The sequence below is a fragment of the Coregonus lavaretus genome (assembly GCF_964263955.1).
Source record: "Coregonus lavaretus genome assembly, chromosome: 34".
Taxonomy (NCBI): domain Eukaryota; kingdom Metazoa; phylum Chordata; class Actinopteri; order Salmoniformes; family Salmonidae; genus Coregonus; species Coregonus lavaretus.
The window spans coordinates 11363682-11435770 of NC_140021.1; the positions used below are offsets into that span (position 1 = coordinate 11363682).

A 72089-nucleotide genomic window follows, 5' to 3' on the forward strand; every position below is an offset into this window, starting at 1 on the left:
CTCCAGTGTATATTTCGCCTTGTATTTTAGGTTATTGTCCTGCTGAAAGGATAATTTGTCTCCCAGTGTCTGTTTGCAAGCAGACTGAACCATTTTGGCTTGACATAACAAAGGGGTTGAATACTTATTGACTCAAGACATTTCAGATTTTCATTTTTTATTAATTTGTAAACATTTCTCAAAACATAATTTCACTTTATGGGGTATTTGCGTAGGTCAGTGACAAAAAAATTCTAAATGTTATCAATTTTAAATTCAGGCTGTAACACAACAAAATGTGGAAAAAGTAAAGGGGTGTGAATACTTTCTGAAAGCATTGTATATCATTAAAAATGTGTTTAATCTATTGTTGCTAGGGATATTCAGAACAACATTGAAATAAAAATTATATTTCTTCCACTTTTTTTTTGTATTTTATTTATTGTCGGGGAGCCCTTGCAGTACCTCCGGTTGAATACCACTGCGTTAGGCAGCAGCAAACAGTGAGAGGACATTCAATGTCTTTTGATGGCTGTACATTGTGTCATGTGGATGTGTGGAAATCACCAGTATTGTAGCAGTAATTTGTATGGTTTGAATTTCACTCCCATACCCTCCCTTCATGTCTCCTGCCTGCTGTGTACAGTATAACACAGGTAGAGCAGGTCCTTGCCCAGCTAACTAGCAGCTAAGCCAGATGCAGTACCTGTAGTTCAGCTCAGGTGTACTGGGCCTGTGTTACCGTCAGGAGGCAGCCGGAGAGTTCTCTGCTCAGGTGTGCTAAAGTGTGCTGAGAGGTCCAGTGGAAGAGCATGGTCAGACATAGTCATTATTGATCTGTCCTCTCAGCTGGAGATGATTTCAATGAAGACGAGTCATTGACCCTGAAGATGGACGGGTCATGGCTCATGTATCCATGGCTCAGGTACAGTATCCATTATCCATGCTCAGGTGTGCACATCAGGTGTGCCGGGCCTAAGGTCCAGTACAGGTCAGAAGCCTTGCCTGACATGGTCATGGTGGACCTCTTGGCCTCTCAGCAGCAGATTATCTTAATGAAGGACAGTCATTGCCCCTGATAATGTGCTGTCAAGCTCAGGCTATGACTCATGCGTCTTATTCATACTCAGGTATGCCGGGCCCAAGGTCCAGTACAGTTTAGGAGCATGGCCATTAGCCTGACATGGTCATGCTGGACCATGGTGTTCTCAGCAGCTGAGGATCTTGATGAAGGCGCGTCTGAACTCAATGTTGAAGGTGGTGTAGATGACAGGGTTGAGGGCGCTGTTGACGTAGCCCAGCCAGGTGAAGGCGCTGTAGAGCTCCGGGGGAATACGACACGTCCTGCAGTGGGTGTTCAGGATGTGAGTCACGAAGAACGGCAGCCAGCAGATCAGGAACACTCCTGGAAGATGGAGAGAGAGAGGGATGGAGAGAGAGAGGGAGGGAAGGGGGAGGGAGAGATGGAGAGATGGAGAGAGAGAGAGGGATGGAGAGAGAGAGGTAGGGAAGGAAGGGGGAGGGAGGGATTGATGGAGAGAGAGAGAGGGAGAGAGGGATGGAGAAAGGAGACAGAGGGATGGAGAGAGAGAGGGATGGAGAGAGAGGGGGGGACAGAACGAGAGATCGAGCGAGACAGAGAGAAAGCGAGATAAAGCGAGGGAGTGAAAAAGTAAAAGAGAGTGAGTCATAATTAAGACGTCAAACCCCTTCATTCCTCATGAACTTGTACAGTGTGGTGTATACATTAGCCTTAGGGTCAGCTAATGCACACTACAGCAGCCACAGAGAGCAAGCCTGGTCTACAGGGTTAATGGGTTTAACTTATGCTCCTATACAAACATCAACCAGCAAGTTAACACACAGCAACTTCAACACACTGACAGAATTCCAAGTAGACCCATACCCCCATAAACACTTAATGTACAGATGTAAGATCTTAATTAGACTATTATCATAAAAGTGATCATTTCTAATGGGAAACTAGTTTTGATAGGCTACGGTTTAGGTGTAGCCTACGGCTGCATTTCGGATACACTTGTACGTCATAGTGGAGAAACCAATATCTATCTTGTGTTATTAAAGATGCGTTATAAAGGTTTCGTATAATTTCTGCCAGTAGTTTTGAAAGTAGCACTAACGAGCCAAAACGGGTCCCCAAAAATTGTACACAATTTCATATGATCTAATGTATTAAGTCCTGAAAAAAAATTATACAATGCCTTCAGAAAGTGTTCATACCTCTCAACTTAATCCATTTTTTGTTGTGTTACAGCCTGAATTCAAAATGGATAAAAAAAATATTTAAAAAATCTCACCCATCTGCACACAATACCCCATAATGACAAAGTGAAAACATGTTCTTTTACATTTTTGCTAATTTATTAAAAATGAAATATAGAAATATCTCATTTATATAAGTATTCACACCCATGAGTCAATACATGTTAGAATCACCTTTAGCAGTGATTACAGCTGTGAGTCTTTCTGGGTAAGTCTCTAAGAGCTTTGCACACCTGGATTTAGTATTTTGCATGTGCTTAGCTCTATTCTGTTTCTTTTTATCCAAAAAACTGCCTAGTCCTTGTCGATGACAAGCATATCCATAACATGATGCAGCCACCACCATGCTTTAAAATATGAAGAGTAGTCCTCAGTGATGTGTTGGATTTGCCCCAAACATAATGCTTTGTATTCAGGACATACATTTCATTGCCACATTTTTAGCATTATTACTTAAGTGCCTTATTGCAAACAGGAAGCATGTTTTGGAATCTTTTTATTCTGTACAGGCTTCCTTCTTTTCACTTTGTCATTTAGGTTAGTATTGTGGAGTAACTACAATGTTGTTGATCCATCCTCAGTTTTCTCCTATCACAGTCATTAAACTATGTAACTGTTTTACAGTCACCATTGGCCTTGTGGTGAAATCCTTGAGCGGTTTCCTTCTTCTCTGGCAACTGAGTTAGGAAGGACGACTGTATCTTTGTAGTGATTGGGTGTATTGATATACCATCCAAAGTGTAATTAATAACTTCAACCACAGGAGGTTGGTGGCACCTTAATTGGGGAGGACGGGCTCGTGGTAATGGCTGGAGCGGAATTAGTGGAATGATATCAAATACATCAAACACATGGTTTCCATGTGTATGATGTCATTTAATTCGTCCGTTCCAGCCATTATTATGAGCCGTCCTCCCCTCCACTGACTTCAACATGCTCAAAGGGATATTCAATGTCTGTGTTTGAAATTCACTGCTCGAAAGAGGGACCTTACAGATAATTATATGTGTGGGGTACAGAGATGAGGTAGACATTCAAAAATCATGTTAAACACTATTATTGCACACAGAGTGAGTCCATGCAACTTATTATATGACTTGTTAAGCAAATTTCTACTCCTGAAATTATTTAGGCTTGCCATATCAAAGGGGTTGAATACTTATTGACTCAAGACATTTCAGCTGTTCATTTTTAATTAATTTGTAAAAAATTCTCACCGACAACAGAGTGATCAAATTAAGATATTGCGGGCTAGGTGTCGATTGTCTCCCCCACAGTTCAAAGTCGTCTGAGTCATGTGACATGGGTGACCGATCCAATTCTCTCTAGGCCAGAGAAGCTAGGGAGTGTGTGAGGCTGAGGACATCTGCTCTGTGTGTGTGTTTGTGTGTGTGTGTGTGCGCATGAGTGTGTGTGTGTGTGGTATGTGTGCGTACGTGACTCTTCTGTCTAATTAAGCAGACACCTCTGATTAGCTTCAGTGTCACTCAGTAGGGCTTGGACTCACTAACATGCCAGCTCTCACAATGAACAGCCTGAACCATTGGTGGCCAACACCACCGCTAATCATTACAGTGTGTGTGTGTAAGACAGATAGAATGGTAAGGTGCTATCACAAGTGTTTGGCCTCATAGAGTGGATATCTTCAGTATCTTTAGATCCACCCATCAATTTACATATCTATATTTAGATCCATCCATTCAATTTACATATATATCTTTAGATCCACCCCTCAATTTACATATATATCTTTAGATCCATCCATTCAATTTACATATCTATCTTTAGATCCACCCATCCAATTTACATATATATCTTTAGATCCATCCATTCAATTTACATATATATCTTTAGATCCACCCCTCAATTTACATATATATCTTTAGATCCATCCATTCAATTTACATATATATATTTAGATCCATCCATTCAATTTACATATCTATCTTTAGATCCATCCATTCAATTTACATATCTATCTTTACCATGGTCTGTTCTAATTTAATAAAGTCTCACTAGAACCGCAGACAAACTAGCGCTAGGCACCCAGCAGTGAAGGTAATTAATTGTAACTTATGGGATGTAGCTCAGTTGATAGAGCATGGTGTTTGCAACGCCAGGGTTGTGGGTTCGTTTCCCGGGGGGCAGTATAAAAAATATATATATATGTATTCACTAACTGTAAGTCGCTCTGGATAAGAGCGTCTGCTAAATGACTAAAATGTAAAATGTAAATGTAACTTATATCCTACATAGACAGTACAATGGTATTGTATGGCTCTCCAGACATTGTTCTATAGTGCAGCAGAGTATAATGGTGTTATAATGGCGGGAATAGGGAGAGTGATTCTGACCTCTGACCCCCCTGTCCATAACCCCAGTATTCTACAACAGTATACAGAGTCTATCATCCCCAGCTTCCGATTGACCCATTTGACTCCTCTGCTCTCCTCTCCTTTCCACTCTTCCCCATGTGGTCCATGTGTTCTCAGTCAAATCACGTGGTAGAGTTCATAGAGATTAATAAATACTACACATGGTGATAGTCCTAATAGAGAGAGTAGTAGTTCTTACCAAGAACAATGGCCAGCATCTGCGTAGCCTTCTTCTCCCTGTTCTGCATGCTCCTGATTCCATGTTGTTGTTGTTGTTGGCCAGCCAGGGACTGGAAGAAGCGGGGGGCGGGACGGAGGGCCGTGCGAATGTGCCCATTGGACAGCTCCTTGACCTCACAGCTCCTCCTCATGGGTATATGCGCTTCCTCTTTGGCCAACTCCTCCTCTTCTTCAGCGTGGTCCTGCTCGTGCTCGGTGCGGCCGCAGGAGGCGTGGCTGATGCTGCAGTAGTTCTGGATGTCCACTGGGGGCAGCAGAGTGTTCCCCACGGGGCCTGTCCGGGTACGCTTACGCCTCAGGCACCCCGACAGGAGGCGAGCTTTAGGGGGCACTGCCGGTTCCACACTCTCCTGGAAGGAACACACAGTCAGTCACATCTGAAGGTGTTGACCAATGACTCTACTGTTGGACTACAGGAAAAAAAAAAAGAGGACTGAGCACGCCCCCATTCTCATTGACGGGCTGTAGTGGAACAGGTTGAGAGCTTAAAGTTCCTTGGTATCCACATCACCAACAAACTATCATGGTCCAAACACTCCAAGACAGTCGTGAAAAGGGCACGACAAAGCCTATTCCCCCTCAGGAGACTGAAAAGATTTGGCATGTGTCCTCAGATCCTCAAAAGGTTATACAGCTGCACCATCGAGAGCATCCTGACTGGTTGCATCACTACTTGGTATGGCAACTGCTCTGCCTCCGACCGCAAGGCACTACAGAGGATAGTGCGTACGGCCCAGTACATACCAGGCAGTGTCAGAGGAAGGCCCTAAAAATTGTCAAAGACTCCAGCCACCCTAGTCATAGACTGTTCTATCTGCTACCGCATGGCAAGCAGTACCAGAGCGCCAAGTCTAGGTCAAAGAGGCTTCTTAACAGCTTCTACCCCCAAGCCATAAGACTCCTGAACAGCTAATAATGACTACCTGGACTATTTGCTATTTAAATGTTTTACTTATCCATTTTTTACTGAACACTTTTTTTCTTAAAACTGCATTGTTGGTTAAGGGCTTGTAAGTAAGAATTTCACTGTAAGGTCTACACCTGTTGTATTCGGCGCATGTGGCAAATCAAATTTGATTTCATTTGATCTTGTCCATAGACAACCCCTTGTCTGATCCCAGAGGGTGGGGCTTGGATGGGGGTATGCAGATCAAGGTCTGCAACACTGTTTGCTTTCATATTTCCCGTCTAATCAAGGACTGTTTCAGACCTGGGACTCCAGGTGACAGGATTCTCTGACACTTACTCCTGATTCCACACGTCTCTGTCCCTGATCACCGCCCCATCCTGTCAGAGACCCCACCCCTTACTAGTTCACTCCTCCTTCCTTCTTGTTTCTCATGTTTCAGCCTGTCAGTCTGAACACGCGTCTCACAGCCGAGCCTCGCAGCCCTGTTCTCAGGAGGAAATTAAAGCTTGTCATTTGCTCCATCTTTGAAGTAATTTGTGGATTATGCGTGAGCTGGTGTGACAAATAAAGCGCGAAACCCAAAGGCTGGGATCGGAGTATAGAGGCAGTAAGGCGAGGAGAGGAGCTTCGTAATTCAGATTTTCAGCTCCCTTGCAGCCCTGGGGCTAAGACAAAATAATGACACACACACACAATGCTAAAAAGAGAATGGACACTCACTGCCAAGAATATCTGAATATGCCACCTGATTCATTGAGTCAGTTATTTAGATTCTGTTTAAACCAACAACAGTGCAGCTTGAATACCCATCCAAAAACTCAGGTTGTCTATCTATCTGCCTCGAAGCTATCTATCTCCCATACACTCTTAGTATTTGCGGTGACTCGAGGAACCCTGGAGATCCTCAAGGAACCCCTGGAGTTGCTAGTTGCTAGTCAATTGTTCATATTTGCACCTTTGGTTAGTCAAAAGGACAATTAGTGAAAAACAGATCAGAATTGGGCTGCCTGTGTAAACGCAGCCTGAGTTCCTCAAGAGTCTATGCAAATCCCAAAGTTTGAATAGTTAACACTTTATTACGATACGTAATAGGCAATGTTAATATTACTAATATTATATTAGAATATGTAATATGCATAAATATACTAGTAAAATATGTACAAACTTAACATGATGAACAGGAATGACATTTACTCCAACATTTGGCCAAAAATAACTATCTGAAAGCCACGCCTCCAATAAGCTGCACCTCCAATCTTCTGATAGGCTGCCACCTCTACAATATATTATTAAAAAGGTTAAACATTTTACCCCTCCCATCACAAAAAGGTTCCAGTTTGAACCTTTACACAGGGGTTCCTCAAATACCCTTTTCAGAGGGGTTCCTCAAGGAACCTTTTTATACTGGAAAGGTTCCCTGTGTGGCAATTTTTAGAACCCCAAAAGGTTCTTCCAGGCTCCTTTACTTCTAAGAGTGTACTTTACCCTCTCATACGTTCCAACATAAACAAAAACCTACACGCAGACCACATGAGCACACACACGCACGCACACACTCAGATACAGACACACACACTCAAACACACACATACACACAGACACAAACACAGACACACACACACAAACACACACATATACACACTACTCTTACCACTTTGATTCTGATGGGGGACAGGTCTCTCTTCTCCTTGGGGGTTTCCTCCTGCAGACATGTCTCCTGGGAGACAGGGATGAAGAGAGAGAGAGAGGGATGAAGGGAGAGCGAGAGGGATGGAGAGAGAGAGAGAGAGAGAGAGAGAGAGAGAGAGAGAGAGAGAGAGAGAGAGAGAGAGAGAGAGAGAGAGAGAGAGAGAGAGAGAGGGATGGATGGAGAGAAGGATGAAGGGAGAAAGAGAGGGATGAGAGAGAGAGAGGGATGGAGAGAGAGAGGGATGGAGAGAGGGATTTAGGGAGAGAGAGAGGGATGAAGGGAGAGTGGGATGGAGAGAGAGGGAGGGATGGAGAGGGGGATGAAGGGAGAGAGAGAGAGGGATGGAGAGCGAGAGAAAGAGAGAGAGAGAGAGAGAGAGAGAGGGGGATGAGAGAGATGAGAGAGAGAGAGAGGGATGAGAGATGGAAAGAGCGAGAGAGGGATGGAGAGGGGGATACACATGATGACTGACTCATCCTTCAACATGTAAGGGACAGTTTGAAATTTACCCTCATAGAATTAACTCAAAATAATGTTTATGACCACATAATAATTGTAGCGACCCTGTGTTTATAATCGTGGATATCGACTTTGCCACTTGAGCATGTTTTTGTGGCATAGTCGATGCCACGAAGGGATACAGGCCAGAAGGTTGTGGGTTCACTGACCACCACGGACAAGTTCACTCTCCCTGCCTGTTTCATTAGGCCTACACTACGATCAGAGCCAGCTGCAGACGATAATCAGCTAGGGGGAAATCATATTTTCAACAGTTTGATGCCATATTTATAATGCTATAAAATATAAGCAAAGCATTTTCCACCAACAGGTTTATGTGCCAATGCACCACACAAGCAATAAACAAAGCATACCGACTTTGGGCATTTCAATATCATGGTTTGCGTTTTCAATAGCACAATGGACTATGTCAATCTGGACAAACAGAACATACATCCCTCCCTACCTTGTAGGCTTACCCAGTAACCGAGGTCTCCTTCCATTTATCAAATGGCTGCTGCACAGTTTGGATAGATTTTATTTGTCAGTAAAAAAATATATACATTATGAATTTTCCTATTTTGTTACATTACAAACTGTAATTTAAATGTTTTTTATTTGGATTTCATGTAATGGACATACAAAAAATAGTTGAAATTGGTGAAGTGAAATGAAAAAAATAACTTGTTCCAAACAATTATACAAAATAAAAAGTGGTGTGTGCATATGTATTCACCCCCTTTGCTATGAAGTCCCTAAATAATATCTGGTGCAACCAATTACCTTCAGAAGTCACATAATTAGTTAAATAAAGTCCACCTGTGTGCAATCTAAGTGTCACATGATCTCAGTAATAATACACCTGTTCTGAAAGGCCCCAGAGTCTGCAACACCACTAAGCAAGGGGCACCACCAAGCAAGCGGCACCATGAAGACCAAGGAGCTCTCCAAACAGGTCAGGGACAAAGTTGTGGAGAAGTACAGATCAGGATTGGGTTATAAACAAATATCTGAAACTTTGAACATCCCAGGGAGCACAATTAAATCCATTATTAAAAATCACGGACCGGGCAAGGAGGGCATTAATCAGAGAGGCAACAAAGAGACCAAAGATAAACCTGAAGGAGCTGCAAAGCTCCACAGCGGAGATTGGAGTATCTGTCCATAGGACCACTTTAAGCCGTACACTCCACAGAGCTGGGTCTCACGGAAGAGCGGCCAGAAAAAAGCCATTGCTTAAAGAAAAAAATAAGCAAACACGTTTGGTGTTCGCCAAAAGGCATGTGGGAAACTCCCCAAACATATGGAAGAAGGTACTCTGGTCATACGAGACTAAAATTGAGCTTTATAGCCATCAAGGAAAACGCTATGTCTGGCGCAAACCCAACACCTCTCATCACCTCGAGAACACCATCCCCACAGTGAAGCATGGTGGTGGCAGCATCATGCTGTGGGGATGTTTTTCATCGGCAGGGACTGGGAAACTGGTCAGAATTGAAGGAATGATGGATGGCACTAAATACAGGGAAATTCTTGAGGGAAACCTGTTTCAGTCTTCCAGAGATTTGAGACTGGGACGGAGGTTCACCTTCCAGCAGGACAATGCCCCTAAGCATACTGCTAAAGCAACACTCAAGTGGTTTAAGGGGAAACATTTAAATGTCTTGGAATGGCCTAGTCAAAGCCCAGACCTCAATCCAATTGAGAATCTGTGGTATGACTTAAAGATTGCTGTACACCAGCGGAACCCATCCAACTTGAAGGAGCTGGAGCAGTTTTGCCTTGAAGAATGGGCAAAAATCCCAGTGGATAGATGTGCCAAGCTTATAGAGACATACCCTAAGAGACTTGCAGCTGTAATTGCTGCAAAAGGTTGCTCTACAAAGTATTGACTTTGGGGGGGGTGAATAGTTATGCATGCTCAAGTTCAGTTTTTTTGTCTTATTTCTTGTTTGTTTCAAAGTGGTAGGCATGTTGTGTAAATCAAATGATACAAACCCCCCCAAAATCCATTTTAATTCCAGGTTGTAAGGCAACAAAATAGGAAAATGCCAAGGGGGGTGAATACTTTCGCAACCCACTGTATTGTGCATTGTGAAAATATTCGGACCCCTTGACTTTTTCCACATTTTGTTACGTTACAGCCTTATTCTAAAATGTATTACATTTGTTTTTTCTCCTCATCAATCTACACACAATACCCCATAATGACAAAGCAAAAACAGGTTTGTAGAAAGTTTAGCAAATGTATTTAAAAAAACTGAAAGATGACATTGCCATAAATATTTAGACCCTTTACTCAGTACTTTGTTGAAGCACCTTTGGCAGTGATTACAGCCTTGAGTCTTCTTGGGTATGACGCTACAAGCTTGGCACATCTGTATTTGGGGAGTTTCTCCCATTCTTCTCTGAAAGTCCTCTCAAGCTCTGTCAGGTTGCATGGGGAGCGTCACTGCACAGCTATTTTCAGGTCTCTCCAGATATGTTAGATCGGGTTCAAGTCCACTCAAGGAAATTCAGAGACTTTCCAAATTATGTCCAATCAATTGAATTTACCACAGGTGGACTCCAATCAAGTTGTAGAAACATCTCAAGGATGATCAATGGGAAAAGGATGCACCTGAGCTCAATTACGAGTCTCATAGCAAAGGGTCTGAATACCTATGTAAATAAGGTATTTCTGTTTTAGTTTTTTTATACATTTGCAAACATTTCTGAAAACCTGTTTTTGCTTTGTCATTATGGGGTATTGTGTGTTGATTGATGAGGGAAAACATTTATTCAATCAATTTTAGAATAAGGCTGTAACATAACAAAATGTGGAAAAAGTCAAGGGGTCTGAATACTTTCTATCACTCTAATTTCAAGCTTCTGCCTGTAACCCTAGGAAACTCCCCTAACCCTCCTCCCTCTCTGCCGACGACTTTGTCAACCACTTTGAAAAGGAGGTTGACGACATCCACTCTTCATTTACAGCCTATTGAATCCACTGGTCCCACTCACGCAACTACCCTATGCCTTGACCTGTTCTCCCCTGTCTCTCCAGATGAAATCCTTTGACTAGTGAGGTCTGGCCGCCTGACAACCTGCCGGATTGAACTCATCCCCTCCTCCCTTCTCCAGACTATCTTTGGAGACCTTCTCCCATTCCTCACTTCCATCATCAACTCATCCCTGACCACTGGCTGCGTCCCCCCTGACTTTAAAATGGCCCGAGTCGCTCCCCTCTTTAAGAAACCAACAATCGACCCCTCTGATGTAAAAAACTACAGACCGATATCCCGGTATTCTTTCCAAAACACTTGAGTGTGCGGTCTCTGACCAACTGAGCTCAATTTCGAGTCTCATAGCAAAGGGTCTGAATATTTATGTAAATAAGGTATTTCTGTTTTTTATTTTTAATAACCTGTTTTCGCTTTGTCATTATGGGGTATTGTGTGTAGATTAATAATTTGATCCATTTTAGAATAAGGCTGTAACGTAACAAAATGTGGAAAACGGGTAGGGGTCTGAATACTTTCCGAATACACTGTATATATGCAAAATGTCTCTAACCAGAATAGAAAGAGGAGTGGGAGGCCCCGGTGCACAACTAAGCAAGAGGACAAATACATTAGAGTGTCTAACTTGAGAAACAGGCACCTCACAGGTCCTCAACTGGCAGCTTCATTAAATAGTACTCGCAAAAAAACAGTCAGTGAAGAGGCGACTCCGGGATGCTGACCTTCTAGGCAGAGTTGCAAAGAAAAAGCCATATCTCAGACTGGCCAATAAAAAGAAAAGATTAAGATGGGCCCATCTTAATATTTTCTTTTTATTGGCCAGTCTGAGATATGGCTTTTTCTTTGCAACTCTGCCTAGAAGGTCAGCATCCCGGAGTCGCCTCTTCACTGTTGATGAGATCTTCAGTTTCTTGGCAATTTCTCGTTTCTCAGTTGAGGACCTGTGAGGCGTCTGTTTCTCAAACTAGACAATCTAATGTATTTGTCCTCTTGCTCAGTTGTGCACCGGGGCCTCCCATTCCTCTTTCTATTCTGGTTAGAGCCAGTTTGCGCTGTTCTGTGAAGGGAGTAGTACACAGCATTGTACGAGATCTTCAGTTTCTTGGCAATTTCTCGCATGGAATAGCCTTCATTTCTCAGAACAAGAATAGACTGACGAGTTTCAGAAGAAAGTTATTTGTTTCTGGCCATTTTGATCCTGAAATCGAACCCACAATTGCTGATGCTCCAGATACTCAACTAGTCTCAATAAGGCCAGTTTGATTGCTTCTTTAATCAGCACAACAGTTTTCAGCTGAGCTAACATAATTGGAAAAGGGTTTTCTAATGATCAATTAGCCTTTTAAAATGATAAACTTGGGTTAGCAAACACAACGTGCCATTGGAACACAGGACTGATGGTTGCTGGTAATGGGCCTCTGTACGCCTATGTAGATATTCCATAAAAAATCAGCCGTTTCCAGCTACAATAGCCATTTACAACATTAACAATGTCCTTACTGTATTTCTGATCAATTTGATGTTATTTTAATGGACAAAAAATTAGCTTTTCTTTCAAAAACAAGGACATTTCTAAGTGACCACAAACTTTTGAACAGTAGTGTATATGTATATATTCTTAAATTCCATTCCTTACTTAGATTTGTGTGTATTGGGTATATGTTGTAAAATTATTAGATATTACTTGTTAGATATTACTGCACTGTCGGAGCTAGAAGCACAAGCATTTCGCTACACCTGCAATAACATCTGCTAAACACGTGTATGTGACAAATAAAATATGATTTGATTTGATTTGATTACAGAGATACAGACACATTACATAGATACAGACACATCACAGAGATACAGACACATCACAGAGATACAGACACATTACATAGATACAGACACATTACAGAGATACAGACACATTAGAGATACAGACACATTACGTAGATACAGACAAATTACATAGATACAGACACATTACATAGATACAGACACATCACAGAGATACAGACAAGTTACAGAGATACAGACACATTACAGAGATACAGACACATTATAGAGATACAGACACGTTACAGAGATACAGACACATTACATAGATACAGACACATTACACAAATACAGACACATTACATAGATACAGACACATTACATAGATACAGACACATTAGAGAGATACAGACACATTACATAGATACAGACACATTACATAGATACAGACACATTACATAGATACAGACACATGACATAGATACAGACACATTGCAGAGATACAGACACGTTACAGAGATACAGACACATTACATAGATACAGACACATTACAGAGATACAGACACGTTACAGAAATACAGACACATTACATAGATACAGACACATTACAGAGATACAGACACGTTACAGAGATACAGACACGTTACAGAGATACAGACACGTTACAGAGATACAGACACATTACATAGATACAGACACATTACAGAGATACAGACACATCACAGAGATACAGACACATTACATAGATACAGACACATTACAGAGATACAGACACATTAGAGATACAGACACATTACGTAGATACAGACAAATTACATAGATACAGACACATTACATAGATACAGACACATCACAGAGATACAGACAAGTTACAGAGATACAGACACATTACAGAGATACAGACACATTACAGAGATACAGACAAGTTACAGAGATACAGACACATTACATAGATACAGACACATTACAGAGATACAGACACATTACATAGATACAGACACATTACATAGATACAGACACATTACATAGATACAGACACATTACAGAGATACAGACACATTATAGAGATACAGACACGTTACAGAGATACAGACACATTACATAGATACAGACACATTACATAGATACAGACACATTACAGAGATACAGACAAGTTACAGAGATACAGAAACATTACATAGATACAGACACATTACATAGATACAGACACATTACATAGATACAGACACATTACATAGATACAGACACATTACAGAGATACAGACACATTATAGAGATACAGACACGTTACAGAGATACAGACACATTACATAGATACAGACACGACATAGATACAGACACATTACAGAGATACAGACACATTACAGCGATACAGACACATTACATAGATACAGACACATTACATAGATACAGACACATTACATAGATACAGACACATTACAGAGATACAGACACATTACAGAGATACAGACACATTAGAGAGATACAGACACATTAGAGATACAGACATATTACAGAGATACAGACACGTTACGTAGATACAGACACGTTACAGAGATACAGACACATTACATAGATACAGACACATTACAGAGATACATACACGTTACAGAGATACAGACACATTACAGAGATACAGACACATGACAGAGATACAGACACGTTACAGAGATACAGACACATTACAGAGATACAGACATGTTACAGAGATACAGACACATTACATAGATACAGACACATTACAGAGATACAGACACATTACAGAGATACAGACACGTTACAGAGACACAGACACATTACAGAGATACATACACATTACATAGATACAGACACATTAGAGAGATACAGACACATTAGAGATACAGACACATTACAGAGATACAGACACATTACAGAGATACATACACATTACAGAGATACATACACATTACAGAGATACAGACACATCACAGAGATACAGACACATTACATAGATACAGACACATTACAGAGATACAGACACATTAGAGATACAGACACATTACGTAGATACAGACAAATTACATAGATACAGACACATTACATAGATACAGACACATCACAGAGATACAGACAAGTTACAGAGATACATACACATTACAGAGATACAGACACATTACAGAGATACAGACAAGTTACAGAGATACAGACACATTACATAGATACAGACACATTACAGAGATACAGACACATTACATAGATACAGACACATTACATAGATACAGACACATTACATAGATACAGACACATTACATAGATACAGACACATTACAGAGATACAGACACATTATAGAGATACAGACATGTTACAGAGATACAGACACATTACATAGATACAGACACATTACATAGATACAGACACATTACAGAGATACAGACAAGTTACAGAGATACAGACACATTACATAGATACAGACACATTACATAGATACAGACACATTACATAGATACAGACACATTACATAGATACAGACACATTACAGAGATACAGACACATTATAGAGATACAGACACGTTACAGAGATACAGACACATTACATAGATACAGACACGACATAGATACAGACACATTACAGAGATACAGACACATTACAGAGATACAGACACATTACAGAGATACAGACACATTAGAGAGATACAGACACATTAGAGATACAGACACATTACAGAGATACAGACACGTTACAGAGATACAGACACGTTACAGAGATACAGACACATTACATAGATACAGACACATTACAGAGATACATACACGTTACAGAGATACAGACACATTACAGAGATACAGACACATGACAGAGATACAGACACGTTACAGAGATACAGACACATTACAGAGATACAGACATGTTACAGAGATACAGACACATTACATAGATACAGACACATTACAGAGATACAGACACATTACAGAGATACAGACACGTTACAGAGACACAGACACATTACAGAGATACATACACATTACATAGATACAGACACATTAGAGAGATACAGACACATTAGAGATACAGACACATTAGAGATACAGACACATTACAGAGATACATACACATTAGAGAGATACAGACACATTAGATATACAGACATATTACAGAGATACAGACACATTACAGAGATACAGACACATTAGAGAGATACAGACACATTAGAGAAACATACACATTACAGAGATACAGACACATTACATAGATACAGACACATTACATAGATACAGACACATTAGAGAGATACAGACACATTAGAGATACAGACACATTACAGAGATACAGACACATTACAGAGATACAGACACATTACATAGATACAGACACATTACATTGATACAGACACATTAGAGAGATACAGACACATTAGAGATACAGACACATTACAGAGATACAGACACATTACAGAGATACAGACACATTAGAGAGATACAGACACATTAGAGAGATACAGACACATTAGAGATACAGACTCATTACAGAGATACAGACACATTACATAGATACAGACACATTACATAGATACAGACACATTAGAGAGATACAGACACATTAGAGATACAGACACATTACAGAGATACAGACACATTACAGAGATACAGACACATTACAGAGATACAGACACATTACAGAGATACAGACACATTACAGAGATACAGACACATTACATAGATACAGACACATTAGCCAGCTTTTGACATTCTTAAAAAATGTGTTGGTATGCTTTGAGTAGCTGTGGTAGTGTGTTCCACTCGTCAGCGCCGGTATATAAAAATGTGTTCTTATCAGATAGACTCTTATATTTTAAACAGTGAATATTAGAGTCACTGTCTCTGGTATTATGCTGGTGGACATCTCTAACAAATTAAACATTGTTGGATAGGTACTGTACCTGGGGGCTGAGTCCGTGATAATTCTGTGGACCAGAACAAGTGTAATTAATTACTACTACAATTTATTCCACAGATAGACAGCCTAGCTGCTTAAAATGCTCAACCTCCAAACGAGTATGAGTGGGGAGTTTAAGTACAATTCTTACAAGCATGTTTGGCTGGTAGCTTATTCTTTAGATGTTTGGGGCTGCTGATGAACCATGATGTGCAGGCATAATCAAAGTGACACTGGACTAGCTCATTTCCCAGTCTTTAGGGTGTCTATAACTAGGTTTCCACCCAATTGGCAACAGATTTTCATGCAAATATTCTAAAATCTGCAGAAAAACAATATGCACATTTTCCCATCAGAGTTGTGTTTCCATCAAATTGACTTGTTGCGGATAAAATAAATGTTGCGGTTAAATTCCCATGTACCGAATAGAAAACAGAAGTTAAACGGGTTTCCATCACATTTTCAACTCTAGGCCTACTGAAAATGATGCGTAGGTGCCCACTCTGGTATTGGCACATGCACTCTAGCCAACAGCTCGCCGATACAGTGTGGGTATAGCCTATATGATGAGATCATTATGGACCAGAGTGCAAAATTATTTTTATTTGTCAAACGGCAGCCAAGCATCGATCATCGTCACCAGAACAAGACCCTCGATATTTATTGAAAGGAGCATCAAACTCATCACCGTGCACTTTCAGTGCCGTGTGAAGTTCATCATAATTTATTTGTTCTGTAGACTAATAAACCGCATGCTTTCCCATGATGTCATTACATTTTTTATCCGACATGTACTTTACTCGCATAAAAAGGTTGGATGGAAACCTGGTTAATGTCAAGCCATTTTGAGGATGCTGGAATTACATTTTGGACGAACATGTGCATGCCTACAGGAGACTGTTGAAGTAGCCTAATCAGATTAAAACATTGTGACTGGTTGTATTTATGCCACATATAAAAGGTAATAAATTTTTTAAGTTAAATGACAAATATTTAGGCTATATTGAAGCGTTAGGTTCTAGGTGCGCAAGGAATAGCCACTCGGATTGGAGAGGAGGCAGAGTGTGCATTAAGCTTTCCTGAATAACTGGGCCTGCCCGGAGCATATGTGACCACATTATTATAGGATGACTTGGGAGAATCATGATCTGCAACAGACCGCGCATTCAGTATCAGAAGTAAATATACAGCAATTTGTAAGTCGCTCTGGATAAGAGCGTCTGCTAAATGACTTAAATGTAAATGGATAGAGGGCAGGATAGACAGTTAGACTGGTAGACTATATTGACCTGTGGTATAGTAAAAGTTAGCACACGGAAAAGCGTAGTGCACAAGGGAAGTACCAAAATACCTTGATATAGGGCAGGCGCATGCAAGCAGATGAGGAAATTTGGCTATATGGAAGAAATTATATAATTCAACCTGCAAAAGAGTGAATGTTAACCAGGGAAAAAAACGCACTACCAACCTCTGTGCCCAATAAAAAAATACACAACCCTCACCAAAGCAAAAAAGAAAGTTAGACAACCCTCCCCTATTTTGGAACATCTCAGCACCCATTCCCCCATCCATCCATCTGTCAACATAGTAGCTGTTAACTAAACCACGTACCACAGGGCCCTCGAACACCTTAAACCGGATTCTTCAAATTCTTAATGTCTTTGCCTACTGTGTTGCAGATGATCTTCATCTAATCTCTGATTGACTCCATTGAAATTGGATGCGGCGAAAAAATGGCATTCCCTTTATATAAAAATAAAAATAAATCAGGGCAGCATTGAAAGCTTTTCTCTCCATATCCATTTTTTCTCCAGTTAGCCGTAACTAAATCCCGTTCTAACATTCCCAAACAGCACTCCACTCCGTTAGTTCCCTCATCCCAGATGTCTCCTGGGATGTGATCCGACTACACAAACATCCCGTAATGGATATGATCCAAACCTGGGCTCAATGACTGGAAATGAGCCTGCAACCCGCCGCTCACATTAAGGATCTGATCTTACTACCATTTGTTTGACATTGTGATTTCTAAGTAGGTAAAGAGCGGACTGTAACATAAAGTGTGAACTACAATCCATTCAACCTGCTACCGTCACATCATGGACCTTACAGTCACCTCTAATGTGATGGAAATAACCCTGAAACCTGCCTGAACGTGAATGTAATGATCAAAGGAACTTTCCCAAGCCCACGGATCCTCAGATCCCACATTATCATATACAGTGCATCCGGAAAGTATTCAGACCCCTTGACTTTTTCCACATTTTGTTACATTAAAGCCTTATTCTAAAATGGATTAAATAAAAAATTGTCCTCATTAATCTACACACAATACCCCATAATGACAAAGCAAAAACAGGTTTTTAGATTTTTATGCAAATTTGTAAAAAAACAGAAATACCTTATTTACATAAGTATTCAGACCCTTTGCTATGAGATTCGAAGTTGAGATCAGGTGCATCCTGTTTCCATTGATCATCCTTGAGATGTTTCTACAACTTCATTTGGAATCCACCTGTGGTAAATTCAATTGATTGGACATGATTTGGAAAGGTACACACCTGTCTACATAAGGTCCCACAATTGACAGTGCATGTCAGAGCAAAAACCAAGCCATGAGATCAAAGGAATTGTCCGTAGAGCTCCGAGACAGGATTGTGTCGAGGCACAGAGCTGGGGAAGGGTAAAAACATTTATGCAGCATTAAGGTCCCCAAGAACACAATGGCCTCCATCATTCTTAAATGGAAGAAGTTTGGAACCACCAAAACTCCTCCTAGAGCTGGCCGCCCGGCCAAACTGAGCAATCGGGGGAGAAGGTCCTTGGTCAGGGAGGCGACCAAGAAGCCGACGGTCACTCTGACAGAGCTCCAGAGTTCCTCTGTGGAGATGGGCGAACCTTCCAGAAGGACAACCATCTCTGCAGCACTCCACCAATCAGGCCTTTATGGTAGAGTGGTGATAGAGGAATTATGATTATGACTAAAATTGTTAGCCCCAATACTGATGATGACTGTGTGAACTGTGTTAGGGTTATCATTATAAACCCACTAACAGAGGGGGTGAGTTAGAAACTGCTGAGACAAACATTCCAGGATGAAGGGGACTGAGAAACTGGTTAAAGGCCTCCTAAAGGTGGGCGGAGCAAAGTGCCTTTGTGTGAAATGGTATAAAAGCTGTTTATGTGTTTTTTGGCGGCAGAGCTCTCCATGATTAAACATACAGATCATTCTTGCTGGTTGTGGACCTTTGTTTAATTCATGATTAAACCAGAGCCTTACACCCCCTGGGAATTATTCAGAGCATTAAGTTTGATTAATTAGAGATATACATTCTCGTGACAAGTAGCCAGACGGAAGCCACTCCTAAGTAAAAGGTACATGACAGCCCGCTTGGAGTTTGCCAAAAGGCACCTAAAGAACTCTCAGACCATGAGAAACAAAATTCTCTGGTCTGATGAAACCAAGATTGAACAATTTGGCCTGAATGCCAAGCATCATATCTGGAGGAAACCTGGCACCATCCCGACGGTGAAGCATGGTGGTGGCAGCATCATGCTGTGGGGATGTTTTTCAGCGGCAGGGACTGGGAGACTAATCAGGATTGAGGGGAAGATGAACGGAGCAAAGTACAGAGAGATCCTTGATGAAAACCTGCTCCAGAGTGCTCAGGACCTCAGACTGGGGCGAAGGTTCACCTTCCAACAGGACAACGACCCTAAGCACACAGCCAAGACAACGAAGGAGTGGCTTCGGGACAAGTCCCTGAATGCCCTTGAGTGGCCAAGCCAGAGCCCGGACTTGAACCCGATCGAACATCTCTGGAGAGACCTGAAAATAGCTGTGCAGTGACGCTCCCCATCCAACCTGACAGAGCTTGAGAGGATCTGCAGAGAAGAATGTGAGAAACTCCCCAAACACGGGTGTGCCAAGCTTGTAGCGTCATATCCAAGAAGACTTGTGGCTGTAATCGCTGCTAAAGGTGCTTCAACAAAGTACTGGGTAAAGGGTCTGAATACTTATGTAAATGTGATATTTCCGTTTTTAATTTTTAATACATTTGCAGAAATTTCTAAAAACCAGTTTTTGCTTTGTCATTATGGGGTATTGTGTGTAGATTGATGAGGGGGGGAAACGATTTAATGCATTTTAGATAAGGCTGTAACGTAACAAAATGTGGAAAAAGTCAAGGGGTCTGAATACTTTCCGAATGCACTGTAACCTGAACTGAGAGGTGAGTAGAACTGAGCCTCTTTGCCCAGCTCTCACATCACAGATACGCTCCTTTCTCCACATCACATGGAGCCAGGCCACCTAGAGAGCAGGACAGACCTCACCGCAGGTCCATGGAGTGGTTATATCATCATCACTCCTCATGTAACCACGACGAGCCTAATATCTGGATAACCGCCTCTCTACTTCAGATCTCTCCAAGATCTATGTTTCCGTGCACGTTCTGTATGATGGTGGAAGACATTTCATTATGGTTGTGTCACATGACAGATGCCACTTGTGACATTGACTATTCATGAGTGAAATGTTGATGTGAGCGTGTAGTGCTTTTTCATTTATTTATCTATGTGAGTCCCATTGAGATTGCCATCTCCTCTGTAAGGAAGTCCTTACACAACTATGTGGAGATTTATGAGAGTGTATGCACTCACTTCAATGTACATTTGCACTATCACTGTGGGACCATATTTCTGTGTTCTCACCGCGGAGGGCAGGGCCGAGCCTGGCTGGACCTTTCCACTTCTGGCCTGGCGGAAGGCGATCCTCTTCCTCCTTTTCCGGAGGAAGACATAGATGCGGACGTACACCAGCAGGGTGACGATGAAGGGCAGGTAGAAGGATACCACCGACGAGTAGATGACAAAGTCGGGGTTGGAGATGGAGCACACCGTCGGGTCGTCTGAGGAAGAAGAAAACAACCATTAGGAGAAGACGACCATGATCTAATTACTAAACACTTACAGTACGCCTCTACCTGATCTGAGCTGAACATCTAGTCCAGTGGTTCCCAAACTGTGGGTCAGGACCCCCTTGTGGGTTGTGGCAGGGTTTAATAAAATAACAAAATACAATTCAGGATGGGGAAACGCTTTCAGTGTAAACTTAAACAACTAAAACCAAATAGAAAATATGTAGAAAAGATCATGGACATATATATTTTTATAATAGCCTAATCTTTGAGGACTTACAATCACCAAAATATAACCTAGACAATCAGGCCCCCATTGATTTTGTTATAATGTTTCAGCATAAGAACACAATATTAGCCATGTCAAAATGCGTAGAATTGCAGGATATTAGTTTAAAACTGCAAAATTCTCTCTCAGCTACATGGGCAGGTCAAAATGTATAAAATTGTAGAAATTGGCTTTAAAACTGCAACATTTTTTGAAGAACAGGGTATTATTAATCTATTTTCTACTTTTTATTTGGTCTGTGTATGTTTTTTCACCCTTAACCCTTATGGTGGGTCGCGACTCAAAAGACACTTCAATTGGTGGGTCACAAAGCAAAAAGGTTTGGGAACCCTTGATCTAGTCGGAAAACACAACAACACTCTTTTGAGCACTGCTCATTTAGGCTTATAGCAAGTTCACTACAGTAAGAGACATCTTGTTGTGGACACACTTCATCTAAACATTTTTAGTACACATTCGCAAAATGCTACGTGCTCAAACCAGGTAGCATTTCAACACATTTTGTTCTATCTCCACTTAAATCCATGGGTTGAAATAATCATCATATTCTGATAATTGTCCCATTTCTACTACGTGAGATGAGTGAGTGGCATTGAGCCCTGTTGTGGTGTATGCATATTGCATGTTAGTACTCTGTTCATTCCAACATTTAACACTGTTTGCTCCGGCTCATGTACAGTTGAAGTCAGAAGTTCACATACACTTAGGTTGGAGTCATTAAAACTATTTTTTCAACCACTCCACAAATTTCTTGTTAACAAACTATAGTTTTGGCAAGTCGGTTAGGACATCTACTTTGTGCATGACACAAGTAATTTTTCCAACAATTGTTTACAGACAGATTATTTCACTTATAATTCACTGTATCACAATTGCAGTGGGTCAGAAGTTCACATACACTAAGTTGACTGTGCCTTTAAACAGCTTGGAAAATTCCAGATAATGATGTCATGGCTTTAGAAGCTTCTGATAGGCTAATTGACATAATTTGAGTCAATTGGAGGTGTACCTGTGGATGTACTTCAAGGCCTACCTTCAAACTCAGTGCCTCTTTGCTTGACATCATGGGAAAATCAAAAGAAATCAGCCAAGACCTCAGAAAAATAATTGTAGACCTCCACAAGTCTGGTTCATCCTTGGGAGCAATTTCCAAACGCCTGAAGGTACCACGTTCATCTGTACAAACAATAGTACGCAAGTATAAACACCATGGGACCACGCAGCCATCATACCGCTCAGGAAGGAGACGCGTTCTGTCTCCTAGAGATTAACGTACTTTGGTGCGAAAAGTGCAAATCAATCCCAGAACAACAGCAAAGGACCTTGTGAAGATGCTGGAGGAAACAAGTACAAAAGTATCTATATCCACAGTAAAACAAGTCCTATTTCGACATAACCTGAAAGGCCGCTCAGCAAGGAAGAAGCCACTGCTCCAAAACCGCCATAAAAAAAGCCAGACCACGGTTTGCAACTGCACATGGGGACAAATATCGTACTTTTTGCAGAAATATCCTCTGGTCTGATGAAACAAAAATAGAACTGTTTGGCCATAATGACCATTGTTATGTTTGGAGGAAAAAGGGAGTAGATTGCAAGCTGAAGAACACCATCCCATCCGTGAAGCACGGGGGTGGTAGCATCATGCTGTGGGGGTGCTTTGCTGCAGGAGGGACTGGTGCATTTCACAGAATTGATGGCATCATGAGGAAGGAAAATTATGTGGATATATTGAAACAACATCTCAAGACATCAGTCAGGAAGTTAAAGCTTGGTCGCAAATGGGTCTTCCAAATGGACAATGACCCCAAGCATACTTCTAAATTTGTGGCAAAATGGCTTAAGGACAACAAAGTCAAGGTATTGGAGTGGCCATCACAAAGCCCTGACCTCAGTCCTATAGAAAATGTGTGGGCAGAACTGAAAAAGCATATGTGAGCAAGGAGGCCTACAAACCTGACTCAGTTACACCAGCTCTGTCTGGAGGAATGGGTCAACATTCACCCAACTTATTGTGGGAAGCTTGTGGAAGGCTACCCGAAACGTTTGACCCAAGTTAAACAATTTAAAGGCAATGCTACCAAATACAAATTGAGTGTATGTAAACTTCTGACCCACTGGGAATGTGATTGAAGAAATAAAAGATGAAATAAATCATTTTCTCTACTATTATTCTATCTGACATTTCACATTCTTAAACTAAAGTGGTGATCCTAACTGACCTAAGACAGGGAATTTTTACTAGGATTAAATGCCAGGAATTGTGAAAAACTGAGTTTAAATGTATTTGGCTAAGGAGTATGTAAACTTCCGACTTCAACTGTACATGCTCCACAACACAAGGCCCCTAGGAGGAAGACTGACTGAGACCGTATTCTCACTGCGAGAGATTCTCTAGAGGTTTAGAGAAAATACCATCGGCTAGACCTTTTACTGTAATATAAAGATGCCAACTTGTCACGTCTACCAAGCCACCCCCGGAGGCTTGCTCGAGAGTCACCCACTCCGAGCCTTTGGATGTAAACAGAATTGTCTTATGTAGCCAATGCTCCTACAGTAAAAATCTTAATAGTTTTTGAAAACTGAAATGTATAGACATTTTACTTATATTTGAGAAGTTTTATTGTGTTTTTACCTTCAAATGCAGTTATATAGCCTGTTGCATGGTCGCCGTGGCTTTAAGAAAACAGCTGGCAAAAGTGAATTGGAGTGAGACAGCATTGGCAGGCAAGATAACAAGAACTCCCCACATTGTGAATTAAGCTAATGTTTTAAGGCGCATGTAATGATTGTAATGATTTGCATTATAAGATCAAATGAAGCCTGATTTGTTTTGAGGTAATTAGCTTAATTGTAATATGGCTGGTTTAGCTAACTATATAGCTAACATTAGCTAGCAATGTTAATCAATTATGTGAGGCATAGCCTACAGTATTTGTTTAGCTTTCTACCTAGCTCTGTATAATGCATATGATACTGTATGATAACGTTTATACACTTCTGTATTTGAGAGCTGTACATTAGCTAATCGTTTCTATAGCTAGGGTTGGTAGCCTAGTAATGTTGTTAACTAGCTAGCTGCTATTTTCTGACTCGTTCTGTAATTTGAGTTTGTAAATGGGAAAATTTCACCTGTACTCACGTGTCTCACCTGATGTGTTGAATCCGAACAGCAGGGGGCAGGAGACAGCGAAGGCCAGGATCCACACTGTCGCGATCATGACCGAGACCCGCTTCCTGGAGCTGTGTGTGGTGTTGTAGAGCACAGGCATCACCACCGCTGTGTACCTGGAGATGGATCACACAGACAGACTGGTTATACTAACTAACCCTAACCCTGGAGATGTATCACACAGACATAGTGGTTATACTAACTAACCCTAACCCTGGAGATGGATCACACAGACAGACTGGTTATACTAACTAACCCTAACCCTAACCCTGGAGATGGATCTTTCACCACAGACAGACTGGTTACACTAACTAACCCTAACCCTAACCCTGGAGATGGATCTGTAACCACAGACAGACTGGTCATACTAACTAACCCTAACCCTAACCCTAACCCTGGAGATGGATCAGTCACCACAGACATACTGGTTATACTAACTAACCCTGACCCTAACCCTAACCCTGGAAATGGATCTGTCACCATAGACAGACTAGTTATACTAACTAACCCTAACCCTAACCCTGGAGATGGATCAGTCACCATATACATACTAGTTATACTAACTAACCCTAACCCTAACCCTGGAGATGGATCTTTCACCACAGACAGACTGGTTATACTAACTAACCCTAACCATGGAGATGGATCAGTCAGGTTATACTGATCTGTGACAAGATCCTAGTGCACACTCTGAGAGAGAAAGTTTATGTTTGAGAGAGAGAGATAGAGGGAGAGAGAGAGAGAGAGAGAGAGAGAGAGAGAGAGAGAGAGAGAGAGAGAGAGAGAGAGAATGACAGAGAGAGAGAGAGAGAGAGAGAGAGAGAGAGAGAGAGAGAGAGAGAGAGAGAGAGAGAGAGAGAGAGAGAGAGAGAGAGAGAGAGAGAGAGAGAGAGAGAGAGAGAGAGAGAGAGAGAGAATTTATAAAAGGGAGAGGCCAAAGAAGTTAGAAAAGTTAGAAGTTAACAGAAAGAGAAAGAAGCAAGTGAAAGTCCAATGAGCGTGATATCAAGTTCCACAATGGAACAGCAAATGCAGCGCTTCTATATTGAAATTGTTTCACAATTACTCCATTTGGCTATTCAGCAATAAGGCCAGTAAAGCTTTGATTAAAAAAAGTATCACCCTTGTGTTGTATGCTAAGAATGCGTAATGAGCATGTGCAAACAGAGAGAGAGGAGAGACGGTGTCAGAGAGGGAGCTGTAATTATGGTGCGACCCGATTCGGACACGCATGCGACAACTATTTTATTAGAAACCGATTACTGCCATCACCATTGTTTACCGTTATCAACGTAAATATTCCCTTTCTTCTCACGGCGAACGTCATGGGAGAGGAGGAGGCAGGATAATGTACGCACAAAAACATGACAGGAGCAATCTCCCTTTATCATCCTCTCTTTCTTGTTGTTCTTTTTTCAGGCTTTTTCCAAGGGCAGGTCAAAAAAGAAGGTGTGGGAAACAATTTCATAGGACGGCGAACAGTGAAGATACATTGGGCAAGAGTCATCAGAGCACTTCAGAACACTTCAGCGTTGAACTCTGAACATGTGAAACATAATGAAAAAATGTTTCGGTGTTTCTTATGAGCCAAACCGTATGAGTCAGTCCGACCCCTGGACCTGCATCATCACATTATCAATCACTTTCTATCTATTTTGATATCTTTATCCTAATAGTTTGTATTAACAAACACCATAAACTATGGGACATTATGAATGTACTGCATTTACTGCAAATGTAGCGTAATACCACTGCATTTACACTACCTTTCAAATGTTTGGGGTCACTTAGAAATGTCCTTGTTATCTATGTAATGTGTCTGTATCTATGTAATGTGTCTGTATCTCTAATGTGTCTGTATCTCTGTAATGTGTCTGCATCTCTGTAATGTGTCTGTATCTATGTGATGTGTCTGTATCTTTGTGATGTGTCTGTATCTATGTAATGTGTCTGTATCGCTGTAATCAAATCAAATCAAATCAAATTGTATTTGTCACATACACGTGTTTAGCAGATGTTATTGTGGGTGTAGCGAAATGCTTGCGCTTCTAGCTCCGACAGTGCAGTAATATCTAACAAGTAACATCTAACAATTTCACAACATATAGCCAATACACACAAATCTAAGTAAGGAATGGAATTAAAGAATATATACATACTGTATACACTACCGTTCAAAAGTTTGTGGTCACTTAGAAATGTCCTTGTTTTCGAAAGAAAAGCACTTTTTTTGTCCATTAAAATAACATCAAATTGATCAGAAATACAGTAAGGACATTGTTAATGTTGTAAATGGCTATTGTAGCTGGAAGCTGGATTTTTTATGGAATATCTACATAGGCGTACAGAGGCCCATTACCAGCAACCATCAGTCCTGTGTTCCAATGGCACGTTGTGTTTGCTAATCCAAGTTTGTCATTTTAAAAGGCGAATTGATCATTAGAAAACCCTTTTGCAATTATGTTAGCACAGCTGAAAACTGTTGTGCTGATTAAAAAAGCAATAAAACTGGCCTTCTTGAGACTAGTTGAGTATCTGGAGCATGAGCAATTGTGGGTTCGATTACAGGCTCAAAATGGCCAGAAACAAATAACTTTCTTCTGAAACTCGTCAGTCTATTCTTGTTCTGAGAAATTAAGGCTATTCCATGCGAGAAATTGCCAAGAAACTGAAGATCTTGTACAACGCTGTGTACTACACCCTTCACAGAACAGCGCAAACTGGCTCTAACCAGAATAGAAAGTGGAGTGGGAGGCCCCGGTGCACAACTGAGCAAGAGGACAAATACATTAGAGTGTCTAGTTTGAGAAACAGACGCCTCACAGGTTCTCAACTGACAGCTTCATTAAATAGTACCCGCAAAACACCAGTCTCAACATCAACAGTGAAGAGGCGACTCCGGGATGCTGACCTTCTAGGCATAGTTGCAAAGAAAAAGCCATATCTCAGACTGGCCAATAAAAAGAAAAGATTAAGATGGGCAAAAGAACACAGACACTGGACAGAGGAAGATTGGGAAAAAGTGTTATGGAAAGACAAATCGAAGTTTGAGGTGTTCGGATCACAAAGAAGAACATTTGTGAGCCGCAGACCAAATTAAAAGATGCTAGAGGAGTGCTTGATGCCATCTGTCAAGCATGGTGGAGGCAATGTGATGGTCTTGGGGTGCTTTGGTGGTAAAGTGGGAGATTTGTACAGGGTAAAAGGGATCTTGAAGAAGGAAGGCTATCACTCCATTTTGCAACGCCATGCCATACCCTGTGGACGGCGCTTGATTGGAGCAAATTTCCTCCTACAACAGGACAATGACCCAAAGCACAGCTCCAAACTATGCAAGAACTATTTAGGGAAGAAGCAGTCAGCTGGTATTCTGTCTATAATGGAGTGGCCAGCACAGTCACCGGATCTCAACCCTATTGAGCTGTTGTGGGAGCAGCTTGACCGTATGGTACGTAAGAAGTGCCCATCAAGCCAATCCAACTTGTGGGAGGTGCTGACCCAAAACGGGCGAAGAAGGTGTTTAGCTTGTCTGGAAGCGAGACGTCGGTGTCGGCGACATGGCTGGTTTTCCTTTCGTAGTCCATGATTGTCTGTAGACCCTGCCACATACGTCTCGTGTCTGAGCCGTTGAATTGTGACTCCACTTTGTCTCTATACTATACTGATGTTTTGCCAGTGTAATTGCCTTGCGGAGTGAGTAGCTACACTGTTTGTATTCTGCCATATTCCCAGTCACCTTGCCATGGTTAAATGCGGTGGTTCGCGCTTTCAGTTTTGCGCGAATGCTGCCATCTATCCACGGTTTCTGGTTAGGGTAGGTTTTAATAATCACAGTGGGCACAACATCACCTATACACTTCCTGATAAACTCAGTCACCATTTCAGTGTATTCGTCTGGATTATTTTCGCAAGCTAAACATATCTCAGTCCGCGTGATCAAAACTATCTTGAAGCATGGATTCCGATTGGTCAGACCAGCGTTAAATAGTCCTTAGCACGGGTATTTCCTGTTTGAGTTTCTGCCTATAAGAAGGGAGGAGCAAAATGGAGTCGTGGTCAGATTTGCCGAAAGGAGGGCGGGGGAGGGCCTTATAACCATCCCGGAAGTTCGAATAGCAATGGTCGAGGATTTTAGCAGCACGAGTACAACAGTCGATATGTTGATAGAACTTCGGCAGCCTAGTCCTCACATTTGCTTTGTTAAAATCCCCAGCTACAATAAATGCAGCCTCAGGATATGTGGTTTCCAGTTTGCATAAAGTCCAGTGAAGTTCTTTGAGGGCCGTCGTGGTATCAGCTTGAGGGGGGATATACACGGCCGTGACTATAACCGAATAAAATTATCTTGGGAGATAATACGGTTGGCATTTGATTGTGAGGTACTCTAGGTTGGGTGAACAAATGGACTTGAGTTCCTGTATGTTACTACAATTACACCATGAGTCGTTAATCTTGAAACACACACCTCCCCCTTTCTGCTTCCCGGAGAGATATTTATTCCTGATTTCGACAGAATATCCTAAGAGAGCCATGTTTCCGTGAAACAAAGTATGTTACAGGCCTTGATGTCTCTCTGGAAAGAAATCCTTGGCCAGAGCTCGTTGACCTTGTTATCCAGAGACTAGCGAGTAGTATACTTGGAAGCGGTGGGTGGTGTGCGCGCCTCCTAAGTCGAACCAGCAGGCCGCTCGTTGGCGCCAGATTCTAACTAACATCGACCACAGATTTTAAGGGAGTAGTCTTTCTTCTTCTTGTTGGAGCAATTAGCTAGCTAGCTATATCCTTTGCTAATTAGCTAGCTGGAAGGTAGGACCTGTTGATTTTTTCTCCCTTAAGGCTAAGCGGAATGGTTTCCACTAGATAGCACAGCCACAAATTCAAAATGGGCTATGTCATAAAAATGTATGAAAACAAAAATTTGCTTTTTGGTCTTAATTTAAGGTTAGGCATAAGGTTATCAGTGTGGTTAAGGTTAGGGTTAAGGTTAGGTTTAAAATAACGTTTTAAGAAGATAAATTGTGGAAATGGGCGGGGTTTAGCCATAATTAAGACTTTGTGACCTTGTTAACTCTCCCATGTAACTATTTCCCACATCGTTGCTGTAAATGAAAATGTGTACCTGCTAAAATTTTACAAATAAAAAATCAATAACTAGTGAGGATAAGGGGGAATGTTTTTGTAAGCAAAAGACATAGCCTGATGACAAATACTTTACTCAGTAAGGTCACATTCTATGGTCACTCCCACTAAGGCCATCATTGAATGGTTGATATCCCAGGCTTATACAGTGTGTGTTGTGTGTGCAATAGCCTGGGGACGACGTTACACCAAGAAACACTTACCTTGATGAAAGCCCCCAACCTAAAGAAATTGAAAGTGTCTTTCTTTTGGAACCAAGTTACATGTTCCTCAGTACACAAACAACAGTATAACAAGCCGTACAGTGGGGTGCTGGGCCCAGTCAGGTCTTTAATACAACAATATAACAAGCCGTACCGTGGGGTGCTGGGCCCAGTCAGGTCTTTAATACAACAATATAACAAGCCGTACCGTGGGGTGCTGGGCCCAGTCAGGTCTTTAATACAACAATATAACAAGCCGTACCGTGGGGTGCTGGACCCAGTCAGGTCTTTAATACAACAATATAACAAGCCGTACCGTGGGGTGCTGGGCCCAGTCAGGTCTTTAATACAACAATATAATAAGCCGTACCGTGGGGTGCTGGGCCCAGTCAGGTCTTTAATACAACAATATAATAAGCCGTACCGTGGGGTGCTGGGCCCAGTCAGGTCTTTAATACAACAATATAACAAGCCGTACCGTGGGGTGCTGGGCCCAGTCAGGTCTTTAATACAACAATATAACAAGCCGTACCGTGGGGTACTGGACCCAGTCAGGTCTTTAATACAACAATATAACAAGCCGTACAGTGGGGTGCTGGGCCCAGTCAGGTCTTTAATACAACAATATAACAAGCCGTACCGTGGGGTGCTGGGCCCAGTCAGGTCTTTAATACAACAATATAACAAGCCGTACAGTGGGGTGCTGGACCCAGTCAGGTCTTTAATACAACAATATAACAAGCCGTACAGTGGGGTGCAGGACCCAGTCAGGTCTTTAATACAACAATATAACAAGCCGTACCGTGGGGTGCAGGACCCAGTCAGATATTTGACACATTCACACACTCCCCCGCAGGTTGTAATCCAGCCCTGGTCTCCAGCATGGGAACAGAAGAGGAATACCTGTGCGGTAGTTTCAGGTACTGTAGGACTACTCCAAATAATCTTGGTTCTGACACACACAAACGCAAGCTTTGCAGGTCTATCAACCCATCTAAACACCTCTCACACCCCAGTAACCTGTGGATCATTAGAGAATCTTCATAAATCAGCAGAACATTTATAACCTATTTATTGACACTTCATGTAGTATCCTGTAATACTTTGTTTGAAGTGAGACACCTTCGGTCATTCATAACACATACATAAAGACTCTATCTTGCATGATGCTGCACTTCATTTAAAGTCAGACCCCTTTGGTCATTTATAACACATACATAAATGTCTTATATCATATGACGCTGTACTTACTATAAAGTCTGACACCTTTGGTCATTCAAAACACATACATAAAGGCTAAATGTATTAACACTTAGGGAATTATCACTAACAGCTAAAGTTTAAACCATACATTTCCTTTTTTTAAACAATGCTAATACAGTTGGAGGTTTACATACACCTTAGCCAAATACATCTAAACTCAGTTTTTCACAATTCCTGACATTTAATCCTAGTAAGAATTCCCTGTCTTAGGTCAGCTTCAATTCCATACAACACTCCTTCAGTAGCCTCCAACTGCTCTTAAACACTAGTAAAACTAAATGCATGCTCTTCAACCGAACGCTGCTTGCACCCGCCCACCCGACTAGAATCACTACTCTAGACGGGTCTGACCTAGAGTATGTGGACAACTACAAATATCTAGGTGTCTGGTTAGACTGTAAACTCTCCTTCCAGACTCACATTAAGAATCTCCAATCCAAAGTTAAATCTAGAATCGGTTTCCTATTTCGCAACAAAGCCTCCTTCACTCATGCTTCCAAACATTCCCTCGTAAAACTGACTATCCTACCGATCCTTGACTTCGGCGATGTCATTTACAAAATAGCCTCCAACACTCTACTCAGCAAATTGGATGTTGTCTATCACAGTGCCATCCGTTTTGTCTCCAAAGCCCCATATAATACCCACCACTGTGACCTGTACGCTCTTGTTGGCTGGTCCTCACTACATATTCGTCGCCAAACCCACTGGCTCCAGGCCATCTATAAATCACTGCTAGGCAAATCCCCGCCTTATCTTAGCTCATTGGTCACCATAGCAACACCCACCCGTAGTCTGCGCTCCAGCGGGTATATCTCACTGGTCATCCCCAAAGCCAACACCTCCTTTGGCCGAAATTCCTTCCAGTTCTCTGCTGCCAATGACTGGAACAAATTGCAAAAATCTCTGAAGCTGGAGACACTTATCTCCCTCACTAACTTTAAGCATCAGTTGTCAGAGCACCTTACCGATCACTGCACCTGTACACAGCCCATCTGAAATTAGCCCGCCCAACTACCTCATCCCTATATTGTTATTTATTTTGCTCATTTGTACCCCAGTATCTCTATTTGCACATCATCTCTTGCACATCATTCCAGTGTTAATACTAAATTGTAATTATTTTGCACTATAGCCTATTTTATTGCCTTACCTCCATAACTTGCTAAATTTGCACACACTGTATATATATGTATTTCTGTTTCTGTATTTTTGATTTTTGACTTTGTTTTGTTTTACCCCATATGTAACTCTGTGTTGTTGTTGTTTTTATCGCACTGCTTTGCTGTATCTTGGCCAGGTCGCAGTTGTAAATGAGAACTTGTTCTCAACTGGTTTACCTGGTTAAATAAAGGTGAAATAAAATAAAAATAAAAGTTAGGATCACCACTTTATTTTAAGAATATGAAATGTCAGAATAATAGCAGAGAGAATGATTTATTTCAGCTTTTATTTCTTTCATCACATTCCCAGTGGGTCAGAAGTTTACATACACTCAATTTGTACTTGGTAGCATTGCCTTTAAATTGTTTAACTTGGGTCAAACATTTCGGGTAGTCTTCCACAAGCTTCCCACAATAAGTTTGGTGAATTTTGGCCCATTTCTCCTGACAGAGCTGGTGTTACGGAGTCAGGTTTGTAAGCCTCCTTGCTCGCACATACTTTTTCAGTTCTGCCCACAAATGTTCTATAGGATTGAGGTCAGGGCTTTGTGATGGCCACTCCAATACCTTGGCTTTGTTGTCCTTAAGCCATTTTGCCACAACTTTGGAAGTATGCTTGGGGTCATTGTCCATTTGGAAGACCCATTTGCGACCAAGCTTTAACTTCCTGACTGATGTCTTGAGATGTTGCTTCAATATATCCACATCATTTTCCTTCCTCATGATGCCATCGATTTTGTGAAGTGCACCAGTCCCTCCTGCAGCAAAGCACCTACACAGCATGATGCTGCCACCCCCGTGCTTCACGATTGGGATGGTGTTCTTCGGCTTGAAAGCATCCCCCTTTTTTCTCCGAACATAACAATGGTCATTATGGCCAAACAATTCTATTTTTGTTTCATCAGACCAGAGGACATTTCTCCAAAAAGTAAGATCTTTGTCCCCATGTGCAGTTGCAAACCGTAGTCTGGCTTTTTTATTGCGGTTTTGGAGCAGTGGCTTCTTCCTTGCTGAGCGGCCTTTCAGGTTATGTCGATATAGGACTTGTTTTACTGTGGATATAGATACTTTTGTACCTGTTTCCTCCAGCATCTTCACAAGGTGCTTTGCTGGTGTTCTGGGATTGATTTGCACCAAAGTACGTTTATCTCTAGGAGAAGGAACGCGTCTCCTTCCTGAGCGGTATGACGGCTGCGTGGTCCCATGGTGTTTATACTTGCGTACTATTGTTTGTACAGATGAATGTGGTACCTTCAGGCGTTTGAAAATTGCTCCCAAGGATGAACCAGACTTGTGGATGTCAAAAAAAAAATTCTGAAGTCTTGGCTGATTTCTTTTGATTTTCCCATGATGTCAAGCAAAGAGGCACTGAGTTTGAAGGTAGGCCTTGAAATACATCCACAGGTACACCTCCAATTGACTCAATTAGCCTATCAGAAGCTTCTAAAGCCATGACATCATTTTCTGGAATTTTCCAAGCTGTTTAAAGGCACAGTCAACTTAGTGTATGTAAACTTCTGACCCACTGGAATTGTGATACAGTGAATTATAAGTGAAATAATCTGTCTGTGAACAATTGTTGGAAAAATTACTTGTGTCATACAAAAAGCAGATGTCCTAACCGACTTGCTAAAACTATAGTTTGTTAACAAGAAATTTGTGGAGTGGTTGAAAAACAAGTTTTAATGACTCCAATCTAAGTGTATGTACATTTTCGACTTCAACTGTACATGAAGTTTCAAAAAGTCCAGCAATGCAATTACATTGAACATTACATAGGGCTGTGAATAGCGTATATTGTCCCTGAGCTGGTGGACCAATGGTTATTGCCTCTCTCCCTGCTGGAGGTACTACATGTTGGTTCCAACCTTAAAAGTAACAACAAAGAAAGTTAGCAGGTCTGTTAGGAAATGCATTTGTCACACCATCTGGATAAGGGCATTTCTGTGCTGCGCAAGAAATACTCTAAATGGGGAAATGGGAAACTTTTATTTAGCTGAGGGCCTGGGATCGGGAGAGACACTTAAGTGTTTTAGTACTATATCTCTTGACACGATGATGAAAATAATCATGGCCTCTAAACCTTCAAGCTGCATACTGGATCCTATTCCTACTAAACTGCTGAAGGAGCTGCTTCCTGTGCTTGGCCCTCCTATGTTGAACATAATAAACAGCTCTCTATCCACCGGATGTGTACCAAACTCACTAAAAGTGGCAGTGATAAAGCCTCTCTTGAAAAAGCCAAACCTTGACCCGGAAAATATAAAAAACTATCGGCCTATATCGAATCTTCCATTCCTCTCAAAAATTTTAGAAAAAGCTGTTGCGCAGCAACTCACTGCCTTTCTGAAGACAAACAATGTATACGAAATGCTTCAGTCTGGTTTTAGACCCCATCATAGCACTGAGACTGCACTTGTGAAGGTGGTAAATGACCTTTTAATGGCGTCAGACCGAGGCTCTGCATCTGTCCTCGTGCTACTAGACCTTAGTGCTGCCTTTGACACCATCGATCACCACATTCTTTTGGAGAGACTGGAAACCCAAATTGGTCTACACGGACAAGTTCTGGCCTGGTTTAGATCCTACCTGTCGGAAAGATATCAGTTTGTCTCTGTGAATGGTCTGTCCTCCGACAAATCAACTGTACATTTCGGTGTTCCTCAAGGTTCCGTTTTAGGACCACTATTGTTTTCACTATATATTTTACCTCTTGGGGATGTTATTCGAAAACATAATGTTAACTTTCACTGCTATGCGGATGACACACAGCTGTACATTTCAATGAAGCATGGTGAAGCCCCAAAATTGCCCTCGCTAGAAGCCTGTGTTTCAGACATAAGGAAGTGGATGGCTGAAAACTTTTTACTTTTAAACTCGGACAAAACAGAGATGCTTGTTCTAGGTCCCAAGAAACAAAGAGATCTTCTGTTAAATCTGACAATTCATCTTGATGGTTGTAAAGTCGTCTCAAATAAAACTGTGAAGGACCTAGGCGTTACTCTTGACCCTGATCTCTCTTTTGACGAACATATCAAGACTGTTTCAAGGACAGCTTTTTTCCATCTACGTAACATTGCAAAAATCAGAAATGTTCTGTCCAAAAATGATGCAGAAAAATTAATCCATGCATTTGTTACTTCTAGGTTAGACTACTGCAATGCTCTATTTTCCGGCTACCCGGATAAAGCACTAAATAAACTTCAGTTAGTGCTAAATACGGCTGCTAGAATCCTGACTAGAACCAAGAAATTTGATCATATTACTCCAGTGCTAGCTTCCCTACACTGGCTTCCTGTTAAGGCAAGGGCTGATTTCAAGGTTTTACTGTTAACCTATAAAGCGTTACATGGGCTTGCTCCTACCTATCTTTCCGAGTTGGTCCTGCCGTACATACCAATACGTACGCTACGGTCACAAGACGCAGGCCTCCTAATTGTCCCTAGAATTTCTAAGCAAACAGCGGGAGGCAGGGCTTTCTCCTATAGATCTCCATTTTTATGGAACAGTCTGCCTACCCATGTGAGAGACGCAGACTCAGTCTCAACCTTTAAGTCTTTACTGAAGACTTATCTCTTCAGTAGGTCATATGATTGAGTGTAGTCTGGCCCAGGAGTGTGAAGGTGAACGGAAAGGCTGGAGCAACGAACAGCCCTTGCTGTCTCTGCCAGGCCGGTTCCCCTCTCCACTGGGGTTCTCTGCCTCTAACCCTGTTGCAGGGGCTGAGTCACTGGCTTGCTGGTGCTCTTTCATGCCGTCCCTGGGAGGGGTGCGTCACTTGAGTGGGTTGAGTTACTGACGTGATCTTCCTGTCTGGGTTGGCGCCCCCCCCCTTGGTTTGTGCTGTGGTGGAGACCTCTGTGGGCTATACTCGGCCTTGTCTCAGGATTGTAAATAAATAAATTGTAATATAAAATAAAATTGATTGATTTTATTGGTATAGCTAGCTAGGTATCTTATGCTGCTATTGGTATAGCTAGAAATTGCAGTGAAGTCATCGAAATTATTTGAAATAACTCAACACTTAACAAACTAATTTCAATTACAATAAATAAAGGTTAACTTACTAATTTTTCGCTGTCCAGTGGCACTACAAGTGGGCATTTGATTTGCGAACTCCATCACATGTGAGATTACTGCTCTACAGAAACACCACATGTGCACTGAATTAAAGGGTAACTACACTAAAAAATCTAAGTTTCTTAGATTTTTCCCAGCCCTCAAAAGGTATCCCCTGATGTGTTTTATGCGTTGCTGTGAACAAAAAAAAAAAAAAATTGTGTTTTTTCTATTCAAAATGTGTGAAAGAAACTGGGGGGAAAACACATTTGAGAAAACGGAATTTGGGAGAAAAAAAACGAATTAGGCAAATAAATAAATACAAATATTTTAAAAGGCCCTACCAACGTTTGTTTGCAGTGCATGACTGCACTTTATAGCATGTGTCATCCTGCAGCAAAGCATTTTGGGGGAAGTTGAGGTCAAGGTTTGGCCATCCTAGAAACGTTTTAGAGTAAAATAATGTATGCCATTTAGCAGACGCTTTCATGCAAAGCGACTTACAGTCATGCGTGCATACATTTTTACGTATGGGTGGTCCATTATCCTGGTGTTGCAATACTCTTCCAAGACGCATGACAAGGTTATAAATGCTTTGTGAAGCCTCAATTTAATATGATTTATAAAGCCTTTAGTAAGCAGTGCTTATGCCACCCTTTTATATAGCACATGTTTATGTCATATTTTACATAGTGGGCTATGTCACATGTGACATCGGTGGTTATGTCACACAGTTATGCCACATTTATGAACCCTTTACAGAGCATGACATAAGGTTATAGATGATTTGTGACACATTTATATATTGTTTATGAAGGCTTTATGAAGCTTTTAGAAGCTGCACGTCATTTAAAGCGGGACTGTGTTGGTCAAGGCACTCTATCAAATACCAAAAACATATATGCCCCAGGTGCAGGGTCTATTTATTCTGGAAAACAAATACATGATAATAATACAGCTGTGATATTTCCTGGGAGAGCAGTGGTACATAATTGGGACAGCCGCTGCAATTACATCCTTACAGTGTAACACATGCTGTAAAATGGACATTTAAACAGATCTTTCTCTCTGTTTCTCTGTCTCTCTCTCTCTCTCTCTCGCTCTCTCATACACACACACAAACACATACACACATGTACGCACACACACACACACACACACACACACACACTTCACACCCAGGTGAAGGGCTTAATGAATCACCTGTCAGGACTAAGCTGCTAATCAGTGATTCTCAGTATAAAGATGCACATACAGTGAGGGAAAAAAGTTTTTGATCCCCTGTTGATTTTGTACGTTTGCCCACTGACAAAGAAATTATCAGTCTATAATTTTAATGGTAGGTTTATTTGAACAGTGAGAGACAGAATAACAACAAAAAAATCCAGAAAAACACATGTCAAAAATGTTATAAATTGATTTGCATTTTAATGAGGGAAATAAGTATTTGACCCCTCTGCAAAACATGACTTAGTACTTGGTGGCAAAACCCTTGTTGGCAATCACAGAGGAAGTCAAACGTTTCTTGTAGTTAGCCACCAGGTTTGCACACATCTCAGGAGGGATTTTGTCCCACTCCTCTTTGCAGATCTTCTCCAAGTCATTAAGGTTTCGAGGCTGACGTTTGGCAACTCGAACCTTCAGCTCCCTCTACAGATTTTCTATGGGATTTAGGTCTGGAGACTGGCTAGGCCACACCAGGACCTTAATGTGGTTATTCTTGAGCCACTCCTTTGTTGCCTTGGCCGTGTGTTTTGGGTCATTGTCATGCTGGAATACCCATCCACGACCCATTTACAATGCCCTGGCTGAGGGAAGGTGGTTCTCACCCACGATTTGACGGTACATGGCCCCGTCCATCGTCCCTTTGATGCAGTGAAGTTGTGCTGTCCCCTTAGCAGAAAAACACCCCCAAAGCATAATGTTTCCACCTCCATGTTTGACGGTGGGGATGGTGTTCTTGGGGTCATAGGCAGCATTCCTCCTCCTCCAAACACGGCGAGTTGAGTTGATGCCAAAGAGCTCCATTTTGGTCTCATCTGACCACAACACTTTCACCCAGTTCTCCTCTGAATCATTCAGATGTTCATTGGCAAACTTCAGACGGGCATGTATATGTGCTTTCTTGAGCCCGATTGCTGCAGGATTTCAGTCCTTCACGGCGTAGTGTGTTACCAATTGTTTTCTTGGTGACTATGGTCCCAGCTGCCTTGAGATCATTGACAATATCCTCCCGTGTAGTTCTGGGCTGATTCCTCACCGTTCTCATGATCATTGCAACTCCACGAGATGAGATCTTGCATGGAGCTCCAGGCCGAGGGAGATTGACAGTTCTTTTGTGTTTCTTCCATTTGTGAATAATCGCACCAACTGTTGTCACCTTCTCACCAAGCTGCTAGGCGATGGTCTTGTAGCCCATTCCAGCCTTGTGTAGGTCTACAATCTTGTCCCTGACATCCTTGGAAAGCTCTTTGGTCTTGGCCATGGTGGAGAGTTTGGAATCTGATTGATTGATTGCTTCTGTGGACAGGTGTCTTTTATACAGGTAACAAGCTGAGATTAGGAGCACTCCCTTTAAGAGTGTGCTCCTAATCTCAGCTCGTTACCTGTATAAAAGACACCTGGGAGCCAGAAATCTTTCTGAATGAGAGGGGGTCAAATACTTATTTCCCTCATTAAAATGCAAATCAATTTATAACATTTTTTACATGCGTTTTTCTGGATTTTTTTGTTGTTATTCTGTCTCTCACTGTTCAAATAAACCTACCATTAAAATGATAGACTGATCATTTCTTTGTCAGTGGGCAAACGTACAAAATCAGCAGGGGATCAAATACTTTTTTCCCTCTCTGTATACAGAGAATAACCATACGCTTTCACTCTCCAAACACACACACACATACACACACAGTGGTCTGCCCGCTGAGTTCCTGTTTCTTTGATGGTTAAAAGCATATTGTGCTAAAGAGCTGTTAAATATTAACTATTACATGAGCTGGAAAACTAAGCAAATAAATAATGTACATACCCGATGCACATCAACAGTAATCACGGCCATATCTCTCGTGGGAGAAAGTTTACAATCAAATATTTAAGGCTCACTTGAAGAGAAAGCAGACCTGCTCTCTGAACCTGACAACTCCACATGGCATCAAGCCAACTGGAGGTGCAGTAATGACAAATAATACTGTATAGAAAGTCTACCATATACACACGTTCACACACACAAAAACACCTAAGTCACTCCAAAAGTATATACCCACTTTAACACACACTTTCTCTTTCAAAAATAAAACTCAGACACGAACGCACTCTCACACACACACAAACAAAGACACACACAAACACAGAGAGCCTCTTACCTGTCGATGCTGATAGCACACAAGTTGAGAATGCTAGCGGTGCACATCATGACGTCCAAGGTGACAAAGATGTTACAGTACATCCTGCTGAAGAGCCATGCCCCTCCGACCACCTGGACAGGTAACACAGGGTCACATGACAGACACATTCACACAGCTTCATCAGTATCATCATCATCATTATCATCATCAGTATCATCATCATCATCATTTACATTTTACATTTTAGTCATTTAGCAGACGCTCTTATCCAGAGCGACTTACAGTTTGTGAGTGCATACATTTTTCATCATCAATATCAATCATCATCATTCATAATCAACATCGATCATCATCATTCATAATCAACATCAATCATCATCATTCATAATCAACATCATCATCATTTGATCATATTACTCCAGTGCTAGCCTCTGGCTGGCTTCCTGTTAAGGCTAGGGCTGATTTCAAGGTTTTACTGCTAACCTACAAAGCATTACATGGGCTTACTCCTACCTACCTCTCCGATTTGGTCCTGCCGTACCTACCTACACGTACGCTACGGTCACAAGACGCAGGCCTCCTTATTGTCCCTAGAATTTCTAAGCAAACAGCTGGAGGCAGGGCTTTCTCCTATAGAGCTCCATTTTTATGGAATGGTCTGCCTATCCATGTGAGAGACGCAGACTCGGTCTCGACCTTTAAGTCTTTACTGAAGACTAATCTCTTCAGTAGGTCCTATGATTGAGTGTAGTCTGGCCCAGGGGTGCGAAGGTGAATGACAAGGCACTGGAGCGACGAACTGCCCTTGCTGTCTCTGCCTGGCCGGCCACCCTCTCTCCACTGGGATTCTCTGCCTCTGACCCTATTACGGGTGCTGAGTCACTGGCTTACTAGTGCTCTTCCATGCCATCCCTAGGAGGGGTGCGTCACTTGAGTGGGTTGAATCACAGACATGATCTTCTTGTCCGGTTTTGCGCCCCCTCGGGCTCGTGCGGTGGAGGAGATCTTCGTGGGCTATACTCAGCCTTGTCTCAGGGTAGTAAGTTGGTGGTCTGTTGATATCCCTCTAGTGGTGTGGGGGCTGTGCTTTGGCAAAGTGGGTGGGGTTATATCTTGCCTGGTTGGCCCTGTCCGGGCGTATCGTCGGACGGGGCCACAGTGTCCCCCGACCCACCCCTGTCTCAGTCTCCAGTATCCATGCTGCAGTAGTCTATGTGCCGGGGGGCTAGGGTCAGTCTGTTATATCTGGTGTAATTATCTGGTGTCCTGTGTGAATGGAAGTATGCTCCCTCTAATTCTCTCTCTACCTCCCCTCCCAGAGGACCTGAGCCCTAGGATCATGCCTCAGGACTACCTGGCCTGATGACTCCTGGCTGTCCCCAGTCCACCTGGTCGTGCTGCTGCTCCAGTTTCAACTGTTCTGCCTGCAGCTAGGAAACCCTGACCTGTTCACCGGACGTGCTACCTTGTACCGGACTTGCTGTTTTCGACTCTCTCTCCCTACCGCACCTGCTGTCTCGACCTCTGAATCCTCGGCTACGAAAAGCCAAGTGACATTCACTCCTGAGGTACTGACCTGTTACACCCTCTACAACCACTGTGATTATTATTTGACCCTGCTGGTCATCTATGAACATTTGAACATCTTGAAGAACAATCTGGCCTTAAATGGCCATGTACTCTTATAATCTCCACCCGGCACAGCCAGAAGAGGACTGGCCACCCCTCAGAGCCTGGTTCCTTTCTAGGTTTCTTCCTAGGTTCCTGCCTTTCTAGGGAGTTTTTCCTAGCCACCGTGCTTCTACATCTGCATTGCTTGCTGTTTGGGGTTTTAGGCTGGGTTTCTGTATAGCACTTTGTGACATCTGCTGATGTAAAAAGGGCTTCATAAATCATTTTGATTGATTGATTGATCATCAATATCAATCATCATCATTCATAATCAACACACACACATCAAATATATTATTCTCTCTCTCTCTCTTGCTCTCTCTCTTGCTCTCTCTCTATCTCTCTCTCCCTCTCTCTCTCACACACACACCAATTCTTCTCCCTCCACAATACAACATGATCGAACCCTCACACACAGAGTCCAATTATGCCCCCACATTCACTACTAGCTGGCGAGTAGCTATTAGCAACGGTATAGTTGTTTCACGCCTGAGAGTGCCTGTAATTACGCCAGCTGGCTGCCTACAATAATTACGTACAATAATTGCCTACCATTCAGCTGTTTTCTAACCTCATTGTCTGAACCGTTAACGTTAGGCAGCAAGTGGCTACTGTGCTCGAAAATTAGCAAGCTTGTTGCAACCTGGATAGCTACTTGTAAACAATAGCTGGAACGACCGAGCGAACAGACGCGAACTGGCTGAGTCAATTCAGTGGCTAGCTTTGCACTTGGCTAGCTAACAGTAGCTGCTAGGGGTAAGTCATAACCTACACTTGTGTTTTGTTTTTTACATATTGATAGCCCGAGTCGCTCAAGGAATTCGGGACATGGGTGACTAGTTAACGTTAGTTTGGCTCTCTCTGTGTGTTCGTGCCGTGAAAGGAGGGGTTCTTCTTTGTCTGAAAGCAATGGCTAGCTAGTTTGCTAACTATTCTAGCTAACTAACTGGCTGAATAAGTTGACGACGGACTCGCTCAAGCTGTCGGGACTAACCCACAATGTTAGACACGGACGATCTGCTTGTGTGTTGATACACTGGTGGTTGTTGTGGCTGAGTATTGGCGCTAAACCCTGCTGTTGGAGACCAGCATGCTAGCTGGCTGTGGCGTCTTATGACGAGGTGCCCGGACGTTTTTCACTGAATAATACTGCACCTAGTTAGCTAGCTGAATAAACTAGGTTAGTCTATTCCTAGAAAACATTGAACCGCTGTAGTTTACAACAATTATAGTTTCTGAGGTGGAAGTTGGGAGAGTTATATTTGGGAGTTGTGGTGAGGGAGGCCCCGCTCTCTCCTTTCCCAGATGTTTAGTTCATTTTATTCCGATCTCCTCTGCATTATTGTAGCCATCTGCTGCAGCCTGTCAACTATGCCTCTGCCTATCCCTGTTCTCTCCTCTCCGCACAGGCTACACAAACGCCTCACACCGCGTGGCTGCTGCCTCTCTAACCTGGTGGTCCCTGCACGCACGACCCACGTGGAGTTCCAGGTCTCAGGCAGCCTCTGGAACTGCCGTTCTGCTGCCAACAAGGCAGACTTCATCCCAGCCTATGCTACCCTCCAGTCCCTCGACTTCTTGGCGCTGACGGAAACATGGATTACCACTGAAAACACTGCTACTCCTGCTGCTCTCTCCTCGTCTGACCATGTGTTCTCGCATACCCCGAGAGCATCTGGTCAGCGGGGTGGTGGCACAGGAATCCTCATCTCTCCCAAGTGGACATTCTCAATTTTTCCCCTGACCCATCTGTCTGTCTCCTCATTTGAATTCCATGCTGTCACAGTCACTAGCCCATTTAAGCTTAATATCCTTGTCATCTATCGCCCTCCAGGTTCCCTTGGAGAGTTCATCAATGAGCTTGACGCCTTGATAAGTTCCTTTCCTGAGGATGGCTCACCCCTCACAGTTCTGGGGGATTTCAACCTCCCTACGTCTACATTTGACTCATTTCTCTCTGCCTCCTTCTTTCCACTCCTCTCCTCTTTTGACCTCACCCTCTCACAGTCCCCCCCTACTCACAAGGCAGGCAATACGCTTGACCTCATCTTCACTAGATGCTGTTCTTCTACTAATCTCACTGCAACTCCCCTCCAAGTCTCCGACCACTACTTTGTATCCTTTTCTCTCTCCCTCTCCTCCAACACTGCTCGCTCTGCCCCTACACAGATGGTAATGCGCCGTCACAACCTTCGCTCTCTCTCTCCCGCTACTCTCTCCTCTTCCATCCTATCATCTCTTCCCTCTGCTCAATCCTTCTCCCTCCAATCTCCTGATTCTGCCTCCTCAACCCTCCTCTCCTCCCTTTCTGCATCCTTTGACTCTCTATGTCCCCTATCCTCCCGGCCGGCTCGGTCCTCCCCTCCAGCTCCGTGGCTTGATGACTCATTGCGAGCTCACAGAACAGAGCTCCGGGCAGCTGAGCGGAAATGGAAGAAAACTAGACTCCCTGCAGACCTGGCATCTTTTCACTCCCTCCTCTCTACATTTTCTTCATCTGTTTCTGCTGCTAAGGCCACTTTCTACCACTCTAAATTCCAAGCATCCGCCTCTAACCCTAGGAAGCTCTTTGCCACATTCTCCTCCCTGCTGAATCCCCCCCCCCCCCTCCTCCCTCTCTGTGGATGACTTCGTCAACCATTTTGAAAAGAAGGTTGACGACATCCGATCCTCGTTTGTTAAGTCAAATGACACTGCTGGTCCTGCTCACACTGCCCTACCCTATGCTTTGACTTCTTTCTCCCCTCTCTCTCCAGATGAAATCGTGCGACTTGTGACGGCAGGCCGCCCAACAACCTGCCCGCTTGACCCTATCCCCTCCTCTCTTCTCCAGACCATCTCCAGTGACCTTCTCCCTTACCTCACCTCGCTGATCAACTCATCCTTGACCGCTGGCTATGTCCCTTCCGTCTTCAAGAGAGCGAGAGTTGCACCCCTTCTCAAAAAACCAACACTCGATCCCTCTGATGTCAACAACTACAGACCAGTATCCCTTCTTTCTTTTCTCTCCAAAACTATTGAGCGTGCCGTCTTTAGCCAACTCTCTTGCTATCTCTCTCAGAATGACCTTCTTGATCCAAACCAGTCAGGTTTCAAGACTGGTCATTCAACTGAGACTGCTCTTCTCTGTGTCACACAGGCTCTCCGCACTGCTAAAGCTAACTCTCTCTCCTCTGCTCTTGTCCTTCTAGACCTGTCTGCTGCCTTTGATACTGTGAACCATCAGATCCTCCTCTCCACCCTCTCCGAGCTGGGCATCTCCGGCGCGGCTCACTCTTGGATTGCGTCCTACCTGACCGGTCGCTCCTACCAAGTGGCATGGCGAGAAGCTGACTCCGCACCACGTGCTCTCACCACTGGTGTCCCCCAGGGCTCAGTTCTAGGCCCTCTCCTATTCTCGCTATACACCAAGTCACTTGGCTCTGTCATATCCTCACATGGCCTCTCCTATCATTGCTACGCTGACGACACACAACTAATCTTCTCCTTTCCCCCTTCTGATAACCAGGTGGCGAATCGCATCTCTGCATGTCTGGCAGACATATCAGTATGGATGACGGATCACCACCTCAAGCTGAACCTCGGCAAGACGGAGCTGCTCTTCCTCCCGGGGAAGGACTGCCCGTTCCATGATCTCGCCATCACGGTTGACAACTCCGTTGTGTCCTCCTCCCAGAGTGCGAAGAGCCTTGGCGTGACCCTGGACAACACCCTGTCATTCTCCGCTAACATCAAGGCGGTGACCCGATCCTGTAGGTTCATGCTCTACAACATTTGGAGAGTACGACCCTGCCTTACACAGGAAGCGGCACAGGTCCTAATCCAGGCACTTGTCATCTCCCGTCTGGATTACTGCAACTCGCTGTTGGCTGGGCTCCCTGCCTGTGCCATTAAACCCCTACAACTCATCCAGAATGCCGCAGCCCGTCTGGTGTTCAACCTTCCCAAGTTCTCTCACGTCACCCCGCTCCTCCGCACACTCCACTGGCTTCCAGTTGAAGCTTGCATCTGCTACAAGACCATGGTGCTTGCCTACGGAGCTGTGAGGGGAACGGCACCTCCGTACCTTCAGGCTCTGATCAGTCCCTACACCCAAACGAGGGCACTGCGTTCATCCACCTCTGGCCTGCTGGCTCCCCTATCTCTGCGGAATCATAGTTCCCGCTCAGCCCAGTCAAAACTGTTCGCTGCTCTGGCACCCCAATGGTGGAACAAGCTCCCTCACGACGCTAGGACAGCGGAGTCACTCACCACCTTCCGGAGACATTTGAAACCCCACCTCTTTAAGGAATACCTGGGATAGGATAAAGTAATCCTTCTACCCCCCCCCCCCCCCTTTACTCCAACCCCCCCCCCCCCCCCCCCCCAAAAATAAATAAATAATAATAACATTCTAAAGTGGTTATCCCACTGGCTATAAGGTGAATGCACCTATTTGTAAGTCGCTCTGGATAAGAGCGTCTGCTAAATGACGTAAATGTAATGTAAATGAAAGTACAATTACACACTCCCAGTTCCAGCCCACCTTACCCAGACAGATAGCACTGCTCAGACATGCCTTCCCTTAAGTTCTATAATACGTGATATCAACTGTCTGACAGAGATACATGTGTTCTGAGCTGCAGCGCCTGACTGCTGGATCTCCTGGCCTTAGATGGGAACACACACACAGGCATCCCCCCCCCCCCCCCCCCATCCACATGCATCCTTCCTAACCTCTAATGGGTTCCAGTGAGACACCCTACATCAGGCTCCCTCTTCCAGACATGAACATACTGTATGGCTCAGAGCTGTCTGCTCTCTGCATATCATCACTAATGTGACCTCTACGACTATGGCATTCCCTATCAGCGTACAAGACAGACAGGACCATCATCTGCGTCTGTAGTGTGACTGGATTTATGTGGGATGTATCTAATGATGGCATGTTTTAGCCCTAATACTAATAGGTGGACAAATAAAGTTGAGGACATATTATTAGAATCTGATGATCTACTTTGCATTGAATAATTGGCACTTGGCCAAAGCAGTAAGTTAGCTACTGAGGTAATTTGGATGAAATACTCTCTATGAGCCAGGCTTGTGTCTGCTTCTCACTATGACACTGTTGATTGTCATGGAACCCAAACAGCTCTCACTGTGCACTATTTTCACTTAACTCTCATAATGTATATTTTCTCAACTCCACATGGTTGAGGTTATAGAGGAATCTGACACTGGTTCAGGCCTTAGGTGCAGCGTCGTGAGTTGAGTTTGCAATAGCACACTGTGCCTCTCGCCCGACCCTGAATGGAATCATGACCAACGATTCAAACAAATTCAAAATGAACACATCAACACTTCTACCTCCTCCAGTTCCCCCAGACAATAATTATATCTAATGGACGAATCAACCCCCACTGACGATACTTCTCTAAATTCATTTCAATAAGACTTCCCACAAGGGACAATTATGTGGAGCATTTAGAAATATAAGATAAAACATTATTATAAGCAATAGACATCAATATCTTCCACCCACTCACAGTCCCAGAATGCATCACCACACTCTCTCACACCCCATGAGGGAGAATCCCAAAGTAATAACATGACCATCTCCCTGCCCTTATCCTTCCTCCATCTCTCACATGCATCTTCCTTGAAAATAATGAAAACTCAAAGTGAACACATCCTCTCCCCTCCTCTCAATCCCAAAGCCATCCATTGTCCCAAACTGTCTCTCTTTCAGTAGTTTTGTCACGTTGTATAATGATTAGAAGACAGGCGCAGGAATAGGTATTAGGGGTTTTATTACTCCACCCAACACAAACACGTATATATATACCAAAGGGATGTATCCCAAACAAAGAGCGAGGTGTAACCTCTACACGGGACGAGACCCGTAAAAAACCAGAGCACAATACACGGTACTCAGGAGAAAAACGGACATGGGACAATAATGGACAAGGACAATGGGGAACAGAGGGCACATATACAGTGAGGGAAAAAAGTATTTGATCCCCTGCTGATTTTGTACGTTTACCCACTGACAAAGAAATGATCAGTCTATCATTTTAATGGTAGGTTTATTTGAACAGTGAGAGACAGAATAACAACAAAAAAATCCAGAAAAACGCACGTCTAAAATTTTATAAATTGATTTGCATTTTAAGAGGGAAATAAGTATTTGACCCCTCTGCAAAACATGACTTAGTACTTGGTGGCAAAACCCTTGTTGGCAATCACAGAGGTCAGACGTTTCTTGTAGTTGGCCACCAGGTTTGCACACATCTCAGGAGGGATTTTGTTCCACTCCTCTTTGCAGATCTTCTCCAAGTCATTAAGGTTTCGAGGCTGACGTTTGGCAACTCGAACCTTCAGCTCCCTCTACAGATTTTCTATGGGATTTAGGTCTGGAGACTGGCTAGGCCACACCAGGACCTTAATTTGCTTCTTCTTGAGCCACTCCTTTGTTGCCTTGGCCGTGTGTTTTGTCGCTCTGGATAAGAGCGTCTGCTAAATGACTAAAATGTAAATGTAAACCACTCAATTGGGTTGAGGTCGGGGGATTGTGGAGGACAGGTCAACTGATGCAGCACTCCATCACTCTCCTTCTTGGTAAAATAGCCCTTACACAGCCTGGAGGTGTGTTGGGTCATTGTCCTGTTGAAAAACAAATGATAGTCCCACTAAGCCCAAACCAGATGGAATGGTGTATCACTGCAGAAGGTTGTGGTAGCCATGCTGGTTAAGTTTGCCTTGAATTCTAAATAAATCACAGACAGTGTCACCAGCAAAGCACCCCCACACCATAACACCTCCTCCTCCATGCTTTACGGTGGGAAATACACATGCAGAGATCATCCATTCACCCACACCGCGTCTCACAAAGACACAGCGGTTGGAACCAATCATCTCCAATTTGGACTCCAGACCAAAGGACACATTTCCACCGGTCTAATGTCCATTGCTTGTGTTTTTTGCCCCAAGCAAGTCTCTTCTTCTTATTGGTGTCCTATAGTAGTAGTTTCTTTGCAGCAATTCGACCATGAAGGCCTGATTCACACAGTCTCCTCTAAACAGTTGATGTTGAGATGTGTCTGTTACTTGAACTCTGTGAAGCATTTATTTGGACTGCCATTTCTGAGGCTGGTAACTCTAATAAACGTATCCTCTGCAGCAGAGGTAACTCTGGGTCTCCCATTCCTGTGGCGGGCCTCATGTGAGCCAGTTTCATCATAGCGCTTGATGGTTTTTGCGACTGCAAAAACGTTCCGTATTGACTGACCTTGAAATGTTCCGTATTGACTGACCTTCATATCTTAAAGTAATGATGGACTGTCATTTCTCTTTGCTTATTTGAGCTGTTCTTGCCATAATATGGACTTGGTATTTTACCAAATAGGGCTATCTTCTGTATACCCCCCCCCCCCCCCCCCCCACACACACACACCTTGTCACAACACAACTGATTGGCTTAAACACATTAAGAAGGAAATAAATTCCACAAATTAACTTTTAAGAAGGCATACCTGTTCATTGAAATGGATTCCAGGTGACTACCTCATGACGCTGGTTGAGAGAATGCCAAGAGTGTGCAAAGCTGTCATCAAGGCAAAGGGTGGCTTTTTGAAGATTCTCAAATATAATATATATTTCGATTTGTTTAACACTTTTTTGGTTACTACATGATTCCATATGTGTTATTTCATAGTTTTGATATCTTCACTATTATTCTACAATGTAGAAAATAGTAAAAATAAAGAAAAACCCTTGAATGAGTAGGTGTTCTAAAAATGTTGACCGGTAGTGTAGGTCTGATGAGTTTTTCCTGACCCTGTGACCTGACTAAGAAAAACATCCCAGCCATTAACATTCCCAACAGACATTCCCAACAAACAGTCCCAGATCTGTTTATGCTGACCAACTCCTATGGTCCTATGGCCATTGTCACGCCAATAACAATAGGAGTTGGCAAGACCACCACCATCCCTGGTCCCAACCTGCTTTTCCTCCAAATACCCTCCATCCCCAACCCATCCCTGGTCCCCCACACAGGTCGACCCTCACCTCCAAATACCCTCCCTCCCCAACCCAACCCATCCCTGTCCGCACGTCCCCACCCCACCCCCCTACCCAGTGGACCCTCACCTCCAGGTATACAGCCCAGGGCATGACCAGTGAGGCCACCAGCAGGTCAGCTACAGCCAGGCTCACCACCAGGTAGTTAGTGGTGGTCTGTAGGGACCTCTCCCGCACCACAGCCAGACACACCAGCACGTTGCCGAACACGATGGCCAGGATGAGTAGGGAGTACAGCATGGCGTAGTAGTTACGCTCCGTATCCTCCTCCTCCCAACCACTAGAGGAATTCCGCTGGAGGGGGAGGTCTTCCGGAACCTGTTCCGAGTCATTCCAGAAGAAGCGTTCAGAGCCGCTAAACATCGCCATGGAGATGTCCCGGTGACATGAGAGAGGGGCTGGGTGAGAGACCTGCATGGGAGAGAGGGACAGAGATGGAGCTGATATCTATCACATGACAACCACTAAGAGAAAGATCCATCCATACAACACACAATCCTCATAGGGAAACCCTGAGTCACATGCACATCTAATCTGATACATCCCCATGACCAAGATGAATATACAATATTGAGCACATATATATGACAACCATTCCCCATTCGGTACACGCTATCCCTCCCTCACATTTATAATAGTGTCACCTACACAGTGAGGCAATCGCCACAAACACAAAACACAATATCCTGCAGCGAGTTCAGGGTCAGGGTCGGAGGGCTGGAGACGGAGTGATGTTCTCTCAGACTCCCAGCAGAAATTCTACTGGCTTGTCTTAATGCCAAAATAAATGAGTTCTCAGTCTTTACAATAAACGTGTCCCTGTCATTATTCACTTTATATTACCGGAGGACTTACAGCTTAATGTCGTGGATGTGAATCTGATGAAGGCTGCTAGAAGTTACTGTTTTCTGCTGAAGCACTGCAACAGAGAGCACTGTAACAAAGAGCACTGCAACAGAGAGCACTGCAACAGAGAGCACTGCAGCAAAGAGCACTGCAACAGAGAGCACTGCAGCAGAGAGCACTGTAACAGAGAGCACTGCAGCAGAGAGCACTGTAACAGAAAGCACTGCAACAGAGAGCACTGTAACAGAGAGCACTGCAACAGAGAGCACTGTAACAGAGAGCACTGCAATAGAGAGCACTGCAGCAGAGAGCACTGCAACAGAGAGCACTGCAACAGAGAGCACTGCATCAGAGAGCACTGCAACAGAGAGCATTGCAACAGAGAGCACTGCAACAGAGAGCACTGCAGCAGACCCAAAGTCTGTTGGCACGATTATCAATTTAATCTTATTGCAACAGTATTGACTTTTTAATATGAGGATTTTTCCCAGTCATCCCCTCATTGAAGGCACCCACTCACTTACAGTAAATAGCTGTGGATTATGGCTTTTATTAAATGGCTACAATGCTAAATTGAAACATGTTAATCTAATGCAGTCATGTCATTGATTATTGCCTTTGGCCTGTTACGGTAAACCCTCTCCATCAGAGAGCGCTAATAACTCTGTAGCTGGTGTTTTGAGTTGTCTGAAGTCCTCTCTCTCTCTCGACTCTCTCTCTCTCTCTCTCTCTCTCTCTCTCTCTCTCCTCTCTCTCTCTCTCTCTCTCTCTCTCTCTCTCTCTTCTCTCTCTCTCTCTCTCTCTTCTCTCTCTCTCTGCTCTCTCTCTCTCTCTCTCTCTCTCTCTCTTCTCTCTCTCTCTCTCTCTCTCTCTCTCTCTCTCTCTCTCTGCTCTCTCTCTCTCTCCTCTCTCTCTCTCTCTCTCTCTCTCTCTCCTCCTCTCTCTCTCTCTCTCTCTCCTCTCCTCTCTCTCTCTCTCTCTCTCTCTCTCTCTCTCTCTCTCTCTCTCCTCTCTCTCTCTCTCCTCTCTCTCTCTCTCTCTCTCTCTCTCTCTCTCTCTCTTTCTTTCTTTCTATCTCTGGCTTTGGTACCTATCTCCATCCCTTCACCCACTTCTCTCCATCAATTCCGCTTACCCTTCTCCTATTCATGGCTGGACTCCAGGTATCAGCAAAATGATAATGCCTACACCTGTGCAGTCCAAGTCCCCGCTCCAAGCATAAAGTACCTTTGTTATTCAATGCCTGACATTTGTACCTGGCTCTGCGGTAGGTAGATTCAGTTAACCTATAAAGACCTTTCAGCTATATTAATTTAACCTATCCAGACCTTTCAGATCAGCAGGGGGAGTGGACAATGGCCAGGTACAAGTGGTACTCCTCTCCCCTTCTCTTGTCTCCCCTCCCTTCCTTTCCTATCCTCCCCTCCTTTCACATCCTCTCTTCTCCTGTTTCATTGTCCCACAGAGCTCCCACTACTCCCCACCATACTAACCTGGTTGTCCCAGACTCACTCCTGTGTCTCCCCTTCTCTACAGCTGTAATATGGACTCAGCTCTATTCTCAAACCCTCTCTATTCCCTCAACATTTACTCTCTATCCTTCTATATCTACTTTCTACTTCCTGATGCTACTCATGCACAGTGACTTCAGAAAGTATTCACACCCCTTAACTGAGTCAGTACTTGGTAGAAGCACCTTTGGCGGCGATTACAACTGTGAGCCTTTTGGGGTAAGTCTCTAAGAGCTTTGCACACTTGGATTGTACAATATTTGCTAATTTTTATTTTATAAATTATTCAAGCTCTGTCAAGTTGATTGTTGATCATTGCTAGACAGTCATTTTTAAGTCTTGCCATAGATTTTCAAACCAATTTAAGTCGAAACTGTAACTAGGCCACTCAGGAACATTCAATGTCGTCTTGGAAAGCAACTCCAGTGTAGATTTGGCCTTGTGTTTTAGGTTATTGTCCTGCTGAAAGGTGAATTTGTCTCCCAGTGTCTGTTGGAAAGCAAACTGAACCAGGTTTTCCTCTAGGATTTTGCCTGTGCTTATTGCTGTGTTCCGTTTCTTTTAATCCTGAAAAACTCCCTAGTCCTTGCCGATGACAAGCATACCCATAACATAACGCAGCCACCACCATGCTTGAAAATATGAACAGAGGTACACAGTGATGTGTTGTGTTGATTTGCCCCAAACATAACGCTTTGTATTCAGGATAAAAAGTTAATTTCTTTGCTACATTTTGTGCAGTATTACTTAAATCCCTTGTTGCAAACAGGATGCATGTTTTGGAATATTTTTATTCTGTACAGGCTTCCTTCATTTCACTATGTAATTTAGGTTAGTATTGTGGAGTAACTACAATGTTGTTGATCCATTCTCAGTTTTGTCATATAACAACCATTAAACTCTGTAACTGTTTTAAAATCACCATTAGCCTCATGATGAAATCCCTGAGCGTTTCCTTCCTCTCCGGCTACTGAGTTAGGAAGGACAGCTGTAACTTTGTAGTGACTGAGTGTATTGATACACCATCCAAAGCCTAATTAATAACTTCACCACGCTCCAAGAGATATTCAGTGTCATTTTTTTTTTACACATCTACCAATCGGTGCCCTTCTTTGAAAGGCATTGAAAAACCTCCCTGGTCTTTGTGGTTGAAATTCACTACTCGATTGAGGGACCTTACAGATAACTGTATGTGTGGGGTACAGAGATGTGGTAGTTAAAAATGTATGTTAACCACTATTTTTTAACACGGAATGAGTCCATGCAATTTATTATGTGATTTGTTAAGCACATTTTTACTCCTGAACATATTTAGGCTTGCCATAACAAAGAGGTTGAACACTTATTGACTCAAGACATTTCAGTTTTTATTTGTTCTATTAATTTCAAAAAAATTATACAAACAAAATTCCACTTTGACATTATGGGGTATTGTGTGTAGATCAGTGACACAAAATCTCAATTGAATCCATTCTTAATTCAAGCTGTAACACAACAAAATGTGGAAAAAGTAAAGGGGTGTGAATACTTTCTGAAGGTATTGTATATTCTCGATTCCCTCATGCTCTATCTTCTCTCTATCCCTGTTTAGTCCTTGATCCTATCTAGTCCTTTACCATGTCTAGTCCTTGATCCTGTTTAGTCCTTGATCATGTCTAGTCCTTGACCATGTCTAGTCCTGGATCCTGTCTAGTTATTGATCCTGTTTAGTCCTTGATCCTGTCTAGTCATTGAACCTGTCTATTCCTGGATCCTGTCTAGTCCTTGCCCTGGTCTAGTCATTGATCCAGTTTAGTCATTGATCCTGTCTAGTCCTTGACTCGGTCTAGTCCTTGATCCTGTCTAGTCCTTGACTCAGTCTAGTCCTTGATCCTGTCTAGTAATTGATCCTATGCAGTGACAGAACAGACCCAAACAGAGTCTAGAGGGAGGGATATCTTCCATCTGCACGGAGACATGGTGAATTAAGAGTGCGCATGGTAACTGGTGCTGCACACTTACTGCCCTCGGATAATAAACACCTCTATCACGGGACCCGGGATTGACAATGCAGCGTGGGTCTGCATGCGTTGAAGACAAGGAAAAAAGACACAAATGTTTTGGCAGAGTGTGTGTGTGTGTCTCTTTCTCACACACATGTGCGCACACACACACGAATGCCTGCACACACACACACACACACACACACACACACACACACACACGTAGTGCTTTGGAACAGGCAGTGCTTGTTTGTCCTGATGATGGCTCTGGTTGTATACAATGTACTTGAACATGAAGCAAAACCCCCCACCTCCCTCACACAGCTCCACACACTGCCAAAACAAACTACCAAAACTACATTTACATAAATGTTTTCACATGAGAAAATTAACTGGACTGACAGAGCATTAGGCATCAAATGTATTCATCCATGAATACATTGCTAATAGACATTCTATATGTAACCTGGTAATAAAAAAGTATGGTGTTAGAAGGTATTCAGATAGCCTATCACAATGACTGACTCCTAGTTAGTCATTATCACTGAAATATGCAGTTATCATTTATAATCACTTTGGCTGTCCAACTTAATTTGGAGATGCTATCTTGCACCTGCGGTTCTTCAAATTATTTATGCTTATCTGATAAATCCTCCCTGCTGTCAGGACATCCTGTCAGGACATCCTCTTATGCACACTTCATAGGAGAAATTAATGTCGAACCCATAGAATTCCGCGCGAAAGGTAGCCTACACCTTCGATATGCCTCTCGTGAGATTGGGGTCAATCCCTGACACCTAAACCACAATTACGCGTGACGAGTATATCAAGCCAACATGCATGGCCAAATGATATGGCCAAATGGACCACAGTAATTCAAAAATTGGTAATAGTCGGCATAAAAAGAAAACATCACTGAAAGTCATACATCAAGTAGATTGGGCTAGAATAAATAAACACCCAAATAAATGCTGGAAGTAAAACGGTTAAATGCATCAGAATAAGTCGGCAGGCGACCATAACAGTTCCAACTTGTATCTAAACCTATCATGTTTATTATGTGTGCGCCACAAACAGACAGTCCTACCTGTTAGGCTGTTCCAGCGCAGGATGCATTAGGTGCCATCGCGTAATCCGTCCGTTGGAAGGTAAAAGTTGCCCGGTCTGTTTTTATCCATTCCAACCGTACCCAGAGCTGTGGGGCGCCCATTCTCCGTGCGCTCTGAGTCAGAGCTCCGAGACTCATTAATGCACAAGACTAGAGATACTCACCCACTCCGATGTTTTCCCTTCCTTTAGTTATTCTAGCAAAGTCACTGGTTCACTTTTCTTGAGTTGCGCTGAAGATAGGCGCGAACAAGACTGCATCTCGGAACGTGATAGAGCCTTCTAGCCTCGATTAAAATGAGCTTCAAGTGTGATGATTAGCCTATGGGTGGTGGTGGTTAATCTACCTGGTCATACAAGGTCTATATGTTCAAGCAGATTTACAATTTATATACGTTTTGTTTGGCTAGTGGGAGTGAAGAGAAAAACTATACATTTACAATGGCCTATAGGCATAAACCAAAGTGGCCTACATTCATAATTATCAGTGAAATGCCCTTGTAGAATTAGATGGAAAAGGTATGACATAGCCTAGCCTACATCAGGATGCAGGTCCAAACTTCCAATTACCGACACCCAGTTATTTTTTTAGGGGAAGAGCCATTGAGGACGGTATAATATAGGGACGAGCGCGGAAGATATTTATTGCACCGCGCGACGCCGGTGGTGCTGCTCATTATCGAGCAGGTCTTAAAATACACCCCTTCTGAGACAAGACTCCGTGAGAAGTCGGTTGTGCTTGAGCTATAAGTTGTTAAGGTATTTCTATCTTTAAAAATAAAATCACCCTCCAGGGTGCAGATTCATTTAAAACACCCAAATAAATATTCACAGGCTATGAGCAGTGAAGGGGAGGAGTGGGAATCCGTTTCATAGGATGAAGCTGACTAAGTAATAACTTCAAATCGTCATTCCTTACGACAAATTATAAATCGGTGAGTTAATTTACAGTAGCACAATTGTACATGTGTCCTTGAGGATTATTGGCCATTTGACCATGATTATCAGAGGGAAACTATTTGCGCCTGTGCGTCTCTGTTAAGGTGCATCCATACCTGCCTTACATACAGGGATGGAGTGAATACTTCGTGTAGTGTCATTTTTTTTAGGTGCGGGAGCGCAACAAAAAAAGTTAATGAAGTCATAATTTCTCAATCAAAGTTTGTACCGACAGATGTAGCCTATTGAATATTATTAGACTATAGAATCTGCATAAAATACATCCTCCAATTGCAACGTCTGTCTATGCCCACACATATTGTCTCAAGAAAAGTGTATATGTTTAATACCCTCAAACGCTAAGTTAGGCATATCTCATTTCAAAATAAGCTATCATCACTGTCAATGGTGAATAATTCTTCACTTTTTACTGGTGAGATGTCCAAACTGCGTCTGTATGCCAATCATATGATCTCAATCAGTTTCATAGGAATATTCTTGAATTACTGTTTTGTGAGCAAATTGGAGCAGATGGTGTTAACAACTTATTAGCCTCTCTTGTATTTTGTTTCAGTCAAAGTGTAGGCGACATTTTATTTTATTTTATTTTTTAACAACAATATCATTGATTAAGAATAACATTGTTATTAGTGAGATGTTGAAGTAACTGTCCAGTGTTTCCAGATTTCTATCAAATATGACCTATAATTAATTACAATATGAGTGAAATATTTTTAGCTGATTGGCCAGCTCAGCCAATGAGGCAGGAGGACATTCTCTATAAGGAAAAAGCAAGCATTTTTTTGAAACGGTCTGTTTGAGATACAGGTTTGAGGTGGGGGTTTTTCTCCAGTTTATGATTTGGCTACAAATAGGAGTATAAGACAAGTCAACAACATTATTTGGGTTTGAGTTAACAGAATATGAACTTTTAAAAGTGAGTATTTTTTTTTATGGCGCGCGCTTGCTGAGTTTTGGCCGCATGAGAAAATGTTTCAGCTAACCATCCTAAAATCCCACTAGAAATGAGGAGGTGTTTTTGGTGTAACAGTATCGGTATGGGCCTAATATGCCATTATGTACAATACTATTTAGTCATTATGTGATCGTGCGGGACATTGATTCAGCTTCAGAAATAATTTTCCAGAAATATTTTTTATCTGCTCCGTGTATTTTCAAATTGAAAAAGCGCTCCAGCAGCACTTCACCCCTGCCTACCATAACCATACATCTATGATAATACCTGGTCCATATAGGCAACGGCGAAAACGGACTATAATGCTAATGGTTGATCTTGGCTGGGAACACAAGAGAGAGGTGGCCAACCTAATAATATGACCAGACAGTCCCAATGTGTAAAGGGCTGTTCAGGTCATACAGAACAAAGTACCTAGCAACAGTATAACTTTATGGAGCAGATAGCTCACCCCAAAACCGCTTTTATCATAAGTTTGTCAGATGTTTCCATGCCTCATACAGTCAATGATCTCAATCGAAACGGATTCCTTAATACACACCATCTGTCCTGTAAATATCGCTATGCATGATAAGAAATCAGCAGGCTTCAATCCCAAATTAATGGGTATGGGAAAGATTGGCAGAATCCAATCATATTTTCAGTGGCCCTTTGTCTTACTCCAGATGATGTATTATTCTATAGCCTCCTGCTGCACACCAGTGGTATGTGAGTGGGTGGCAACATGAGAGCAACAGGAGCAAAGCAAAGAGGAGAGAGATAATTGGAAAAGGCATTTTAGGGTCTAGAGCCATATGCACACTTGGAAAGAGATAGTATTGATATTTGCACCAAAGTAGACTGGTGAGGGGAGGACAGCTCATAATAATGGAGTGAATGGAATGGTATCCAACACATGGAAAAGCAGGCGTTTGATACCATTCCATTCATTCTGTTCCAGCCATTACTATGAGCTTGTCCTCCCCATGTAAAGTGCCACCACTGATTTGCACCTTATTAAAATCCAAGACATGTACTGTAGACTATCAGCTCCCAATGCATAGAGAGAAAGAGAGGCAGACAGAGAGAGCGGGGATCTTCTCAAACATTGTGTTATAGACTCTCTGGGGAACTGTGGACCATTGCAGCAGCTCTGTGTCAACTAGCACTTGTACAGACTAGCAGGAGACTGTGTGGGAATGAAAAGCTCAATCCACAGACAGCCAGAACTGTTGCCAGCCTATGTCCTGACTCCCTTCCAGCGGGGGCAGACTACTACCATGCCCTTGAAATTGTTATGACCTCCCTATACACCCTGTTCCAGCCCCCAGTAAAAATCACACACTCTCACACTCACTCTCTTTTTCAGCAGTGTAGGTAGTAAACATTATGAGGGGAGGAGGGGTCATACTGTCTACTGTACTGACATTGGCTGGCAGACATAAAAGGAGATGGGGGGGGGGAGAAAGAGAGAGCTAGGAGCAGCTTTCCTACTGAATGAGGGATGCAGAATCCTTGAGCTGACCCTGTGTTTGGCAGCTGTTTAGATGTCTGGCTGTTACTCACCGGCTACATGCCTGTCAACATAATGCAAGTTTGAACAGCATCAATGGCCGTAAACGCTCACCTCAGGAGACCATCATAAACAACAACAATATCATTGATTAAGAATAACATTGTTATTAGTGGAGATGTTAAAGTAACTGTCCAGTGTTTCCAGATTTCTATCAAATATGACCTATAATTAATTACAATATGAGTGAAATACTTTTAGCTGATTGGCCAGCTCAGCCAATGAGGCAGGAGGACATTCTCTATAAAGAAAAAGCAAGCATTTTTTTGAAACGGTCTGTTTGAGATACAGGTTTGAGGTGGGGTTTTGAAGTGTTTTTTCTCCAGTTTATGATTTGGCTACAAATAGGAGTATAAGACAAGTCAACAACATTATTTGGGTTTGAGTTAACAGAATATGATTTTCACTGGAGACAGTTACACTACATGGTCAAAAGTATGTGGACACGCCTTAAAATTGGTGGATTCGGCTATTTCAGCCACACCTGTTGCTGACAGGTGTATACAATCAAGGACACAGCCACGCAATCTCCATAGCCAAAACAGTAAAATGGCCCGTACTGAAGAGCTCATTGACTTTCAACGTGGCACTGTCATAGGATGCCACCTTTCCAACAAGTCATTTTGTCAAATTTCTGCCCTGCTAGAACTGCCCCGGTCAACTGTAAGTGCTGTTATTATGAAGTGTAAATGTCTAGGAGCAACAACGGCTCAGCTGTGAAGTGGTAGGCCACACAAGCTCACAGAACGGGATCGCCGAATTCTGAAGTGCGTAGTGCGTAAAAATCGTCTGTCCTCGGTTGCAAAAGTCACTGCCGAGTTCCAAACTACCTCTGGAAGCAACATCAGAACAATATCTATTTGTCGGGAGCTTCATGAAATGGGTTTCCATGGCCGAGCAGCCGCACACAAACCTAAGATCACCTTGCGCAATGCAAAGTGTCAGCTGGAGTGGTGTAAAGCTCACCGCCATTGGACTCTGGAGCAGTGGAAACGCCTTCTCTGGAGTGATGAATCACGCTTCACCATCTGGCAGTCCGACGGAAGAATCTGACCTCAACCCCATCAAACACCTTTGGGATGAATTGGAACACCGACTGCGAGCCAGGTCTAATCGCCCAACATCAATGCTCGACCTCACTAATGCTCTTGTGGCTGAATGGAAGCAAGTCCCCACAGCAATGTTCCAACATCTAGTGGAAAGCCTTCCCAGAAGAGTGGAGGCTGTTATAGCAGCAAAGGGGGACCAATTCCATATTAATGCTCATGATTTTGGAATGAGATGTTCGACGAGCAGGTCTCCACATACTTTTGGCCATGTAGTGTACTTAAAAGCTATGCGGTACATAAAACACTGCCTCCATCTTGTGGCTGAACAGATGAATTGCAAACAGTTTGAGTTTATTGTTTTGACGGTAGGTGCGCACCAACTTTGTGCACCTAAGCCATTGTTTATTGTTTCTGTCGTGTATCAAGTGTAAAAGTCCTGTAATACAACCATGTAAATAATTAATATCGACTTTAATGAAAAGTAAGTCTCATGATCATGCCTATCACAGGTCTGTGTAACCAGAGTGTATTTAAACCAAATATATTTAACTTCTCTTCAGCCGAAATGAGGAACTGATACTGAAAAACCTATTTCAAGTAATGTCATAGATAACTGAGGTCAATCATTCAGGAACAGTAACTGAATACTCTAAATAATATTTCTGTGAAGATGCATGTTTCCATATGGATTTTGGTTTTCTGGTACAGTACTCAGACTGGAGGAGTTATAGGGGGCTTGATCAGAACTCAGATTTAGGCTTCATGTTATGGATCTGAAGTGACTCACTTTCCCTCATGTGCGGCCCAATCACCTTTTTCCTCCCGAGGACCGGCGAAATGTCCCCACTTGTATGAATTGTCCTTATTTAACTATCCTTGTGAGCACTTCTGGTCCCCACAAGGATAGTAAAACCAAACACACACACACACACACACACACACAAACACAAACACACACACACAACATTTTGATGGAAGGTGCTGGTGACCTTTGTTTAAGTCAGTTATAACAATTAGGCTAACCAGCTAATCCACATCAGCCTAAGTTGTTATTTTTGCTATTCTAGGTGAGCATTTAAAACCAAGAGAATGTTATGGAGCATGTTATGGCGCCATAAGGAGCATGCCACCATATGCCTCCAGCAAAACCACTACAATTATATAGCCTTTAATTAGTTTCCTTATTCATATTCAAAATGTGCTATAGGCTATATGGTGGTAACACATATGGTAATTAGTTAATACATTGGTGCATTTAGAGCAGTCACACTGAACAACAACTAGGTTGGATTCAGGTTGAGCAATGATAAACCAAATTGATAGGCCCCAAGAGGACTGGTGACCGTGACAGCTGGCAGCTTTGCCTACCGGGGTTGGGCGAGGAGGACTCGCTGAATCTGGCTGTTGACGTCATGAAACCACACCATTGTCCTCTCGAACCCTGGTATCGGCCACATCAGGAAAATTATCCGTAACAGCAGAACGGACATCATGTTGACCGCAGACCGGCTCATGTCCTCAGCAAAGGAACAAGCTACTTTGTCTCTTTATTACACAGTAGTTCAAGGGCAACTTCACCGCTAGACGCTATTATAGGGGAGGGTTGTCAAACTTATTTTTTTGCTTTGGGGAGGGTTGTGTGTTTTTTTATTGGGCACAGGGTTTCCCTGGTTTATATTCGCTCTTCTGCTCACATTTTCCCTATAAACAATGGCTTGACTTACTTTTGATATTACCCAAAGAAAGTTTAGAAACGTTTGTGAAGGTTTGGTATGGTGTGGCTAATATTAAGCTTTAGCTACTGCAGGCCTATGATATGAAGGCAGTGTGCCCCGGCGCTCCAACTGACTCTGACAGTTGAACTTGAGGTGAAGAAGTCTGTTTCAGGCCTGCCAGAGTTACTCTTATAATCTAACAATATAATGGTTAACTTTATAACAATATTCTGATAGAAAATTAACGAATTGGCCTCCTTTGGTAGGTCTATAACTGTATAGCAGACGCAGTAGCCATCTGACAAAAAGAAATGCATGTCAGTGTAGTAGCATGCCACCTGCATATCTCTTTCTCTATCTCTCTGGGGATAGGCCTAAGCTTCTCTTCCTTTATATAGGCTATATATATATATATATATTAAAATATTAATATCATACAGTGGACACTTAAGTCTACAGCCCTATGCATGCAATGCCCTGATACAGTTAGTACTCAAATCTCTGACAGCTGAACCATGAGGTGGACAATTATTATTTTAGGAAAGTAGCCTAAAGGAAACTCTCAAATGTCATATTGTTTTTATGAAGATTTTAGTATATTCGCATGAAAATCTGTCGCCAATTGGATGGAAACCTAGCTATAGACACCCTTAAGACTGGGAAATTGTCACGATCGTCAAGCATAGAGGAGGACCAAGGCGCAGCGTGTGCAAAATACATCTCTTTATTTTGGAAGAGAGAAAAACACGAAACCGAACACTATCCAAAACTTACAAAACAACAAACGACCGTGAAGCTAAATAACGTAAGTGCACAGACAAGCAACAAACGTTCAATATAGACAATTACCCACAAACACATGATGCCCATGGCTGCCTTAAATATGGCTCCCAATTAGAGACAATAAACCACAGCTGTCTCCAATTGAGAACCAATCTAGGCAGCCATCAACATACAAACACCTAGACAAGACCTTACCCCATAAACCTACAAACCCCTAGACAAACCAAAACACATACTTCACCATGTCACACCCTGACCTAACTAAAATATGAATGAAAACAAAGATAACTAAGGCCAAGGTGTGACATAACCCCCCCCTTAAGGTGCGAACTCCGGGCGCACCAGCATAAAGTCTAGGGGAGGGTCTGGGTGGGCGTCTGTCCACGGTGGCGGCTCTGGCACTGGTCGTGGTCCCCACCCCACCATAGTCACTACCCGCTTACGTAGCCTCCTCCAAATGACCACCCTCCAACTTAACCCCACTGGATTAAGGGGCAGCACCGGACTAAGGGGCAGCACCAGGATAAGGAGCAGCACCAGGATAAGGAGCAGCACCAGGCTAAGGGGCAGCACCGGACTGAATGGCGGATCCTGGCTGGCTGGCTCTGGCGGATCCTGGCTGGCTGGCGGATCCTGGCTGGACGGCTCTGGCGGATCCCGGCTGGACGGCTCTAGCGGATCCCGGCTGGACGGCTCTGGCGGATCCTGGCTGGACGGCTCTGGCGGATCCTGGCTGGACGGCTCATGGCTGGCTGACGGATCTGGCTGCTCATGGCTGGCTGACGGATCTGGCTGCTCATGGCTGGCTGACGGATCTGGCTGCTCATGGCTGGCTGACGGATCTGGCTGCTCATGGCTGGCTGACGGATCTGGCTGCTCATGGCTGGCTGACGGATCTGGCTGCTCATGGCTGGCTGAAGGCTCTGGCTGATCCTGTCTGGCGGAAGGCTCTGGCTGATCCTGTCTGGCGGAAGGCTCTGGCTGATCCTGTCTGGCGGAAGGCTCTGGCTGATCCTGTCTGGCGGAAGGCTCTGGCTGATCCTGTCTGGCGGAAGGCTCTAGCGGCTCCTGTCTGGCGGAAGGCTTTAGCGGCTCCGGTCTGGCGGACGGCTCTGAAGGCTCATGGCAGACGGGCGGCTTAGCAGGCTCAGTACAGACGGGCAGTTCATGCAGCGCTTGGCAGACAGACAGTTCAGACGGCGTTGGGCAGACGGGCAGTTCAGGCGCCATTAGGCAGACGGCAGACTCTGGCCGGCCGAGACGCCCTATAGGCCTGGTGCGTGGTGCCGGAACTGGAGGTACCGGGCTGAGGACACGCATCTCAGGTCTAGTGCGGGGAGAAGGAACAGGGCATGCTGGACCCTGGGGACGCACATAAGGCCTAGTGCGTGGTGCTGGAACTGGTGGTCCCGGGCTGAGGACACGCATCTCAGGGCTAGTGCGGGGAGCAGCAACAGGACGCACATGACTCCGGGGACACACAGGAGGCTTGGTGCGTGGTGTAGGCACTGGTGGTACTGGGCTGGAGCGGGGAGGTGGCGCCGGAAATACCGGACCGTGCAGGCTTACTGGCTCCCTTGAGCACTGAGCCTGCCCAACCTTACCTGGTTGTATGCTCCCCGTCGCCCGACCAGTACGGGAAGGTGGAATAACCCGCACCGGGCTATGTAGGCGAACCGGGGACACCATGCGTAAGGCTGGTGCCATGTAAGCCGGCCCGAGGAGACGCACTGGTGGCCAGATGCGTTGGGCCGGCTTCATGACATCCGGCTCAACGCTCAATCTAGCCCGGCCGATACGTGGAGCTGGAATGTACCGAACCGGGCTATGCACGCGTACAGGAGACACCATGCGCTCTACTGCGAAACACGGTGTCTGCCCGTACTCTCGCTCTCCACGGTAAGTACAGGGAGTAGGCGCAGGTCTCCTACCTGACTTCGCCACACTCCCTTTAAGGCCCCCCCCAATAAATTTTTGGCTAGTGCTCACGGGCTTCCAGCCTTGCCTCCGTGCTGCCTCCTCATATCGCCTCCTCTCGGCTTTAGCTGCCTCCAGCTCTTCACGAGGGCGGCGAACTTCTCCCGGTTGTGCCCAAGGACCCTTTCCATCCAGTATCTCCTCCCATGTCCATGAATCCTGTGTAGGTGGGTCCTGTTGCCGCTTGACACGCCGCTTGGTCCTAGATTGGTGGGTAATTCTGTCACGATCGTCAAGCATAGAGGAGGACCAAGGCGCAGCGTGTGCAAAATACATCTCTTTATTTTGGAAGAGAGAAAAACACGAAACCGAACACTATCCAAAACTTACAAAACAACAAACGACCGTGAAGCTAAATAACGTAAGTGCACAGACAAGCAACAAACGTTCAATATAGACAATTACCCACAAACACATGATGCCCATGGCTGCCTTAAATATGGCTCCCAATTAGAGACAATAAACCACAGCTGTCTCCAATTGAGAACCAATCTAGGCAGCCATCAACATACAAACACCTAGACAAGACATTACCCCATAAACCTACAAACCCCTAGACAAACCAAAACACATACTTCACCATGTCACACCCTGACCTAACTAAAATATGAATGAAAACAAAGATAACTAAGGCCAAGGTGTGACAGAAATGAGCTAGTCCAGTGTCACTTTGATTATGCATGCACATCATGGTTTACCAGCAGCCCAAACATCTAAATAATAAGCTATCAGCCAAACAAGCTTGTAAGAATTGTACTTAAACTCCCCCCTCATACCCATCTGGAGGTTGAGCATTTTTTTGTCTCCATTTCTGTAATGTGTCTGTATCTATGTAATTGTATACAGTTGAAGTTGGAAGTTTACATACACTTAGGTTGGAGTCATTAAAACTCGTTTTTCAACCACTCCACAAATGTCTTGTTAGCAAACTATAGTTTTGGCAAGTCGGTTAGGACATCTACTTTGTGCATGACACAAGTAATTTTTCCAACAATTGTTTACAGACAGATTATTTCACTTATAATTCACTGTATCACAATTCCAGTGGGTCAGAAGTTTACATACACTAAGTTGACTGTGCCTTTAAACAGCTTGGAACATTTCAGAAAAGGATGTAATGGCTTTAGAAGCTTCTGATAGGCTAATTGACATCATTTGAGTCAATTGGAGGTGTACCTGTGGATGTATTTCAAGGCCTACCTTTAAACTCAGTGCCTCTTTGCTTGACATCATGGGAAAATCAAAAGAAATCAGCCAAAAAATTGTAGACCTCCACAAGTCTGGTTCATCCTTGGGAGCAATTTCCAAACGCCTGAAGGTACCACGTTCATCTGTACAAACAATAATACGCAAGTATAAACACCATGGGACCACGCAGCCATCATACCTTTCAGGAAGGAGACACGTTCCCACAATAAGTTGGGTGAATTTTGGCCCATTCCTCCTGACAGAGCTGGTGTAACTGAATCAGGTTTGTAGGCCTCCTTGCTCGCACACGCTTTTTCAGTTCTTCCCACAAACTTTCTATAGGATTGAGGTCAGGGCTTTGTGATGGCCACACCTATACCTTGACTTTGTTGTCCTTTAGCCATTTTGCCACAACTTTGGAAGTATGCTTGGCGTCATTGTCCATTTGGAAGACCCATTTGCGACCAAGCTTTAACTTCCTGACTGATGTCTTGAGATGCTGTTTCAATATATGCACATCATTTTCCTTCCTCATGATGCCATCTATTTTGTGAAGTGCACCAGTCCCTCCTGCAGCAAAGCACGCCCACAGCATGATGCTGCCACCCCCGTGCTTCACGGTTGGAATGGTGTTCTTCGGCTTGCAATCTACCCCCTTTTTCCTCCAAACATAAAGATGGTCATTATGGCCAAACAGTTCTATTTTTGTTTAATCAGACCAGAGGACATTTCTCCAAAAAGTACGATGTTTGTCCCCATGTGCAGTTGCAAAACATAGTCTGCCATTTTTATGGCGGTTTTGGAGCAGTGGCTACTTCCTTGCTGAGCGGCCTTTCAGGTTAGATAACTTTGTACCTGTTTCCTCCAGCATCTTCACAAGGTCCTTTGCTGTTGTTCTGGGATTGATTTGCACTTTTCGCACCAAAGTACGTTCATCTCTAAGAGACAGAACGCATCTCCTTCCTGAGCGGTATGACGGCTGCGTGGTCCCATGGTGTTTATACTTGCGTACTATTGTTTGTACAGATGAACGTGGTACCTTCAGGCATTTGGAAATTGCTCCCAAGGATGAACCAGACTTGTGGAGGTCTACAATTGTTTTTCTGAGGTCTTGGCTGATTTCTTTTGATTTTCCCATGATGTCAAGCAAAGAGGCACTGAGTTTGAAGGTAGGCCTTGAAATACATCCACAGGTACACCTCCAATTGACTCAAATGATGTCAATTAGCCTATCAGAAGCTTCTAAAGCCATGACATCATTTTCTGAAATTTTCCAAGCTGTTTAAAGGCACAGTCAACTTAGTGTATGTAAACTTCTGACCCACTGGAATTGTGATACAATGAATTATAAGTGAAATAAATAAAAATTACTTGTGTCATGCACAAAGTAGATGTCCTAACTGACTTGCCAAAACTATAGTTTGTTAACAAGAAATTTATGGAGTGTTTGAAAAACGAGTTTTAATGACTCCAACCTGAGTGTATGTAAACTTCTGATTGTTAGGGATCACATTGGAAATAAGTCCCCGACTTTATTGTGCAATCCCGGTCACTTAAAAAAAAAAAAAGGTGTATATACAGTGAGGGAAAAAAGTATTTGATCCCCTGCTGATTTTGTACATTTGCCCACTGACAAAGACATGATCAGTCTATAATTTTAATGGTAGGTTTATTTGAACAGTGAGAGACAGAATAACAACAACATAATCCAGAAAAACGCATGTCAAAAATGTTATAAATTGATTTGCATTTTAATGAGGGAAATAAGTATTTGACCCCTCTGCAAAACATGACTTAGTACTTGGTGGCAAAACCCTTGTTGGCAATCACAGAGGTCAGACGTTTCTTGTAGTTGGCCACCAGGTTTGCACACATCTCAGGAGGGATTTTGTCCCACTCATCTTCTAATAATATAATAATAATAATATGCCTTGGCCGTGTGTTTTGGGTCATTGTCATGCTGGAATACCCATCCACGACCTATTTTCAATACCCTGGCTGAGGGAAGGAGGTTCTCACCCAATATTTGACGGTAGATGACCCCGTCCATCGTCCCTTTGATGCAATGAAGTTGTCCTGTCCCCTTAGCAGAAAACCCCCCCCAAAGCATAATGTTTCCACCTCCATGTTTGACGATGGGGATGGTGTTCTTGGGGTCATAGGCAGCATTCCTCCTCCTCCAAACACGGCGAGTTGAGTTGATGCCAAAGAGCTCGATTTTGGTCTCATCAAACCACAACACTTTCACCCAGTTCTCCTCTGAATCATTCAGATGTTCATTGGCAAACTTCAGACGGGCCTGTATATGTGTTTTCTTGAGCAGGGGGACCTTGCGTGCGCTGCAGGATTTCAGTCCTTCACGGCGTAGTGTGTTACCAATTGTTTTCTTGTTGACTATGGTCCCAGCTGCATTGAGACCATTGACAAGATCCTCCCATGTAGTTCTGGGCTGATTCCTCACCGTTCTCATGATCATTGCAACTCCACGAGGTGAGATCTTGCATGGAGCCCCAGGCCGAGGGAGATTGACAGTTCTTTTGTGTTTCTTCCATTTGCGAATAATCGCACCAATAGTTGTCACCTTCTCACCAAGCTGCTTGGCGATGGTCTTGTAGCCCATTCCAGCCTTGTGTAGGTCTACAATCTTGTCCCTGACATCCTTGGAGAGCTCTTTGGTCTTGGCCATGGTGGAGAGTTTGGAATCTGATTGATTGATTGCTTCTGTGGACAGGTGTCTTTTATACAGGTAACAAGATGAGATTAGGAGCAGCTCGTTACCTGTATAAAAGACACCTGGGAGCCAGAAATCTTTCTGATTGAGAGGGGGTCAAATACTTATTTCCCTCATTCAAATGCATATCAATTTATAACATTTTTGACATGCGTTTTTCAGGATTTTTTTGTTTGTTATTCTCTCTCTCACTGTTCAAATAAACCTACCATTAACATTATAGACTGATCATTTCTTTGTCAGTGGGCAAACGTACAAAATCAGCAGGGGATCAAATACTTTTTTCCCTCACTGTACAGTACTGGTCAAAAGTTTTAGAACACCTACTCATTCAAGTTTTTTTTTTGGGGGGGGGGACTATTTTCTACATTGTAGAATAATAGTGAAGACATCAAAACTATGAAATAACACATATGGAATGATCTAGTAACCAAAAAAGTGTTAAACTGTCACGATCATCGGGAACAGAGGACCAAGGCGCAGCGTTGAAGGCGAACATACTTTTTATTTAATGATTACACGAACAAAACAACAAACGATAACGTGACGTCCTCGGTCTAACACAAACCACACTGGAACAAGATCCTACAAACACTGTGGGAACACAGCCTGTCTAAATATGGTTCCCAATCAGAGACAACCAGCAACAGCTGACACTCGTTGCCTCTGATTGAGAACCACACTGGCCAACATAGACATACATGAACTAGAAAAACAAAGAACACTCACACCCTGGCTCAACATACAAGCCTCCCCAGAGCTAGGGCGTGACATAAACAAATCAAAACATATTTTATATTTGAGATTCTTCAAATAGCCACCCTTTGCCTTGATGACAGCTTTGCACACTCTTGGCATTCTCTCAACCAGCTACACCTGGAATGCTTTTCCAACAGTGTTGAAGGAGTTCCCACATACACTACCATTCAAAAGTTTGGGGCCATTTTTTTGTCCATTAAAATAACATCAAATTGATCAGAAATACAGTGTAGACATTGTTAATGTTGTAAATGGCTATTGTAGCTGGAAACGGCTGATTTTTAATGGGATATCTACATAGGCGTACAGAGGCCCATTATCAGCAACCATCAGTCCTCTGTTCCAATGGCACGTTGTGTTTGCTAGTCCAAGTTTATCATTTTAAAAGACTAATTGATCATTAGAAAACCCTTTTACAAGTATGTTAGCACAGCTGAAAACTGTTGTGCTGATTAAAGAAGCAATAAAACTGGCCTTCTTGAGACTAGTTGAGTATCTGGAGCGTCAGCAATTGTGGTTTCGATTACAGGATCAAAATGGCCAGAAACAAATAACTTTCTTCTGAAACTCATCAGTCTAATCTTGTTCGGAGAAATGAAGACTATTCCATGCGAGAAATTGCCAAGTAACTGAAGATCTCGTACAACGCTGTGTACTACTCCCTTCACAGAACAGTGCAAACTGGCTCTAACCAGAATACAAAGAGGAGTGGGAGGCGCCGGTGCACAACTGAGCAAGAGGACAAATACAGAGTGTCTAGTTTGAGAAACAGACGCCTCACAGGTCCTCAACTGGCAGCTTCATTAAATAGTACCCGCAAAACACCAGTCTCAACAGGAGACTCCGGGATGCTGACCTTCTATTTAGCAGACGCTCTTATCCAGACCGACTTCCAGGAGCAATTAGGGTTAAGTGCATTGCTCAAGGGCACATCGACAGATCTTTCACCTAGTCGGCTCGGGGATTAGAACCAGCGACCTTTCGGTTACTGGCACAACGCTCTTAACCACTAAGCTACCTGCCGCCCCATCAGACAGAGCTGCAAAGTAAAAGCCATATCTCAGACTAGCCAATCAAAATAAAAGATTAAGATGGCAAAAGAACACAGACACTGGACAGATGTAGATTGGAAAAAAGTGTTATGGACAGACGAATCGAAGTTTGAGGTGTTCGGATCACAAAGAAGAACATTTGTGAGACGCAGACCAAATGAAAAGATGCTGGAGGAGTGCTTGATGCCATCTGTCAAGCATGGTGGAGGCAATGTGATGGTATGGGGGTGCTTTGTTGGTGGTAAAGTGGGAGATTTGTACAGGGTAAAAGGGATCTTGAAGAAGGAAGGCTATCACTCCATTTTGCCATGCCATACCCTGTGGACGGCGCTTGAATGGAGCCAATTTCCTCCTACAACAGGACAATGACCCAAAGCACAGCTCCAAACTATGCAATAACTATTTTAGGAAGAAGCTGTCAGCTGGTATTCTGTCTATAATGGAGTGACCCGCACAGTCACCGGATCTCAACCCTATTGAGCTGTTGTGGGAGCAGCTTGACCATATGGTCCATAAGAAGTGCCCATCAAGCCAATTCAACTTGTGGGAGGTGCTTTAGGAAGCATGGGGTGAAATCTCTTCAGATTACCTCAACAAATTGACAACTAGAATGCCTAAGGTCTGCAAGGCTGTAATTGCTGCAAATGGATGATTCTTTGACGAAAGCAAAGTTTGAAGGACACAATTATTATTTCTATAAAAAATAATTATTTCTAACCTTGTCAATGACTACATTTCCTATGCATGTTGCTATATTTCCTAATCAAAATAATGTAATGTATGTTTTAATGAAAAACAAGGACATTTCTAAATGACCCCAAACTTTTGAACGGTAGTGTATGCTTAGCACTTGTTGGCTGCTTTTCCTTCACTCTGCCGTCCGACTCATCCCAAACCATCTCAATTGGGTTGAGGTCGGGGGATTGTGGAGGCCAGGTCATCTGATGCAGCACTCCATCACTCTCCTTCTTGGTAAAATAGCCCTTACACAGCCTAAGTGTGCCTTGAATTCTAAATAAATCACAGACAGTGTCACCAGCAAAGCACCCCCACACCACAACACCTCCTCCTCCATGCTTTACAGTGGGAACTACACATGCGGAGAGCATCCGTTCACCCACACTGCGTCTCACAAAGACACAGCTGTCACGGTTTCGGCCGAGGCTGCTCCTCCTCCTTGTTCGGGCAGGTTTCGGCGGTCGTCGTCCCCGGAGTACTAGCTGCCACCGATCTATGTTTCATGTTCGTTTGGTTTTGTCTTGATGTTGTACACCTGTGTCTAGTTAGTCCTCATTAGTGTCCTATTTAGTTCTCGTTGTGTGTGTATGGTGTTGTGTGTGATTGCTCTTCTGTTTTGGTGTTCTGAGCTACGTACTTCCCTCCGTTGTTTGGAGAGGTTTTCGCACATGTTAGTGCGCCTTTTGTTTGACGCCTGTGTGCGCCTTTATTTCGCCTCCGGGCTTATTGTGCTCGTGTACTACGTGAATAATTCACTAAAGTCTTTTGGACTTAGCTTCTGCGTCCTGCGCTTGATTCCTGCACCACACCCACCTTCAGCACCCCTGACAGAATCACACACCATTAATAATGGAATCAGCAGGAGCAACAGTCGCTGGAGGAGCATGTCCGCGGCCAGGATGACCAGATCAGACAACTGGGGACCACTCTACAGGACGTCATCAACACCCTGCACCGATGGGAGTCCAGAGGGGTACCCACACCTCCACCTACCCTGCCACCCCCATCGGCTGGTCCACCAGTCCCAGGTCCACCTGCAGGAGGAACCCAGTGGGATTCGGCTCTCGCTCCCGAGGGCGTATGACGGAACAGCTGCCGGGTGTCAGGGGTTCCTCCTGCAGGTGGAGCTCTACCTGGCCACTGTACACCCGGTGCCCTCGGGACACGAGAGTGTTTCCGCCCTCATCTCCTGTCTCACGGGAAAGGCGTTGGAATGGGCCAACGGCGAGTGGAGGAGGATGGACGCCACCACCATCTCCTACGCCGAGT

The 72089-nt window shown here is 43.3% G+C and overlaps 1 protein-coding gene across 1 annotated transcript; it reads right to left on the reverse strand.

Annotated features, from left to right (window-relative positions):
- Positions 1-1187: 1187 nt before the first annotated feature.
- drd3 (dopamine receptor D3) lies at positions 1188-55464 on the reverse strand (the record flags this gene model as incomplete). Its single annotated transcript, XM_084152110.1, has 8 exons — positions 1188-1384; positions 4837-5227; positions 7439-7504; positions 21298-21545; positions 24992-25128; positions 40202-40314; positions 49985-50362; positions 55444-55464. The coding sequence occupies 8 exons, from the start codon at positions 55462-55464 to the stop codon at positions 1188-1190; spliced, it is 1551 nt and encodes a 516-aa protein (XP_084008236.1).
- Positions 55465-72089: the final 16625 nt, after the last annotated feature.